Raw genomic sequence first — 69,022 nt, 5'->3', positions numbered from 1 at the left:
CTCAGGCTCCTGGGTAATGGAGTTACAGCTGGCTTCCCCTTTCTTTGACATAGGTTTTGTTTGTTTGTTTGTTTGTTTGTTTGTTTGTTTGTTTTAGCAAGGGGGCCACAGCCATATTCTTAGAGATCCACAAATTCTAAAGCAAGGAGTACAAAGTGTGTTTTGAGCTGGGCATGCAGGCACTCACCTGTAATCCCAGCACTCAGGAGGCTGAGGCGGGAGAACTGTTGACAGTTTGAGGCTACATTATTGGACTTTGTCTCAAAAAACTATTTCACTCCAGACACCCCTGTCCAGTCCAGTAAGATCACAGCTGACTTTGGAGGACAATCCAGATGGACCGGGAGCCTCCAGGTGCCTTCTTCAACACCTGGGCTCCAGTGCTACACACACACACACACACACACACACACACACACACGCACGCACGCACGCACGCACGCGCACGCGCACGCGCACACACACACAGACACACACACACACACTCTCGAGCGCTGGAAGAGGAGCTGAGGAGCTGGCTCAGTTGAAAGGTAAAATGTTTGCCACACAAGCTTGAAGACCTGAGTCTGGATCTCTGGCACCCATGGAAATAGCCCGGCTCAGGGCTATACCAACACCAGCACTGGGGAAGCAGAGACAAGGAGGATTCCGGGGGCTCTCTGGCCAGACAACTTTGCCAAATTGCTGAGCTCCAGGTTCAGTAGGAGAGCCTGTCCAAAAAAAAAAGTAGAGGGAGCCTCTAGAGCCTCACCCTCCCTGAAGACTTACATGCAAACGTGAAAGCTGCAGCAGGAATAAGAGGGGACCAGAGAGGGTAACGGGGAGTGAGTGCCTAAACCCATTATGTACCTGTGTGGCAGTTGGATTGGTTTTCTGTTGCTGTGATAAAACACTATGATCAAAAGCAGCTTGGGGAGGAAAGCGTTTATTTCCTCTCACACCCCGTCATGAGGGGAAGTCAGGGCAGGAACTCAAGGCAAGAACCGGGAGGAAGCAGCTAAAGCAGAAGCCATGGAGGAATGCTGCTTAACTGGCTTGCTCTCCATCGCTTGCTCAGCCTCCTTTGTTTTTGTTTTTATATAACCCAGGACCTCTTGTCCAGGGGTTGCACCATCCATAGTGGGGCTGGGCCCTCCTACATCAATCATTAATTAAGAAAATGCTACACACACTTGCCTACAGGCCAGTCTGACGGGGGCATTCTCTCTGTTGAGATTTCTTCTTCCCAGACGACCCTGGCTTGTGTCAAGTTGACAAAAACTAACCAGCATAGCAATGTCGTAATGAAACCCATTATGGATAATTTAGATATGTTAACATCTTCCTTTGGCCTCCATGTATGCACACACATGCACACTCATACAGGTACACAGACGCGTACACACACATACACATATGGGGAAGGAGAAGTCACAACTCTGTTGAAGTTCATGATTGTGGAGAGTTGGTAATGTTGCAGATTGAGTAGCAAAATTACCCTTGGGCTGTCTTTAGCCCCCTTATAATAGCCACTTTCTTTTATTCTGTGACTATAAAAGCAACATAACTGCTCCCATGTGGAATGTTCAGGGCAACCTGAATCCATGTTAGGGGTCACAATCATTCATATCTGGCCCAAAGTAAGTGACCTCTGTCCCTTTGGAATAGAGCTGTGTGTTGCATGGACAGCAGCATGTGCTGGCCCTGAGTGGCAACAGCCTCTCTGTGTGCTTAATCAGAGCATTCTGAGGCCTGAGCGCTGCATGGTGTCTGCCCTCGCAGGGAAGCAGGTGGGTAGCAACATGTGCCTGGTGAGTGACCTTGGCCAGACCCTCTGACCCTCCAGTCCCTGGAAGCATCAGCACTGTTCCTTGGTTTCCCTCATCTGTTCATTCATTCATTCATTCACTCATTCTATACTTAGCACTTTTCTATAACTCAGCAGCTGGGCTGGGAAGATGAGTAGGCAGAACCTCATAGGGTAGCAGGGAGATCAGATCAGGTGGCTCACTGTGACACAGAGGGACAAGAACTCTGTGGTAAATGGCAAACACACATGGGAAAGATCTGTCCAAGGACTGTCAACATACTAGGTGTCCCTGCCTGACCAGAGTAAGTGAGATTCTCCCTGCCAAGAAGGCAGCTGAGGACCAGCCCATAACCACTCACTCCAGGCCAGAATACAGGGTGTGGTGGGGACAGGGGTGGACTTGTGATAAGGGACTGGCAGGTGATCAGAACCCTGAGCCCCAGAGTCTGGAAGATAAGGGATTTGGATTTGTCTCTGGTGGGGGCGGAAGCCATGGAGGATAAGAATGCAGGGGGTGGGGGAGAAAAGGGAAAGAGGAGGGGAAGAGAAGGAGGGGGAGAAGCAGAGGAGAGGCAAGGGAAGCCGGCAGGAGAGGTAGCATCAGATAACCCAGCTCTCCAGGCCCTTGGGCACCTCTGAAGGCCTGGGCTCCTGGTCATGGACTGTATGCACCGGTTGCCAGCTGGCCCATCTCCATCCCTGGAGACAAACCACTCCAGGCCCCTGCATCCCAGCATCCATCAACCCAGAAGCCAGGGGCGCCTTCTACAGAGATGCACAGGTCTCTCAGCCCTGGCAGGAGCTGGAAATTAGGGGTCCACCTTTTCCCAGCAGGCAATGGAAATGTCTAGGAAGGCCAGGAGTGGCTGAGGACCAGCAGGTGGAAGGGTTGTGAAGAGCGGAGGGAAGGATCAGCTCTAGTCTGGCCGGCTCTTCCTCCTGGTAGCTGCTCCCCAAGCTGCCCAGCAGCAAACAGGAATTTCCTCCTGTTCTCGGAATGCTAATCAGTAAGTCAGGAAGAAGCCAATGGGGACAATGGGCAGGCATGGGTGGGGGGAACTGGGGGTGGGAGGGAACAAGGTGAGGTCCTCAGCAGAAAGAAGTGCAGAGGCCATCTCAGTCCCAGGAGTGGCCAGCAAGGGTCCTGAGACCCAGGGAGTCTCACTGTCTCTCCTGTCTCTTTCCCCAACCCCACCTCTCTGTCTCTCTGCCTGTCTCTGAGCCCAGATGATGTCCTGGACCCAGGTGGAGGAATAACAGAAGGGACCCTTAGTGCCTGGCCCAGGCCACCACACTAGGTGCAGTCCTTAGCCGCCGTGAGGGCCCACCCTCTGCTAAATGGCAGTATTTCTTACAAGTCAATCATAGTTCTAGTAGATCTATACATTGACTGGCTCAGGGTCCGAGGAAGCTGGGAAGTGCTAAGAGCCCATCTAGAAGTCACAGCCCCTGTACTCACACAGGGCACAGTCATGCCAGCAATAGGCCCAGGACTGATGTCCCCAAGTCAAAGATGAGTATTTCATTTCATGAGCACGCTCATTTCAGTCATGAATAGCTGACACTCCAGGAGTGGAAGCCAAGACATGGTTAGCCCCATTCAAAAGGTTCATTTTTGAGACAGGGTCTCATGTATCCCAGGCTGGTCTCAAACTTTCTGTGTAGCCAAGAGTGATCTTGAACTTCTAATCTTCCTGCCTCTACATCTTGAATGTGTGTGATCACATCTTGTTTACGCAGTTCTGGGATACATGCCCTAACCAATGGGACTGCAGAACAAAGTCTTACTACATAGCCCTGGCTAACCTGGAACTCAACTGCAGACTAGGCTGACCTTGAACCCACAGAGATCCAGCTGCCTCTGCCTTCCAAGTGATTGTATTAAAGGTGTGAACCACTACGCCCAGCCAAACAGCTTTTTTAACTTTTAATACAGTTTAGGGAAATACACAGGGCCATTAAGTCAAAAAGGAGGCAAGAAAGCCTTGGACAGCTTGGTGTAGTGGCACATGCCTTTAATCCCAGCAAAGGTAGATAGAGGCAGAGGCAGGCAGATCTCTGTGCATTTGAGGCCAGTCTGGTCTGTATAGTGAGTTCTGGGACAGCCAGAGCTACATAGTGAGGTCCTGTCTAAAAAAAAAAACTAAAACTAAATAAGCAAATAAATAGAAGGAAAGGAAAGGAATGAAGGAATGAAGAAAGAATCCCTGGAGAATAAGCCTATGGGACTCCCCTGTTAGTCCTATAAGGAATCTGACCATTGAGTGTAGCTAAGAGACTGACCTCTTGTGATTGGGGAAACCCACTTAGAGGAAAAGTGACCAGTCTCAGGTCTGTTGGCCTGCAATTCTGCAGACAGGAGACCAAGACTCACAGGCAGCAGGTAGCAACTGTCTGGAGCCATACACAGAGCACTGTGTCTAACAACATTATGAGACTGACTCTTGAGCCCCACCTTCCCTATTGAACAAGGACTGCTTGGCTACCAGGGATCCAGTGCCCTTGGGAGGTGAGGACCAGCAAGCCTGGGCTGGGCAAATTCCACCAAGGTGGCGGACACCATCCCTAGGCTGCAGGCTGGCACTGTGAGATGCCACCCCCAGCAGGACTTAAGAACAGGGGCAGGTGTAGGGGCCGCTCAACTTTCTCTCCCAGGTGCTTAGAGCTAGGGCAGAGGTTGGGAGATCTACTGAGGTTCCTGACAACCCCCATAGGGTTATAGAGAGGCCTGTCTGAGGTGTACAGAGAGTGGGGAGCTGTTCTTACCTATACAGTGAGAAAAATGGAGCCAGATCTTCAGACTGGGTGGGGATCCTGTTCAGAGTGCCTTGCCCACACAGGCACAGGGGTACTGCACAGCATCTCAGAGGCACACACAGTCACTGGCTGAGCCTGGCTGGGAATAACCTGGCTTGACTCCAGAGACCCTAGTGAATTTCAGCTGTATTCACACCCAGAATGGATGATGGAAATGTTTCATCTCTTAAAATCAAAGAAAAAAAAAAAGTCAAGAGTGATTGTCCATGAGATGGCACATAAACTCAGGACGTTGGAGCGGAAGGATCGAAGTTCAAGATCTGCTGGGTGTGGTGGTGCACACCTTTAATCCCAGTGCTAGTGAGGCAGAGGCAGGCGGATTTCTGTGAGTTCCAGGCCAGCCTGGTCTATATAGTGAGTTCTACCAGCCAGGGCAACATAGAGAGACCCTGTCTCGAAGAAAAAGAAACGGGGGGGGGGGGGGGGGGGAGCGGTAAGGAAACGAGGGAGGGAGGAAATGATCACTTTGAGTTTTGCCCACTTTGGCACCTGTGTGGTTAGGGGGGCACTCTTGCTGTTTTGTGGAGGGAGGATCGTGGAGGTGGAGACACAGGACACCTGAAGTCACACCACAGTTCTGGCCTCCTCAGATCTGGCTACTGAGCAGCCAAAAATCTGGGGGATGGGGAGCACCTGCCACGCTGGGTAAAGACAAGGAAGGAGGAAAGAGAGGGCGGAGGAGGGAAGGCAACTCCAGGAGCTGTAACTAGGACAGAGGTCATGCCCAGTGTCTCCAGAGCTCACTGAGGGAGGGCAGGGGTGCAGGGCACTGCCCTGGGCAGCAGCATTTTACGCTCCTCTGTGTGGACATAGGAATGGGCTTTCTGTCTACAGGCAGGGGGATTAAGCTGCTCATAAGCAGCTAAGAACCCCATGTGTAGGGTGAAGAGTCCAAGAGGAGAATGAAACCCATACAAGGGTTACAAGAGAGGCCTTCTGCAGCCCAGTGCACCTAAAACCATTGGAGCCACTCCTGTAGCTTAGACAGACAGACAGAGCTGCCAGACCTCTGTGAGTTCACAGACAGCCTGGTCTATATAGTTGCCTCTGGTCACCATCTCAGCTGCTCCAGCGTAGGAGCTGGAGAGAACCCAGACCCCACTCACTTCAAGACAGGGCTGAACCCTGGAGGCGCCTCTGTTTCTGGGCTTGAAGACAGTCCAGACCCACTGAGTTCTGGAGGACTGGGGGACTCTGTGCCTGCTGTCCTATACCTGTTCAATAGAGGGCAGTGTGTTGTGCCTTTAGCCCTGGCTCTGGATCCAACCAAGGAGTCACCAGGTAAGTACAGGCTGGATTTGAATTTCAGATAAACACAGTAATGCATGCTCATCTGAAACCAAAGGCATACCAGGTCTGGCTTTTCTTTGCTAACTCCAGCGAGCTTCTTAGACACAGGACAGGTAACCCTAAGGACTGAGAGTGGTTCTCGGGGACTAGAACCTCAGGGAGGGAGCAGCAGTAGGGAAAAAGCTGCAGCCCAGCCCTGACTCTGGCGCTTGCTCAGGAGAGGCGGGGCAAGGTGGTGTGAGGGTTGAGCTCCTGGACCTTGCCATCTTGACCACAGGAGAGGGAACTGGCTCATTGCCTTCCACTGAGGACTCTTAGGTTGAGGCCTTCATGCTGAGAAGGGTGTGGTACTGGTCAAAGACCAGAAAAGTGGGCCTACTGGCTCTGGGATGGCTGCGTTCATACTTCATGTTGTTGACAACCCCTAGTCTTGAACAGCACATGAACTGCATACAGCTTCCTTCTCCATCCAGATACCTGCCCTCATCTCTGCCTACCTGGGTTCCTAAAACCAACAGAGTGTGTGTGTGTGTGTGTGTGTGTGTGTGTGTGTGTGTGTGTCTGTCCGTCCGTCCGTCCTGTTCTCTGGTTGGAATCTCCCTGGGTCCTTTAAGTCATGAATCCACCTGGAATTTAACTGGGTTCCTGATGTGAGTCAGGAGTTATGAGTCACCATTACAGCCTTTGGGAGTTGCTACATGTCTAAGAACAACCTGCCCTCTCACACAGAGGGAAAAGATGAGTTTAGAGACCCTCGGTCCCTAGAAAGGGGTCTTTATAGAACGAAGAAGAAAAAAAGAAGGAAGTGGGGGGTCAGACAGGAATGACAGAGGTCCTCAAGTCCCGCACAGCCTCTGTGCCTCAGCCTCTTTCGAACATTCAAACCCCTCAGCCATCCCTCTCTGTGGACCCTGGCCTCAGCTCATCAATTCTGGACATGTCCACATCCCCAGGTTCACCCAGGCTCACAACCTCCTGGTTCTATGGTATATGGGAGGGAGGATCTTTCATTCAGTTCTTCCCCAAAGCTCAGGGTGTACATGGAGGGCTTCTTGCGGGGAGGCACAGAGCAGCTGTCAGAATCAGATGAAGAAAGAGAAATTATAGGGTAGACCAGGGCTGGGATGGAGTGGGCAAGAAGCCACCTGCCCCTAACAACAGGGCCTGGCAGGACCCTGGGGATGCTACCCCTGCCCTGCACACAGGCAACATGGGTCCCATAGCCCAGAGCCTGACTTAGCTTACGAGAGGAACTAAGACAGTGGGTCTCCTCTGCCTTCTCTGGACTCCGTGGAAGGCCTGTGTGGGCCACTTGGGGTTCACACTACAAGTGGGGCTCCAAGAAAAGACCACAATAACAGCTCACAAAGGATAGTCTCAACAGGTATCAACAAGGCCAGGGCAGTATTGTCCTCCCTCCCTCTTGACAGAGGAGGAACCGGTGGCCTGGGGGAAAGGGCCTACCTGGACTTCTAGTCAGAAGAGGCATGCAGGACCCAAGCTGGGCTTCAGACTGCAAATCTGAAAGCCTGATCGCAGCCTTCATCTTATCTTGCCAGGATGGTGGTTCCCATGGAGCTTGTGAGCCTTTGACAAGGCTCCTGGGCACAGCTGTTGGAGACACCAGTTGTAGCTAGGGGGTGGGAAACAGCCTGCTGTCTGTCCCTGAGGGGTGTTGGGAAGTTGGAGGGGATTGGAGGGGAGCAGCCACATGCTTACATGCTGACCAGACCAGAGCTCTCCAACCATGCTCTCATCCCCACCTCAGTCACTGAATGGGGCCTGGTCTCGGGTAGCTTCCACTGTGGCCTCTAGAATTCAGATAACGGGGAGGCGGGAGAGCAGAGCCCACCAGGCAGGGTGCTGGCTGCACAGAGGAGAGAGGATGGGGCTCCCATTAGGTGACAACAGCCCAAGCCAGGCACCCCAAGACTAGCCAGACAGAGGCAGCCCCTCCCTAATGGGCAGCCTGGGGTGAGGTGGCAGTGGCTGCTTGGGCTCCGTTCCTGTCCCTCTCCAACTGGCCTGAGGAGCAGCCAGTACAGCTGACTGCGTCAGGAACGCCAGCTGGGCCAGAGGTCAGGTGGTCTGAGGACTTCACCATGCGCCGCCAAGGGCTTGGCACATCTGTCATTGCCTCCCCCTCACATGCTGGAAACCTCATAAGTCACATTTTGTCCAGAGCAATGCCTCAAAGCATCTATACCCCTGTCCCCTTTACACAGACAGAACACTAAGACCAAGAGAGGAGGGACTGGCTGGAGGTGAAACGGAGGACAGACGGCAGGGCTGGGTGGCTTGGCTTCGGGCTTGGGGTCTTTACTATGCAACAAGTTCCCCTAACTTGTTGGGGTCCCTGAGGGATGTCTGCTCACTTTTCTAGCCTCCTTTACCTGTGCAAGTGTGGGGCTGTGTGAGTGAGCCACCAGGGCTTCTGGTTCAAGGAACAGCAAAGTCTATTTACTGACCCTGGCCAGGAGCCCCTCCCACCCCAGCTCCTGTTCCCACCCCAGCTCCTGCTCCCACCCCAGCTCCTGCTCCCACCCCAGCTCCTGTTCCCACCCCAGCTCCTGTTCCCACCCCAGCTCCTGTTCCCACCCCAGCGCCTGTTCAGCCACCTGAGTGCATCACTTAAATGCACGTTGGGGACAGTGGGGAGAATCTGGCTCTTCTGGGCAGGGGGTCACTTTTACCGAAAGGCCCTCTCACCCCCTCCTCCCAGGCCAGCTCTTGCTCCTCTTCCTGCCCAGTCCCTCAGCATCACGAGAGGTGTCAATCTGCACTACCCCCACGATTAGTGCTGATTGCCAACTTGACAGGGTGGACAATCACCTGGAGGAGAAGCCTCCGGGCTTCTGTGAGGGATTATCTAGATTAAGCTAACTGAGGTGGGAAGACCTACCCACCAGGCTGGACTCCAAACTGAATAAAAAGGAGAAAGGGAGCTGGGCATCAACACTCTCTTTGTTCTTCCTGCCTGCAGAAGCATTGTGACCAGCTGCCTGCAGAAGCAATGTGACCAGCTGCCTGCAGAAGCAATGGTGACCAGCTGCCTGAAGCCCCTGATGCCATGATGAACTGTATCTTCTCCAACTGTAAATGGAAATAATCCCTTCCCTCCTTAAATTATTTCTTTTCAGGTACCATGGCCACAGCGATGAGGAAAGTGACACACTCCCAGCCTGGAGACCCAGAGCTCGGGACAGTACATCCAGAGGTATGACCTCCCAGATGTGGACATATCCCTAGGCCTCAGGGGATCCAGCCCTGACTCTCTCTCTCTCTCTCTCTCTCTCTCTCTCTCTCTCTCTCTCTCTCTCTCTCTCTCTCTCTCTCTCTCTCTCCCTCTCTGTTCCCTAGGGAATGTGTGGATACCCCCTCCCCTGCTGAGGCAGGAACCCCCTATACCTCCTCACTTCATTTATTTTTAAGCACAAGCCCATAAAACATTCACAGGCTGCTTTATTTACAGGTGGCAGGGTTGGCATCAGTGTTGCTGTGACACATCCACCAAGAGGCCCCAGCTCTCCAAGAGGACCCAGAGGGGACAGGCCAGAGCCAGTTCCCCAGAGGCGCACTGGGCTCTGCCCTCTCTCCCCCTCTGTTCCCCCCTCCCTTTCTCTTTCCCTCCCTGCATCCTTCTCCCACACTCTTTTTCATCCTTCCCCTCCTCCTTCCCATCCTCCTCCTCCCCCTCATGTCCTTCCCCCTCCTTTTCCCCATCCTCCTTCTCCTCCCTTTCTTCAGTTTCCTTCTCCTTCTCCTCCTCTTCCTCCTTCTTTTCTTTATCTTTCAGCTTCCTCTACTCTGAGTTCCCCATAAGGAACCAAGCCCCCTGGAGTGTCCCACCAGAGAGAACAGGACTCACGGAGGGCATTCCTACTCTTCCTCCAGTCCCACCCGAGGCTTCCCACCAAGTCCCACCAAGCCCAAGTGATGATCACTCTTGGCTCTTCTCTCTCCTGGCAGGGTCATGAGGGCCCCTGTATGTCCCCCCACCCCAACCTGATGCTTCAGAAGCACAGGGCAGCTTGATTTCTTTCAACCCCCTAGTTGAGGCTAGCGTCTCCATTTTACATAGGAGGAAACCGTGTGCCTGTGTACCAAGTAGCCTGGAGCTGGCAGCCAGGTCAACAGGACTTCAAAGTGGGTACCCCACCCTGCCCTTCCTGCCTGGTATGCCAGAGTCAGGAGTCACCCAGCCTTTTGCCTCAGCTTCCAGGAAGTAAGGAGCTTGGCCTGCTTATGGCCCTTTCCTAACCCTGATCCCCAAGAGAAATGCAAAGACCTCAGTGCTTCATCGGGTCCTGGGGAGGACACTGTGGGGGAACAAGACAGGTAGGCTGGGCTCAGCCTCTGGTTGCCTGTCTACTCTGTGTGCAAGCATACCCCCCACCCAGTGCTCAGGCTTCCTCTTGCCAGCAGTGGCTCCCTTTCTGGGCCCCGAGCTCTAGGAAGGAAGGCAGCTCAGTTCTGACAATGCCACTTGGTGTCATGTGTTGGCTGGCTGCCTCCCAGCAAATACCCAGGAGGGCTCTCAGCTGTCATCAGGCTGGGACACGGAGTTGCCTGACACTGCTTGACACACCCCCAGCACCTCCAGGGTAATGGGGACCACCTTCCCTCCCCAACCCAACCAGGGGTTCCTTTCTACCCTTTTCTTGGGTAAGCAGAGTAGAACAGAACCTCCAGCAGCCCGAGCAGCTGAGAAGCACTTGCCTTAGGCTTCATTTCCAAAAGCAAAAAGTTTTGACAGCCTCGGAATGTGCCTCTATTGAAAGACTCCTTGCAACATTTCCCCTTGCAGAGGATGAAAGCTGGACACCGTCTTTCAACATTTAGTGGGCTAACAGGAGGAAGAGACTGGAGAGGAGAAGTCAAGAGACTGCCTCTCTAAGAGGCAAACTGCCTTGCCTCTGGGGATGCCAGAGACTCAGCCAAAGCCCCCACTTCAAGCTGCCACCATTTCCCCTGAGACCAGAAGGGCAGGGCAGCCCCCAAACCCTGGGTGGTTGTGGAGCCAGCCTACTCCCCCCATCACTCCCTGGCTGGTGACTTACTTTAGGGCCTCAGTTATACATCAGTAAAATGGGGGAGTACCTTAGCTCTTCTGAGGAGTCTTTTACTGAGAATTGTTGCACATGCTGGAGCACAATAGCGCAGAGGAGAGATGGAGGGATGCAGTACCAGGAGGGATGGAGGGATGCAGTACCAGGAGGAACGTGAGGGCCACATCAAGGTGTGGAGGACTGTATGGGGGACTAAGAGGCAAGAACCACTGTAATCCAGAAGCTTGAGAAGACCAGCTGGGAACATAACAAGACCTTGTCTCAAACAGTAACTACACAGTGGTCGGGGCTGAGGCTATAGTTCACTCGATAACATAGCATGCATGAATGTTTGAAGTCCTGGGTGTGACCCCCAGTACCATCAACTTGGCATGGTGGCAAGTTGTCCTTGAGAGACGGAAGCAGGAGGTTTAGGAGTTCAAGGTCATCCTCAGCTAGGAGCCTGGTCTACCTTGCTCCAAAAACAAACTGGGGCTGGAGAGATGGCTTCTGTGGTTAAGAGCACTTGCTGCTTTTGTAGTGGACCCAGGTTCAGTTCCCAGCACTTTGTCTTCTGACTTCCTCAGGCACCAGGCACACAGATGGTATGCATGCATACATGCACGCAAAACACTCATACTCATAAAATAAATCATTAAAAACTTAAAACCATAGATACGGTAGATCAATAAATAAAAATAGAAACAGTGGTGGGTTAGAATTAAAAGAGCCAGGAGGAAGCAGCATATACTTCCTGAGGGGACTGCAGAGCTGTGAGGATTGGATGCCCTTGGGGATCTCAGAACTCAGCCCTCCCTCCTGGCTGGAATCTGGAATCTTAACAGCAGCACGTCAGCTCCCCCAGCATTCTCTCTGAGCACCTCAGGGTCTTCTTCCCAAGAAGCTGAAAATACTGGAGCTTGCCCTCTCATCAGCCTCGTGAGCACAGGAGCCCCATCTCAGGCCTGGAGCTGGGGTAGTCTCCATGGAAAATGACAAGCTAGGTTGTTCCAGCTGATGGAATGCTAGCCAAGGGATGGACTGGAACACAGCAAAGAGAGACTACTCTGATAGGTTTAGCCACCAAACGTCCACAGGTGCGATGAAGAATCTGTTTTGAAAATGGAGAACACCACTAGTGGGCCACTTAAGGGTGGCTCCTTACCCACCTTCAAGCTGGCTCCGTTTAGAAAACTGAGCACAGTTCTGTGGGTGGATGTTACAGCTATCATCTCGCTATCTGAGAAAACCAGGGGCCAGCGATACCCTCAGAACGCCTGGACACAGGGCAGCCCGTGGGCACATCAATCTGCAGCCATCACTGACCCCCACTCCCAGACGCAGGCTGACCTCTCCAGAAAGGAAGCTAGATGCATTTTGTAATTGTCATCTGCTCTGAGAATGATTAGGAAGGGTGTATATGCCTGGCCTGCAACCCCAGGGCAGATCTCTTACGAGAGCGAGCAACAAGTGTCCCAGGGAGCACCAACCACAATGGGCTCTGCTAGGCTACTGGTTCTGCTGAGCCAAGTTGCGCACATGAGAACACAATCGCCTGATACTGCTGCCTGGGCACCAGAAGGTCCCCCATGACACACTGCCCCAGGAACACCCCTACTCCTGCTCCAAAACTCTCATTAATCCTTCTCCCTCCCCCAGTTTGTTGCATCATGGAGTGGGGCTTCACTTTTCCAGCTCAAGGTGACCTAAAGGGCCAAGGCCACCAGCCAGGTGGCCTAGCCAGGTCATCATTGGTCACTCAGCCGTTCAATGGTCCTTTGTGTGGTGACAAGATTGGCATAATGGGCACGTCTTAGAGCCGGCTGCACGCCCTTGGGGAGCTGCGGTACTGGGCTGGGGACTTGTGGCTGTGGGCCGCGGTGCAGGGGCGTGGGAGGCAGCGCCAGAGACCAGGCCACCCGGCTGCTCAGAGATGGGAGCCGCCGGACGAGTGAGGGAACCTCAATGACCTGCCGCAAGGGGCAGGGTGGCATGGTGGCGGGGCGGGGCGGAGAGGGCGAAACCCGGAGGGCAGCAGGAGGCGGGGTCCGCGCCTGGGACGCGGCGGGGCGGAGCGGGGCGCGGTGCCCCCCGGCAGGGCCAGGCCCGGAGGGGCGGGGCGGGGACGGGGCGGGGCGGCCGCACCTAGCTCCGGGCTGCGAGCCCGGCCCGCCCTCCACCCTCTGAGCTCCTCAAAAGGGACACGGGCGGCCAGCGGGTGGCGGACGGCGGCGCCGTCGGGGCTGGGTTGCGGCCGCCATGGAGCTGTGGCCGTGGCTGACGGCGGTGCTGCTACTGCTGCTGCTGCTTGTGCAGCTGAGCCGCACTGCCAGGTTCTACGCCAAGATCAGCCTCTACTGCGTGCTCTGCCTGTCCTTCTCCGCCGTGGCCTCGATCGTCTGCCTGCTGCGCCACGGCGGCCGCACCGTGGATAATATGAGGCAAGGGGGCCGGACGCCGGGATGGGTGCGCGCTTCCGCTTCCCTAACTTCTGCGCTCCTCGCGTTCTTTCCTTCCTGCCCCGCCCGCCCCGCTGTCCTCACTGTCCAGAGCCTCCGACGACGCGGCTTTCCGTCCCGGGTCCCCAAGAGCGCGCGTCACAATGCGCCCGTGCCTGGCACGGCAGTGGGGCTCAGCCCTCCGGCGCCCCCCTGCGCGCAACGTCGGGTGGCTGTTGGCGCGCGCCGCTAGCTTTGGGAAAGGGAGGGCGCTGGGCGAAGGTGGGACAGGCCCAGTCCCGCTTCACTAGCAGGGAAACCGAGACCTGGTGCCGGGCTTCCGGTCTATTCTCCCACCTCTCTGCAGGTGAGAAGACACCTGTACCCAGGTGCAGCCACAGGTTCCCCTTGTCCTAACTTCTGGCGGGGCGGGGCGGGGCGGGGGGAGGGGGGAAAGCTGTCTTTGGACCAGGCTTGCTAGCAAAGAAGGAAGAAGTTGGGCTGTGGCCAAAATCCTCCCCTGGCCATCTCCCCGGAGCAGGGTACCTTAGTGAATAAGCAGAGGGTACATACAAGGGAATCAGGCTGAGTTAACCTGCCAGTAGGGGCTGCCTGAGAGTAAAAGGCCTCCAGCCCTATCTCCCTGTCCACATTGCTAGGAGACTGTTGCTACATTTCTCTCTGCCCTGTTTGGACTGTTGAGCTGGTGGGTTTTGCAATGTCCTGGCCTTGGCCTTGGCTGGGTGTTTCGGAGGACCTTGTGGCCCCGATGCCCCACCTCCTCTGCGGTGGTTATAGGGACTGTTTTCTGACTCTGTGCTGTACCTGCCCTTGCTGGTCTTTGGGGTTAGGACGCTGTCCTGACCAGCCATATTTCATTGGTTCCAGTCCTCATTTTTTCAGGGGCTTGTAGTGATCTATCACCTCCATCCAGTGTCCCTGGGAGCAGACTCCAGGAGCAGGCTAGGAGACCCCTGCACATAGAGACAGGTTCTCTGGCTATGCACATTTCCTGTTGCTTGGCCTGAGATTAAGGGGGTGTGGGGAACTACACGACTGTCAGTGAGCAGAGGGGTCTCCCCAGGGCACTTGAGAGCAGCAGGGGCCTGGTGGGCTTGGGGAGCACCAGGCATGTGTTTATCTCGGAGGAGGTGCTGCCCTTGCTAAACCAGACCAGAGAAAGCCAGGTCTGGTCTTAAGGGCAGCAGTCCTGGGCCTGTAACATCAGCTGTGGAGCTGATCTGTGCATTTTTTTTCACCAGCCCCTGACTGGAGAGATCTGCAGTTGGTCTCTCCTCCTTGTGCTCTTGTGTGGCCTGCCCTGGTGGTCTACAGCTGTTGCTCAGGAGCCAAATCCAGGCAGCCTTTCTGAGGTGGTGACTGGATGTGGCAGACTGATAAAACCAGGATGGAGCCTCTTGTGCCACCCCAGCCCCTAACCCTCTGCCAGATTCCTCTGGGGTCCTGTGGGCCTTCCAGCATCCTCTCCCAGTTAGTGCCCTGTGGTCCGGGGACACTGGCTGGATAACAGCAGATGTTCTGCCCCTGCTGGCAGGAAGGGAGGGCTAGAGGACAGGGGGGGGGGGGTGGCCTGCTCCCCACCTCCCTACCCTGTCTCAGGGTCCCTGCCTTAAATCCTCCTCAAGGAGTTGAGGTAGAAACAGCAGGCCCCTTGGAACACTGTGAACATGACATCCTCCAGGTGTGACCACAGAGAGGGGTGAGTGCCAGAGAAAGGGACTGGATGTCCAGGAGGTGGAGGCTTGCTTAGTAGATAGATGGACCCATCCCCGTCTCAGGCCTCTGTGGCCTCGGCCAGCCAAGTTTGGGTTGCAGGTACTACTCTGCCTGGGCAACAGATGAGACTGAGGTTCGGAGAAGCAATTTGAGAATAGCTCAGGGGTGAGTGAGTTAGGAGGAAGGGAAGTGAGGGCCTAAGCTCCCCCAGCCAGGACAGGGAGCACCGGGAATCGCACCCCAGAAGGCAATTCTGTAATAAATTCTGTTGTCATCCCTCAGCGCCAGCCCAGCTGTGATGCTGCTGCCCATGGCTGCACACAGTCACACTAGGGCAGTGATTCTCAACCTTCCTAAAGCTGCGACCCTTTAATATACAGTTCCTCATGTGGTGGTGACCCCAAGTGTAAAATTATTTCGTTGCTACTTCATAATTATAATTTTGCTACTGTTATGAATTGAAATTAAATATCTGATATGCAGGATATCTGATATGCAACCCCTGTGAAAGGGTCCTTTGACACACACACACACCCCCACACACACACATGGGATCACAACCCACAGGTTGAAAACCACTGCATTAAGGGCTGTGGCCACAATCTGAAGGCATTATAGGGATGTAAGCCAGATCCTGAGTTCCTGGAGAGGCAGCCCCATGCTGCACCTGGCTTTTAGAGGAAACCTTTGTCATTTGGTCTGGAGTTCTGAGATGCAAGGAACAGCAGTAGGAACACAGAAGCCATGTCTGACTAGGGGCTGAGACCAATTAAGGGCACTTGGAGCCCTTCCCTGTGTGTAAACCAGAGTGGGGTGACAGGAGTCAGAGGTCTTGATTATACCATTTGATGAGAAGATAGTAGAGCCCTGAGAGGCTGTATAGAATATTGCTCAGCTGCAAAGTTGGGTCACCTTAACAAGAACAATTTAGCCATACACCTCTCTTCCCAGCCCTGGATGGCCACCCAGAGCTGTAGTGATGCAGCCTGTGACTGCATTGTGTCCTGTTTGGGGTGAGGGTGGGGATGGGGAAATGACGGATACGTAGGACCAGCTGAAACTGGTCTTGTTTTTCTTTCCTTTTTGTTTTATGGTTTGTTTTTTTTTTTGTTTTTTTTTTTTGGTTTGTTTGTTTTTTGTTTTTTTCGAGACAGGTTTTCTCTGTGTAGCTTTGGTGCCTGTCCTGGATCTCACTCTGTAGATTCACAGAGATCCACCTGGCTCTGCCTCCCAAGTGCTGGGATTAAAGGTGTGCGCTACCACAAAGGTGTGCGCTACCACCCCCTAGCTGGTCTTGTGTTTTTTTTTTTTATTTAAGATTTATTTATTATGTATACAACATGTATGACTGCAGGCCAGAAGAGGGCACCAGATCTCATTACAGATGGTTGTGAGCCACCATGTGGTTGCTGGGAATTGAACTCAGGACCTCTGGAAGAACAGTCAGTGCTCTTAACCTCTGAGCCATCTCTCCAGCCCCTGGTCTTGGTTTTTAGGCTGAACTCTTTTAGCTTTGAGCCCTGACTAAGTCCTTAGTGGCTGCAGCAAGGCTGGCCCCTTCTCTACTGCCTAGCACCGGCATAAGCCATAAGAGCCAGCATCGTCTTGGCAAGTCCTAGCCATTTGAAGGTCAGCAGAAGCATAGGATGCTATAGAACATTGCCAACAGGAGCGGCCCCTTCCTCCCCTGATGCAATGGTAGCATCCGTACCTTGTGAGGACAGTAAAGCCCAAGCCCTGGCTGCCTTTGGGTAATGGGTCAGTCCCCTCTCCTGCTTCCTCTGTCCTCTTTCCATTTGATGCCTAGCGCCTCTTGCCTTCATTCTCCTGGATGTTTGCCCAAGCTCCTGCCCCCATCCTGTGCTTCATTCCTGGGACGCTTGTCAGAAAACCTGCTCGGCCAAGTGTCCTTACTAGGCCCTCCCATCTCCCGAGCCAGACCCATGAGTAGTTCCCCACATGCCCTTTCCCAGCAATGTAGCCCCGGTTGGCCACGAAGCTCCCATCTCACCATCCAGCAACTCCCCACCCATCACAGTCAAGACCAGAAGTGAGGGCAGGGGTCAGCCAGTGGCCTTCCAGGAGAACAGCCAGGCCTGTGGTATAGACCCTGACCTTGAACTGTTTCCCACTACCTGGGGCAAGTGTGGGAGGGGCCCAAGCAGGTCAGAGGGCTCCTCGCTTGTTCTATTTCTGCCTGTGTCCCAGTCACCAGGCCACTGTTGATAAAGGTCCACAGTGTGTGGAGTATCTACATCAGTCAGCCCCACGGAAGGTGGCTCCTTGCATCCTTCCCCTTGCACAGGTGGTAACAGAAGTTCAGGGAGGTCAGGTCACAGATGGAATGCAGTGAGCCGGGCTCTGAATTATAGACTGATCCAGAGCAGGAGCTCAGGAGCCGTCCAAGGGGCCACTGCCTGACAGCTGCCTACCATGCTTCCAGAGCAACAGGCTGGGCACTCACTCAGTCCCCAGGCACTCAGACACCTGAGAGGCAGCAGGGGCCAACATGGCATCTCATCCTAGGTAACAGGGCTTTGGGACTGTAGCTCCTTTAGGGGAAAGGATAGGGGTGGTTCTGGACTAGACTGGGTTGGCAGCTCAGGTTGTCATACGGGGTATGACACAGCCCTTCAGGGGAGCCACTTTGTGGCTGGGTGGGGCCAAGCCGCCAAGCCAACAAAGCAGGCAGATAGGACAGAAGGAGCCTCAGGATGGACTGCTGGAACCCAACAAATCCAGTTGGCAGTGTAGGAGACATGGCCCTGCCCTGGGGTGCCCTCTGACCATACACCTCACCTGGCTGGGAGCAGTGTTAGGAGGTGGACTTGGGTCCACGTGGCTTCCTCATTCCTGGGGACAGGTCACTAACCTTGCTGACCTGAGTTTGTGCAGCCTTTGTAGAGTGGGTGTAAAGGTCTCCCCAACAGCTGTATCTGAGCAGAGCTGTATGATGGGCCTGAAGTCCTAGGCATGGTACCTGATGGTGTCTCTCCCACTAGATATGAGGATTCCAACCTAGACTTCTGGTGTTTACCAGCTACACCACCTCTGTAGAGCTTAGCTGGCCCCGTCATCAGGGAGAAACTCATTTATTGATCAATTGATGGATGGGCGGAACCCAGGGCCTCATGCAATCTGGTCCAGTTTTCTACCACTGAGCCATGCTCCCAGCCCATAATGATATGTCTATTTTGTCACCAAAAATGGGGAGGGGTACTGAGGGATGTAACTCAGTGGTAGAATGCTTACTTAGTATTGCATGAAACCCTGCCCCCCTCCCACCCAGTACTGGAGAGACAGAAAGAGGGCACATGTGCGTGCCACTACCAGAGGGCACAGTCTGGATGTGGCTGGAGACTCTTCCCTTTGCAGCAGCACATGGGAATATGAGTTTGTAGTGACAGCTACCGGTTAACGGCCTCTTCCTTATCTGAGCTACTCCACAGGGAACATAGCTCGGCTGGCCGAGCACTTGCCTAGAGTACACGAAGCCAACATTGCATAAAGCCAGGTGTGGTCTACATTCCTGTAAGCCCAGTATTAGAGGCAAGAGGGGCAAGAGTTCAAGGCCATTCTTGGCTACTTAGTAAGCCTAGGCTATGTGAAACCCTATCTTAAAAAAAAATTTTTTTTTCTTTAAAAGAGTAAAAGAAAGCTTGGAAATAAAGTTGTTTATATTTTGGATGATTTGAGATTTGGGAGGATTTATACGTTTCTCATGAGGTATCTTGGACTTGAACCTTGCGTGTGTGTGTGTGTGTGTGTGTGTGTGTGTGTGTGTGTGTGTGAAATGTGCATTGTACATACCCAGAGGTAACTTCCTAGAACATCTGTAGTGTGCCTGCCTTTGACTGTGGTCTGTCGCGTGTGAGTTCAGATGAGGGACTTTCCACATGTGACCCCTGTCTAGAAAGTTTGGAACTTTGGAGCATTTCAGAGGCAGCCTTAGGGATGCTCAGCTTTCATCTTGAGTTTGGGGTGTGGCTGCCTTGGGTTCCACCCCCATCATACATACCCTCTCCAGTAAATCTTGTGTTCTTTCCAGTAAGTCAGTCTTAACGCTGTTGCATTTCCTCTGCCTTGTGGTGCTGATGCCGGTGTTTCCCGATTCCCTGATTCGAATCTTAACTATTCCACACCTCTGGGTCACTGCCTTAGGGAGAATTCCTGGGAACCTGGCTAGCCACCAACCTGCCATCCAGATACATCTGGCTATGGCCCAGAGAGCGAGCAGGTGCCTGTGTTCCAGCCCTGTTAGTCTCCCTTAGTGTGCATGCCTTTGGTGGCTAGTGAGACTGGACAGTTCCTTCCCTGCGTTGATACATTCTCTTCTCTAAGTCCCCTCCCTGTCCCTTTGGAGCCTCCTGGGGATTCTAGCAGCCGTGACTTAGAGATGAGGAATGGGTGAAGACTCAAGCACTGACCACTCTCTCACGAGGATCTGAAACCAGCCTACCTGCCCCTGCAGTAGATGGGGCGCTCTGGCCTGAAGACAAGATGGCCTGAGCTGGCAGGGCTGAGGAGGGGTTCCAGATTTCCAGGCTGAGGGGAGCAATGGCTGGTGTCATCATCTGGACTAGCATTTTTGCCTCCCCAAGACTCAGTTTCCCCATCGGTGAGAGCTGCTCTCCCCACGGCAGGGTTCTTGATGAGGACAAGCCTTGCAGGAGGCTTGTATGGGGTCCGCGGAGACAGGAGCTCTGGGGATACAGAGCAGTGGGAGTTTCCAGGGCAGGGACAGGTGGAGTCAGGGGTTATGGGGACATCGTATCAGTTTAGAAAGACAAAGTTCTGTGGAGAGACGGTGGCAGGAGCAGTCCAGCACTGATGTCTTGATGTACTAAGCTGTGTGCATAAAGGTGGTTAAAATGGAAATTTTCAGGGCATGTGTGTTTTACCATACTTTTTTAAAAAGTAAGAGTGAAGAACCAGCTTTGAATCTGTTGCACTGCCTAGAAATAGGTCTATAGCCTGTGAGGGACCCCTTCCCTCAGGACTGTTGGGGACCCAGCAGGCACTCAGCAGACTGTAAGGGCCCTTTCCCTCAGGACTGCTGGAGACCCAGTGACGGCATACACTAATGTACATGTAGAATGGTGTGTGTTGGGGTCCGTGTGGTGGTACCTCCACTTCCCTCTGTCACAAGCAAATGTCCTGTTCCAGTAGGCGAAGCAGGAGATAGGGTCAGTGCTTGTGACAGCCTCTTTTGAATGAAGTGTACCCTTGGGGGTAGGTGGCAGGGCTAAGTGGCCCCAGGACTCTGTCTGCTCGGGTCTTCTGCCCTGTGCTGCCTGCTGTGCCCTCTCCCCAGCTTGCCCCTGTATGAACCCTCCCTTGGCTATGGGAGCTCATTTAGGTTCCTGGTATCTCTGCCCTCAGCATCATCAGCTGGTTCGTGCGGTCCTTCAAGTACGTGTATGGCCTTCGCTTTGAGGTCAGAGGCCAGAAGAAACTGGAGGTGGAGGGTCCCTGTGTCATCATTTCTAATCATCAGAGCATCCTGGACATGATGGGTAGGCTGCCACCAAAGCTTGGCCACAGAGAGGATTTTTCATCCTAGAGGCTGAAGCCTCTGACTGGGGCTGGTGCGGGACAAGACCTATGTGTCTCTCTAGCCACAGGCTTCCCTCAAGCTGGGCAATGAGAGCAGCAGGCTGTGCCAGACATGAGGCACAGGACTGCATCAGAGGCAGGGGCCTTGACAGGTGGGGCATCATCCCCTTCTCCCCGGAGTGCCAAGGTGGGCTCTGAAGCTGTCCTCCCTTCGTCCCCGTAACCCGCCCCCTTGGTCTGTCTTTGTCTTTTTCCATTCTCCCCTCCGTCTCTGTCTCTCCCCTTCTCTCTCTCTCTCTCTCTCCTGTGTCTCATTTCCCTGGGTCTTTCTGTCTCTCTTGTCTCTGCTTCCTCTGACTCGCCTGCCTGCTTCTGTCTCTCATTATGTTTCTCTATCTCTCCTGTTTCTTGTCCTCTCTCTGTTTGCACATCTCTGTCTCCATCTATGTCTCTCTTCTGCCTCTGTCTCTCACTGTTTCTCTCTCTTTTCCTCTCCCTCTCACGCTCCCATCCACGTAGGCCTCATGGAGATTCTCCCTAAGCGCTGTGTACAGATCGCCAAGCGTGAGCTGCTGTTCACGGGGCCTGTGGGCCTCATCATGTACCTCGGGGGTGTCTATTTCATCAACCGCCAGCGGGCCAGAACTGCCATGTCCCTGATGGCTGACCTGGGTGACCTCATGGTCAAGGATAATGTGAGTATAGGCACAGCACAACCAAAGGGGCTCCAGGGGAGGGCAGTACAGCTCCCTGGGGTGGCTAAGCAGGGTGGGGGCAGCCTAAGCAGCTTTCTCCTTTCTTCCGGCAGCTTAAAGTATGGATCTACCCAGAGGGTACACGCAACGACAATGGGGACCTGTTGCCCTTTAAAAAAGGTGCCTTCTACTTGGCCATCCAGGCCCAGGTAGGCCATGCTCTCCTGCGGTAGGGGGCTGGGATACGGGTCAGGGTGGTTCAAGGTTGAAGATGATATCCCAGCCAGACTGAGAACTGCTGGCCTTCAGGGACCTTCTCCACCCTGTTGGGAAAGGGCCTCCCCACCAGCTCAGCCCCTAGCACCTGAGCAGGTTGCTGACCATTGACAGCTCTGAGCTTGAACACCAGCCTCCCCAAACCCTAGCTGGCCGGCTGGGTAGTCCCCTTCATTTGGGGTTTCATGAAAAGCAGGGGTGGGAGGCCAGTGAGGTGGCAGTTTGTTAACATAATAAAGCAGATTGTGCCTAGAAATTCACCTGATGCCTCAGACCCCGGCTTGATCATGGTGAGGCTGAGGAGCAGGCACAGGCTAGTGGCAAAGCCAGTCCTGAGCAGCACAAGTGAGCTCTGTCCTGGGCCTTGGACTTCCCTTGTCCCTCAGCCTGTGGTGGGAGAAGACAGTGTGTGTATCAGGAGTGTCCCTGAGCCATGGATCAGGGGGTCCCTGGTATGGGGAAGCCACACTGGGGGACAGGGGAAGGGATTTTTATCCTGCTTTACTGTTGGCTGCCTGGCAAGCCTCAGCCTCCTCTGCCCTCCTTGCCTTGAGGTATTGGCAGATCCTGGGAAAAGAGAGAGACTAGGGCTGTGGTGGGGGCAGAAGAATCCAGATATATCGTTTCCTGCCCCTCCCCCAGGGCCTGTCTAGGGTGCAGCCTACCTACCTTCCTGCCCAGGCTCTGGTGCCCAGGGTTAATTATTACCCCCAGCGCCAACTGTCATCACTGGAGTTGACCCTGGGACCTTCCAGGAATGCCAACAGGCTCCAACCCCCTCCCCTGGTTTCCTGGGAATGAGAGGCAGGATGGGAGGGGAAGGGAGGATCAACATCTTCCACCTCCCCAGTGCTAAATGGAGTCCCACCCTCCCACTTCTAGGATGTTTTGTGACCCAGTGTGGGGGTGGGGGAGGACAGGACACATGACAAAAAATACTAGCCCAGAGAGCTTCCTGTAGGAGGTGATGTGGAGGGCAGCATGAGTCTGAAACACCAGGCCACCTGGATGGAGGGGTCGGTCAGCCATAAGGACACCTAGCAGGAGCAAAGGCATCCTTGTAGTGTTGGCCCTCAGCATGTGTCCCTGTCCACAGGTGCCCATCATCCCCGTGGTGTACTCATCTTTTTCTTCCTTCTACAATGTCAAGAAGAAACTCTTCACCTCAGGTGAGCCCATCGGAGCCAGGCAGGAGCTCACAAGCCTGACATGCTCTCTCTTATTTATTTTTGAGATAGGGGTTCATGTGCCCCAGGCTGGCCTGCAGCTCTTTAGGTAGCAGAGGATGACTAATTTATCAGAGTCCTGGGCCCTTAGTAGTGGAGTTCCCACATCTGGATGGTGAATGAATGAATGAGTGAATGAATATAGGCCCAGCATTGCATCATCTCATTGCTCTTTCTGAGTGGGTTTTACAATTTTTCAAATTGAAAAACAGGTTCTAGGGGCCTGGAGAGATGGCTCAGAGGTTAAGAGCACTGGCTGCTTTTCCAGAGGTCCCGAGTTCAATTCCCACCAATCACATGGTGGTTCTCAGCCATCTATAATGAGATCTGGTGCCCTCTTCTGGCGTGCAGGCATACATGGAGGCAGAATGTTGTATACATATATCATTTTTTAAAGGGGGGGGGACGGACAGGTTCTAAACATGGTCCAGTTCCTGAGATCACTGTTGGTCCAGGCTGTGTAACACAAATAGGAGCCTGTGGTGACCTCTGCTGGTGAGGAGTGGGAATTCTCGGCTATCTAGGCTCCCCTACATGGGGCAGCTCACAAGGGCAGCCTCTGCCTCCTCCATTATGTCACTAGCCTTCAGGCAGGTACCCTGACCCTTCCTTCATGTGACCTTGGGAGTCAGAGCAGGGCCAGACGTTTAAGGTGGTGGAACGAGCCAGGCTGTCTCCAGCATCTGAGCCCCTAATGCCCAGCACCATGGAGGACTGAAGGAGCAAGTGTGATAAGGGATGCTCAGGGGTCACTGAGTGCAATTTGTCCCAAGTCATGGGCAGTGGCTACAGGGAAGGGTAGAGTTGCTAACGCTTACTGGGTCGCACGTCTCCATGTTGCCTCATTTACAAACGTGTGCCCGGCCCAGGAGCTGGGGATGCTGGCCAGGCTCTGAAGAGAGGCTGGGCAGCAGGAGGCCAGATGAGGAGGAAGTGGGTGGCAGCATCAGTGGGGCCTCTAAGCCCCTGACATCCACTGCTTCCTCCCCAGGAACAATCAGGGTACAAGTGTTGGATGCTGTCCCTACCAGTGGCCTTACAGAAGCTGATGTCACCAAGCTTGTGGACACATGCTACCAGTCCATGAGGAGCACCTTTCTACAAATTTCCAGGATGTCCCAGGAGAACTTTGCCATTAAGGAGCCTGGGGTCGTGCCAGCCCAGTAGCCCAGGCCAGAGGCAGGGGAGCTGGAGGAAGGCAGGTGGGGAGCAGAGGCTGGAGGATGGACAGAAGGCCATACCCTCCCACCTACCAAACATCACCTTATCCTGTTTCCCTGCTGACCTGACTCTCACTGGGGCCTGGAAACAGGAAGCCCTTTCTGATGCAGGCCTTAGACCCAGGACCCCATGTAACTTCCCCACCTCATGCCTGTGCTTCCAGAATCCAGGTGTGGCCATCCAGCAGGTGGGCTGACCCATAAGACCACGAGGCACCTAGGACTGGGTAACAAGCCACTCAAGGCCCACCCCATGGTGCAGGATCAACATTCAGGAATCAGGCCATGGCCTGTATCAGGCCATCAGGAAGAGGAGGAACTTGGTCTCCCAGTCTCAAGGAAACCTGGGTCACAGCACCAGAGGGGAGAGCCTGACAACCCCACTGTCCGACGGTCTCAGTCACAAATCACTGCTGTACTTGGTTCTTTTTTTTTTTCCTTTTTTTTTTTTTTTAATATAAATGAACTCTGAGAAGTGCCTAGAGACCAGGGGTCTCTTTCAGAGGAGGGGCAAGAGCCCCTCCCCAGGCCTCCATCCAGGGATACAGGGTGGTACGGGTGTTATATAGCCACCCACATGTCCCTTCTCTGGGGCTGCAGTGTGTAGGTTCCCTGCTCCCCCCAAATTGCCTGCGAGGGGTGAGCTGTGATCAGTGCTTTTCTCAGTGAATGTGTGGGGTCCACGGAACTGAAGGGTGGGCACACCGTGGCCTGGAGGCGTGAGAGGAGAGGCTGAAGACCTGCCTTTTCGCCTCTGGCTGTGTGTGGAACCAGCGACTCACCAAGGGACAACTGGGGCCTCAGGACTGCCTGCTGCAGCCCCTTTTTGCAGAGAGGCGCTTCACTTTACCTGAAGCCTACAGGGCAGGAGCACCGTGCACGCCCAGTCCCAATTCACCCACTGACAGCAGCTGAAGTCCAGGCTTTATTATGACAAAGCTAGAGACAACCCCTACCTCACCTCTGGACAGGGTGCTCTCGTACCTTTTCTGGAAAGCCCCATTGGCAGAGTCACAAGACCCCACTCCCCAGGCCCAAGTCCTAGGAGCCTCCTAAGAAAGAGGGACAGACAAGCAGGGCCTTCTGCTCACAGGCGCCACCAGATAGCACCAGATAGCTGGAAGGGGATGTAAGGGTGGCATCTCAGTCCAACCTGGGTGGTGAGATACTATCACAGATCTTTTTTGCAAGAGCCTAGAGCAGGAGAGGAAAGAGGGTTCAGACTTGCAGATCTGGGCACCCCCAGTGATAGTTCCATCCACCCCACGGGTTCCCTGGGATCTCTGCGGGTGGGGAGGTGTGGCACTCACAGGACCCCAGCTGCTCCTCCAAGAAGGAGACCTGCTCACTCAATGAATCAATGCGGTCCAGCTGCTGGAAGGAGTGGGCCAGCAGACTGCCAGGGTCCTGGAGCCCATGCTCTGTAGCCCGAGAGGCCAGGCTGTGCAGTGGGGCCAGCACCAACTGCAGTTTCTGTAAAGGAGGTTGTAAAAAGCCAAGTGGCCCCTCTTTACCTCTATTCCATGGGAACGGAAGGAAGGACCAGTCGGGATTCGATAAGTTCCCTACTGAGCTGTAGCAGTGGGGGACCCTGCTTGCAAACAGGAGGAGCCCAAAGCCTAGTAGACACAGGTGTATGGCATACCCACAACCTAGCTAAAAGGTCTCAGGATCCCAGAGACAAGCTAGGAGAGTCATGGGGCCTGTGGTTTGATGAGTCTTACCAGACTCTTTGTATAACAGCCTAAGTGGGCTCTGAACTGTTCCTCCCAGCCTGGGGAATCCCACACAGTGCCGCCTGGCATAGTAAGAAAGCCAGAATCCCTATAGCCCTTCCCCATAAAACCCCCAACCATCCCATGGTTTGGAACCACAGCCCCAGAGACTGTGGGGTCTGTGGACACCAGCCAGACCCACTCCCAACCAAGCCTCACCTGTTCCAGCACATCAACCCGGGACCGCAGCCTGTGCATCTCCTCTCTGACCATGCTGTCCACGCCTGGGGGCAGATCCAGGTGCCAGTCAGGGGCGTTTCCTGCCCCCACCATGAGCTCTCAGCCTTAGGAAGACCTGTGTCCCACAGCTGTGGGAGCAGAGCCTGGAGACACACAGCTCCTGGAAGTTGCTGTAGGTCTCAGGCCCTATCAAAGCACACGCTCAGAGTGGCCCCTGACCGCCCCTGGGTGCCCAGGTCTTGGGTCTTGCATGCCGATGGTGGTCCTTACCCAGGTCCGATGCACTCCCGGCGCTGGGCTGCTGACAGCGCATTATTACTCACGGTACGAGTTTGAAGTGTCACAGCGCGTACCAAAAGTAATAATGTGCTGTCACCGGCAAAGACACGGTGTCTCCAGGCTGCCAGACCCAGGGTGAGGCTCTTTTTCACTCAACTGGCTGAGATGAGGCTCCAGGTATACCTTACCTCCCCACAACATCTTCCAGGAACCTCTTCAGAGGAAAGTGGCCCCTCCTTCCCAGACAAAGAACCTCCCTCCAGCCCAGGATGTCTGGGCTCAGCCCTCACAGCATAGTGCTGACCTCCACCCAGGGCTAGCTGCCCTCTGTGTCCCCTATGCTCAGCTCAACTACAGAACAATGCTCACAACCCAACAACCACCCAAGTCAGTCACAGCAGGGTGGACAGGTAAGATTACCTGTGGAGGGGTTTGGGGCCACCAGGGGGGGCCCCTCCTTGGGCAGACAGTGCCTCCCATCTGCAGATGGCCTCTGCCCCTCCCAGCACTGGCACCAGTAACTGCCCACAGTATTGACACAGTGCTGGGGACAACCGGCCTCTCCGGTACTGCATTCATCCACATCTGTAGGAGACGAAGGTGTCAAGCTAGTAGTGTCTACAGAAGGCAAGGTCCTGGCCACAGACCCCTGTGAAGACCCACCTACCATTGAAAACCAACTTCAACCAGCAGTACCCTAGGATATACAGGGCACCAAAAAGACCTCTCCTTCAAGAAGAGTGGGGCTTACCTATCTGGCAAGTATCTCCCTGCCATCCCACAGGGCAGCGGCAGTGGCCTGGGCGGATGCAACTCCCTCCATTCCCGCATGGAGGCTGGCATATTGCTGTGGGTAGGAGAGGCCTGTCTGTCACCAACTCAGGAGGGTCCCCAGAGCCCTGTGACAGCCAGGAAGGGTTGCCCTGCAGTGAGGATGCACTGCTTGGGGGATAGAAGGCAGCTGGGCCTCTGCTGGGCAGTTGGAAGTGGGGTCTCTCACATCAGACACAGTGCACACTGCCCTCACCTGCTCCACAAGCCCCGGGGAGCCCGCTGGTCCTCTTCCAACCAGGGCAGCAGGCATAGCGAGGCTGGGTGGGAGTCGGCCCAGGGCTGCGGCGATAGGCAGTCCGGTAGATGGTTCTGGGGTGAGTAAGGGTAGTTCAGAGGGGTCCGACATGGGGTGACCCAGGCCAGGCCCTCCTTAGGTAGGATGCACCCTGCCCACCTCATCTGTTTGTGGATACCTAGCCAGCATCATTTCCAGGGTCTCAGAGGTTCCCTTCCCACGGCCCAGCTCGCTTGGCACAGACAGGATCAGCACACAAGCTTGTGTGTGCCACTCAATCCACCCAGCTTCTTATGACACACACTGGCCCAGGGAGTAGCACGGAGCTAGCCCCTCCTGCAGTGGTCACTTCAGAGCTGGCTGAAGTCTGGCTTGCTTTCCTTCCCTGAGCTAAAGCTGCTCTCCAACTCCAGCACTCCCATAACTTTGGAGGTTCAGGAGTCTCTGAAATCCGGCATCTTGAGCACCTAGGCCTTTCTCAGGTGTTTCTAGGCAGGGAGGAGGCTGAGCTCCCCACATCAGAACAAGGAGCGGCCTTCTTGGCTGTGTCCTGTGCTGCTCAGACTGTTCTGTTAGCCTGATGGGACACTGGATGGTCCACATGGGCACTGTCCCTATGGATGAGGACTTTCTAGCTAGCAATGCTGGGAAGGAAGGAGTAAACTCTCTGAAAGAAGAGGGGTACCGATGTGATGAGAAGCCCCTATACATATGGGGGATGCCCTTTGAGGTGACATCCTCTCAGGGGACAATGCTGGGCATGATTACACAGCATCCCTGGATACCGGCCTCCAAAGCCGAGAGGCCACCTTGATCCCTGATGTCAAGAATGCCTCACTGCTTTGGCTTCAGCTCCTCCGCTCAGGGTGAGGCAGGCTCTTGGGCTCCAAGGATTGCTTCTGCTTGGCAATGGTGGGGTGGGCAGTGGGCACTCACCGGTAAGTGCTGCAGACTCGGTGTCCATCGCAAGTGGTGAGGAAAGGCTGGTACACACGCTGCACATAGGACTCCAAGACAGAGCCTCCGGAAACCCCCACGGTGCACACTCTGCGGCTATAGGGGATGGGGTCAGCAGGGGGTCCAGAGCCGGGACTCTCCCAGCCCAAGTATGTGGAAACATGGGGCATGGGGGCTTCCCAATGTTGCTGGGAGCAGGATCTTCAGCCGGAGCCCACAGGGAATTATCTCCAAGTATTAGGGCCCACCTTGGGCAGGGTTAAGGGGCTCTGAACATGACCCCAGCACCCCAAGACCCAAGCCCTTGCTCACCTGGGCCTGTAGACATGCTCAGTACCACCGGCCACCAACATTAGACACCATGCCACAAGCAGCTCTAGGGAGCCCCACATGGTCTGCGTCTCTAAGTGGGGTAGCCTTCTTCTTTTGGTGGCCTAAGGAAAAAGGTTGGGTCCTGTTGATCCCCTATGGAAACCCCAGCCCAGGCTTCCAGCAGAGTCTGTACCCACTTGTTGGGTGCCGAGGCCACCACTACCCCAGGAGATAGCATCCAAAAGTAGTGCCAGCTCTCTCCTGCCTCTGGCTCATCTCTGCCAGTGAAGCTGGCGCCTCAGCAAACACAGAGAGCTAGGCCTGTTGATCGGGACTCCTGAGGCAGGAGGAACCTGAATGCTGCTAGGGTCAGGGGCAAAACCCAGAGGGCAGCCGAGGCTCTGGGTGGTGCCTGGGCAACTAAGCCAGTCCTCCCCGACCCCAAGCTGGATTGAGGGTTTTCCTGTATCTTCCACCATCTGAAACAGAATGCTGTGGATGGAGCTGAGACCAACACAGCAGGGGACTCTGGACTTGGGCTGGTCAAATGCTCAGCAAGCCTGCAAGGCACTATGGATTTCATAATGTACAGATGTCGGCTACCTGCAGGTGTGCATGTTCTGACCAGCAGGGGGGTCCACAGCTTGCAGGGGATACCTCTCTTGGACTTGAGTATGCGTATAAACACCTCCCAGCGGCCAGGGCAGTGGTCCTATTGGATTCACGCCTGGGGCATAGTGGAACCTCCCCAACATGTCTTTGGAGCCCATCTCCAGCCTTCTTCTGGCTGTGTGTTAGGGAGCAGGAAGGATGGTGAGGAATGCAAGAAACCCCAACCCAGGTTTAATGGTCTGTGACAACGCCAAAGGGGCTGAGTCAGACCCATGCAAAGGGGAGGGGCAGCTGTCCCACTGTCCTGCACAGAGCCAAGAGTGTGGGAGGCTGGCAGGGCTCCACTCAAGGTTCTTCTTGGTGCTTCCTAAAGGGGCAGCTCCCTACTCCCCAGACTCTGCACAGCCCTATAGACCCCCTACCCGAAAGGAATGGGCCAGGAGACAGGTGTAAAGGAGCCTGGGGGTAATCCCATTCTACGAGACTCAATTTTCTCAGACACCACTAGAATATCTGAGGTCCCTCTGTCTCCATCAGTGCATCCAGTAGTAAACAGTGACGGCATTAAATGGTTACTGAGCTCTGGCTGCTGGTCCAGCCCCTACTCAAGGGGAGAGCAAGCCCCTGACTCCTCAGGGATACTCAGTCAACTCAGTCCTGCACCACAGTCATAGGCAGGAAGGTGATAGGGAGCCTCCTGCCTGTACCCCTATCCGTTGGAGGGCAGAGAGCTTCGAGATGAGTCATTGAGACTTAATGTGAGGGCAAGAAGACCACAGGGAAATATCCAGGCAGGAGTGTGTCCTGTGGTCTATCTGAGCTGACTCAGGAAAATTAACCCAGAAGGGAGGGCACCCTCAGGGGAAGGCATTACCACGCCAAGCAAAAATCAGATGGCCCTGAGGAATGGCGCCTAGAAAGAGATATAAGCCAGCATCCAGCAGGCAAGAGGGTGTCAGAAGTTTGCAATCCCTGTGTGCCTAGCCCCTGGGGCCTGGAGGGTTCCTCTCCTGAGGTCATTGTCCCCACAGATCTTAGTCCACAGCACTTTCTTCGGAATAGGCTGTCTAGAAAGGGAACTGTGTTTTCAAACAGGAGAAGCAATTTTTGAAAAGTCATGTTTTGCCTGAGGCCAGCACAACACTGGGCCGGCAGCTCATTTCCTTTGGTGTTCAGCCACTAGGTGCCCCCAGCCATGCATCAGGCACAGGCTGTGGTGTGGCCTTCAAGTTGACAAGTAATCATGAACCCTCAAGTATCACCATGGGCCCTGGCCGCCATCTCCCCTCTCCACCTACGGCTCACCAGCCCCCAATGGGGGAGACTGGTTCGGCAGAGGAGGAGCCTGGACACTGTAGGGAGAGGGCCCTGGGTCCCTTTGCTGCGGGACAAGTGTCTGGACATCAGCACCCACGGATTGGTGTGGAGAGACCAGACAGGCATGGTGACCAGACGGACTGGTCTGGTCTGGTGGGGGATTCCTCTCCACGGCCTGGCTCCTGCCCCTTTCCAGGCTCCATGACGGTAGGGGCAGAGTGTGAAACCCCCCCTCCCCAGGACTATCTGGCTGAGAGGTGGTGGGGAGGGGGAGGGTGGGCTGCTGCGACCATGGTGGAGGTCCTATGGCCAGGATGAGTAAGGGGAGAGGTGCCTCGCCAGCCAGCAGGGGTCGCCATTGCTCAAGGCCGCTGGCTCATTTTTTTCCCGGCGGCTTCAGGACCCAGGCTGGGGCTTGGGGTCCGTACGGGGCCCAGCCACAGCCCCCCGCGCGCTCACCTCTAGGGTCCCTGCGATCGCTCGGTGTCGCCTGGGTGGCCAACTCTAAGCTTGACACTCGACAGTCCCGCTCACCCCAGACCCTCCCGGACTGCCTCCATACCCCTGCCCCCAGCGCCCCGGCCCCCGGCCCCCGGCTCCCTCCGCACTCACCGCGCGGTCCGGGGCGCGCACGCGCCACCACCGCCGCCGCGCCGTGGGGGGCCCCCGAGTCCCGCCCCGCCCCGCCCTCGGCCCCGCCCCACCTGAAGCCTGAGCTGGAGCCCTACCCCCTCCCCATGGGCTCCCCGCTCTGTCCGATCCCATTTTGCAGATAGAGAAACTGAGTCTCAGCAGCGGAGGCTCCCAAGAGCTTTGTAGCGAGTAAACCAGACACTGGTGGTCTAGATGCGATCCAGCCTCCGAGTGCTGCCGCCCGAACCCCCTTCTTGCATCCTGACTGTCCCCAGCTCTGCAGGATCGTGTGGCTGCTGGGGACACAGGACTAAACAAGTTCTAGGAGTCAGGAGGTTGTGAATGGCTCCCACAAGGATCCGGCTAACTCTCGAGCCTCCTGATTGATGCGTGCTCCTGGGTGGTATTAGAAGACAACAGCTGACCAGGCAACTAGATGCCAGGCCAGAGGTGAAGTCAGACTGGCCCTGCAGCCGTGTAAAGGTGGGCATCATGACACACCCAGCCCCAACACTAGACAGAGATCACTGGGCAAAGCCCAGATGAGAACTAGGTGTGACCACCAGCCTCCTTGGCAGCCACCGGCCTTTACATAGGGAGACCTGCCAGAGACCTCTCCTGACAGCCCTTGGCCACTTTGGTTGGTTGTCACTGCCTTATTTGAGACAGTCAGGGCCACCCCTGGTGCTCCTCCTATGAGCTGACAGCCCCCCACCCCTAGACTTCTGGGTTAGTAGTCATCTTTCCTCTCTCCCAGGCTCCATTTCTGAATTTGTTCTGTGATTGTCCTGGCTCTTAAGGTGCATGAGCCTTGTCAGTTTCTCCAACCCCAGCCATGTCTTGGTTAACACATGTTCCTGTGCATGCTCCTGCAAGGCAGGACTCCTGACTGCTGTCCAGAAGGCTTGCTGGGGACTCACCTGTGGTCCGGCCTTCAGTCATGCCCTGGGTACTGGTGGCAGACGTCCTTATGAGCAGATGGAACAGCCTGCGTCTTGCTGCTGCTGGAGGCTGTGGGTCAGAGATGGAGCGTGAATTGGGGCTTTGCTTACTCTCATGTCCAGGGCCTGGGAAGAAGCTTGGAGTCCAGGCTTCCATATAGCTATGGTATTTCAACCTGTTCTCGACCTACGGACCCCCTCTGTTTACCCATCATGTCCCAGGTTGATCTGGCCTAGATCTGCTGGCAGAAGCAGCCATTGACCACAGAAACCACAGCATGCCCTAGCTAGGGATAGGCTTGACCTGCCCGGCTCCCCACCATCTGTCAAATGTGACTTCTGCCACCATCCCTGAGCTCCCCAAAGACAGGTGGAAACTCTGCTGAGTAGAACTGATGTCTCCCTCACCTCATGAAGCCGAGTGGCGTGTGCAGAGCCTGTACACTAACAAGAAAGGCCTAGCAGCTCAGAGCTCCGGCCTGGCCCACCTTGGTTGGTGCACAGGAGCTGAAGGGAGGGTTCCTGAAGAAGTCCTCTCCTCTGCTCAGCGGCTACCACCCTGAACTAGAAATCCTCCTGGCAAATGAATCTGTATCTATTGTCGTAAATGGGGTTCCTGGGTCTCCTGGCCCCCTCAGCTCATGCAAGGCACTTATCATTCAGTCTCAGCAGTAAAGAGCTGCACCTGGTGCTCTGAGGGGGAGAGCATCCTGCACAGCCTCTACCCTCACCCCCTTTTGGTTCCCGGAGCTGTGATCTTTTGAACCTTTGGCTGGCGGTTCTCTTTCCAGTCTTTTGGGCAGAGAGCGACTTCGGTAGCTTTTACTGTTCACTCTGCCTTCACCTAGGCCGAGACCTAACCATCTTCTAGTCTGAAAAAAGGTGTGCTTCCCAGAGATGCCACTGCACGAGGGTCCAAGAGGCCCCACTGTGGTCTGGGGGCCTGGGAACAGGGTTCAGGGACTAGAAAGAGGGAGCTTAAGAGGCTTCACCAGGAGCCAAGATGGACCGATAAGATGACTCAGGTGACCCCAACTGCACCTCATGAAGCTGTCCCTAAGCCTGAAGCCCCAAAGAGATGGGCTCAGCCTTAGCCCCACGTTCTGTGCCCCTCGCTAGGTGTGCATGGCTCATCCAGGTTACAAACATGGCTTTAGGGTTCCCACTCTTGGGGCTGATTTCTGGCCAGCACCCCCATTCTCCAGGAACGCTCATTTACTACTAATGACAAGCTTAGGAGCCCCAGCCCTGTCTCAGAAGAATAGAGGACATAAGCCTTGACCAGAAGGTCCTGCCGGGCTGAGCTCTGACGCCTACCCAGGGGATCCTCCAAAGAGAAAGAGTGGGGCCGGGAGGTAGGTGGGTTGGGTACCATGCTGCTCTCAGCTTCTCCTTTCAGGGGTTGGTTCCGTGCTGCTAGACATCTAGGGGTGAGGTGTGGTGTCATGGCTGAGCAACCCCCCGCAACAAGTGCTAGGCCAGTAGACCCTAAGGTCTCCTCCACTAGATAGGAATGGCTCACAGTGAGGACAGCATACCTCACAGTTGAGCAGACCCAGATCCAGCTGACGGGTACTGCACTCGGGGCCCACTCCACCCACTCTCTACCCTGCAGGGCCATCCTGCATACCTGATGCCGCCCAGGCCTGGCCGTGGCCATCTCTGCTGCCTCCATGAGCCACCCTGCCCTTCAAGGGAGCTTCTGCTGCCCAAGACCCCTCTTCAGGTCTGCCCGCCTGTCCTGTCAGCTTCAGCCTTCCTCGGGGCCCTGCACAGCAGCCTGCTGGTGCACAGAGGCTCCTCCCGGGTAAGGAAGGGTGGCTTTTTATGCACCATCCCGTGTAAATCGGGATTGGGATGGGCCCTTCCCTCCGGACTTCCTGTGTGTGTTCTCTGCTGATAACAGGGATCCGTCAGTGAACAAACAGGAGGCCAAGGGGCTAAGGGGGGCATTAAGGGAGGGGGGCTGACCAAACTGTGGGGGCGGGGGTTGTTGTTCCCCTGGGACTCCAGGGTCTAGCCCTGAAGCAGCCAGAGACCCAGCCTGTGTTCAGGGACAACCTGGCTGGTGACAGAATGAAACAGAAGGTGTAACCAGGTCCTTCCCATTCCACAGAGGTAATGGGACCACAAGACTACATCCATGAGAATGACAGAGGGGTCTTCTGCTTCTTTGGGACACAGGACCTAGGATCCTCCCTAAATGTGTGTGACACTGTGTAGGTACCTGAAAAGGGAAGCCTGCCCCACTGTGACCAGGAACTAGTGCTGGTGGTATGCAGCTGGATGGGAACCAGGGGTGGGCAGGGCAGGACAGATGGTCTGAGAATAGCTTGTTCTGTGGGTCTCAAGGCCCAGGACTAGGGCAAATGCCAGCTCAAAGTCAGCTCAGACTCTTCTAGATGCCAGGCTGTTCCTTCCAGGAGAGCTGCCCAGGCTGACAGTGAGCCCCCCCCCCCCAGAGGTGTGCAGATAGAGCTGAAAGCCTCCAGGCCCAGTTGACACAGGTGCTCTGGGATGACTATCCCTATGGCCTGAGGGAGCCAAGGATGCTCTTAGCCTTTCCTCCCTTCCCTTAGGCCCAGCAGGCTGTGAGTGGGAGAGGTCTTTTTGTTTGTTTTTTTGTTTGTTTGGTTTTTTTTGTTTGGTTGGTTGGTTTTTTCGAGAGGGTTTCTCTGTGTAGTTTTGGTGACTGTCCTGAATCTCACTCTGTAGACCAGGATGGCCTCAAACTCCCAGAGATCCGCCTGGCTCTGCCTCCCGAGTGCTGGCATTAAAGGCATGTGCCACCACTGCCCGGCTCAGGGAGAGGTCTTTCAGTGGCAAAAGTGGGGCTTTGTCATTCCCTAGGGTCCCAGTTCCCAGTGTGACACTCAACAGTGGGAGACTCCTGTGGAAGAGGATGGGAGGGCAGCGATACCAAGGACTGGGCAGCTACCAAGAACATGCACAGACCTCAGTATCTGAGGGCACCCAGAGCAAAACTCCTCCACCCATGGCGGTCCTTATGGCACCGGCCTTACTCGCCTCAACCTTGCCCTGTGATGCCTGGGGCATCTCCTTTCTGTGCCCTACCTCTCTCCCACCCCACCGAGCTGGACAACTTGGGCTAGGATGGAGGGGGCCAGCCTGAGAGCTTCCTGATGGAGTGCTGAGTGAGGTGCTGTCCCCACCCTGTTGTTGCTAGCTTCATCCTCAACACCCTCCCTCTAGCATGGCGGGGGGTGGGGGGTGGGGGGGGGACACAGGGACGGGGGGGGGGGGGGAGGAGGGGGACGGGGACGGGACTGCTGCAGGCCTCAGCCTGGGGGCAGGGAACAGGGCTCCAGCCAATTAGGATAGTACACTTCTTTTCCCAGAGCTCAGTTTCCCCATTTGTCCCAAGGGCATGGGAGAGGTGTTGGTCAACAGAGTCACCATGGTTGAAGGGGCTCATGGCATCTGAATGTTGATGGCCTGAGGGTCTAGAGATAGCTTTTAGAGGTATTCTTGTCCTAAACGCAGACCTGATAGGTGGAGGCCCCATCCCTAACTTCAGGCACACACACTGGCCACACCCTCAGCCCTTTGTTGCTTTGTTCCACTGGGTCTTTGTTTCCACCCAAGGGCTCGTACTGTCCACAAGGGCCAGAGTGTCCCACCAGCAGTGGGAGCCAGATCCTAGAGAGACCACTCTCGTGTCACCTGGGCCTGCCTCCCTGTGTCCCAGCTCGACTACTGAGCCATCTGCCTTCCCTCATTCACAGAAGGATCAGCAAACCCTGGACGGGCTAGATTCAGATCCTTTCATGGACTGAAAGGGAAACTGGACTTGGCTGGGTGAGCAGCGAGGTGGAGCAGAGCTGAAACAGGTTAGCTCAGGAGCAGCACCCTTCTTCTCTCAGGGAGCTCAAGTCAGTCTGGGAAAACAGTCCTCAGACTTGGCTGTGCCGGCGATGGCTGGCTGAGGGTTGCAGAGCTGGGATCCACCCTCCCACTGGTGCTCAGTGCCTAGGAAAACAGCCAAACTTACAGGGCCGGAACGGGGACTCCAAACCAGAGCCCCACGGGCCTGCCTATGGAGACCTGTGAAAGACTGCACACCAGTGTGGGTAGTCATGCCAATCTGCTGCCGTGCGTGTGTCTGCATTCCTCTCCCGATGACTCTGTCTCCCCTACCCCAACCTGGCCAAGACTGAGACACACCCAAGAAAAGAGATCCTTGGTTCAGAGCCTCAGCATGCCAGCTTGCCCCACACTGTCACCTGAATCTTGTCATGGGACCTGACTCACAGACATTCCCCAACCCCAGAGACAGATACAAAGGCAGACTGGAGTCTCACCTTGACACTGGGTGTGTCAGGGACAGAAGAAGGAGGGACTATCAGGGGAGGAGGAGGAGGTGGCTGATGGGTCCCTGGAGGTGCTCAGGGACTCCCCTCCCCACCCCTGAAGTACCTACCGTTTCAGGCCCTCTTCCCACTGGTGGAACTTATTTATAGTCATTGCACATTGGAAGGACCCAGGGGCACCTCCTACTCAGGTCTGCCATCACCCATTGTCACTAGGGCACCCCACATACAACGCCCCCCCCTATCTCCCACAACTCCTGCAGACTGGAGACCAGATGGGCATGGCCCGTATCTAGGCCTGAAGCTCTGGGCCAGGAGCCGCGCCCTGATTAAAGTGTCACTGAAGGCAGGAACTGCTGCAGTCAGGAAACTACTCCCCACACCATGCCTCAGTTTCCCCATGTATCACAACTACCTTCTAGCCTATCTGCCGATGTTCTGAGGTTGATGGTTAAAGGAACATGGTTGCCTTACCTTCCCAACGGGCCAGGTAGGGTGCAGGGACAGAGGCTGAAGAGAGCCCCCCTGGTCTCCCAGGACTCTCCTTGGACCCCTCACCGCTGAACGTCTGGCCTCTGCAGCCCCAGGAGAGGGAGGACCTAGGTCCCGGCAGAGGCCTGCGTGGGCATCTTGGACAGTACAAGGCCGAGGGGCAGCAAGGCCCAGATGTCTGAGCCAGCTGCACTTCAGGAAGGAAAGACCAGCACACTGCAGAGCAGAAAGATGGGGCTTCCTGTTTATCTCCCAGCTTCGGTGGCTGGCCTAGGGACAGGATGGCTCTGTCAGCTAAGCCTGGGCCCAACTTCCCATCAAAGGATGCGCCTGCCTGAATGACCAGTCCTCACTGAGGGCTGAAAGGACATGACTGGGTAGGACGCTGCATGGACCGGTAGGCAGTTCAGCACTGTGTTAAATGAGGGAAGAAAGCTTACACAAACAGAAGTGAGTCCTGTGGCATGGCCTGAGCTTCCATGTCCTTCCCTGCCTGCCCTATCCCTCCACCAGGCACCGTGGGTTACAGATGTCTAGTGCATCCAGCTCCCCAGGAGACACTCTTTCTAGGGAATTCCCCCAGTCAGCTGAGGCTGCAGAAGCTCACAATTTACCCAGGAGATGAGAATGAGGACCCTGCACCAGAGCCCAAGCATAAGCAGTGGAGGTTGCTGGGGGACACTTGGCCCTGCCTCCTCACTGCTCTCTTCCTGGAGACCACCAGGTGACCTTTGCTATGCTCTCCACTCCATGTGTAGGCCAAAGGCTGAGAGCTGTCCATGGCCTGCCTATTGGGCCCTCAAAGTGTCCCGTGGCTGGGAGGTGTCCACGACCTCTCCTCATTCAGCCTCTGGTATTTCCCCATAAGCTTTGCCTCTAAAATGTACCAGGAATTGTCACCCTCCCCCTGCCACTATCCCCACTCTGCAAGCCACCACGGCCTTCCTGGGCCTCAGTAGGTTCATCCCAGCCCCCATCATGCTCATGTCTCATGCAGCTTCACAGAGATGAAATCAGAGCATGTCTACCTCTAAAGCTTCTCTCCACATTCAGGACAAAGTCCCATGGATTCTTTGCACTGGCCCTTCCGCACCCTCCAAGGAGCAGGACAGGGACAGGGGATCTTGGGGGAGCAGAAGCAGTGCAGGGCGGGCACAGAAAGAGTAACAGCCCCAGCTGGCTGGTGGCCACTTGGCATTATAAGGTAGTGGTGATACAGTGAGGGCAGGCATGGGCGCTTATACAAACACAGCCCCCTTGCCAGTGACCCAGGCTGGAGACAGCGCCCTACTGCCACGGCCGAGGCTGCCCACTGTCCTGACCACTACAGCCCCATGGTATGTCACGAGACACACAGGTGCCATGGTCACTCGTGGCTGCTGCATCTCCCCATCTCAGGTCATGCTGCAGCCCGTGGGGGCATAGCCCAACATTTACCCACATGCACTGCTACATTCCACGGGGCCTCTTTCAGAGCCCAGGCTTCTCCTAGACCTGAGCACCTGTGCGTTCTCTGCACCTACGCTGTCCTCGAGGGGTTACTGATTCCAGGAAAGGCAGGAAGCCAGTGACTGTGGGACAGGTCTCCATATACGGTTAGGAGCGCCGGGTTCCCTCCACACCATCAGCAGGCAGGCAGCATCTACTGCTGTCATTTTAGCTGTTCTGATGAGTCTACAGGGGCAGTGCATGTTACTGCTTTGTCAGTGTCAGGACTTGAGCCCCAGAATTCCACCTTAAGGAAAAATCCATTTCCCAAGGAGATTCTCTGGCCAGTGCTGGAGACTCAGGAGGAGCAGGCCAGAGTCCGGAACCCTGTGGCAGAAGCATTGTAAGGGCACCAGGGAAGGAGAGAGATGTCATGGACTGGGCTGTGAAGAGGTAGGGGCTGTCTCTGGGTATGTTAGCTTCTTCTGGCATCTAGGCTCCTCCTACCCCAATTTGCTGAGCTTCATGGATGGGCAACCCAGCCCTTAACAACAGGGAAAAAATACCCTATCTCCAGGGTGGAAAGGGAAGTCCCCAAGAACTCGGGTCCTAGGTCACGTCAATGGAAGTGGGTGTTGGGTCAGCATCCCAGCCCCCCTTTAGAGCCATCCTGTCCTCTTCGGCTCCCCCGGGTAGAGAGAGCCAGCACGGGCACCCAGAAGCTGGGGGAAAGAGATGCTAGAGGAACAGTCAGGCTTACCAGGCAGGCCCTGTGCTGCTGGCCATGTCTGGAGGGGAGGAGCTGTCTCACTGTCCCACACCAAAGACCCAAGGGACTGTCTGTTCCAGGTCACAAAGCCTGTCACTATAGGGTCTAGACTGCCAGGGCTGAAGCTTCCCCAGACTCGGCCAGGGTGGAATAGGGGGGAAACCTCTCTCCCTGGTGACAGCCAGTTGGCCACAGTGGTCAGAGGAGGAAGAGATCTCTGGGAAGGGATGAGTCAGTGTCCATCTTGTGGGGCTATTGGGGGCTTCCATGAAGGCTTCCCCACATGCCAGGTCAGAGCTTGGAGAGTATTGTCGAGGATGAGGATCTTCAGGCCCACTACTATGGTATAGACCCATGGTCCCAAATTCAGAGGCTGGGTGGCAGCCCTAAGATTCCTCTTGCTTCAAGCACTCATGCTGCTCAGCTTCAAGCTGTCTGCTCTTGTTATTTTTAATATCCTTTAAAAGCTTGGGGGGGTGGGGAGGCATCTGTGGCCCGCCAGAAATCTCTGTTTCCTTCGGGCCAGGAAACAGGAAGTGTGTGTGTTGGGTGATGGGGAATCAGGCCCCTGAGAACAATGGGGGCACTGCTGAGGGGAAGGGGAACTACGTCAGGGCCTGGGTCTGCAGGAAGCCTGACCTCTCCTTCTGTGAGCCTGAGGGGGCCCGGGCATAAATTTAGCTTGAGTTCTTTTCCTGAGGAAAAGCTCAAAGGCTCCACAATGGGGGCAGGGGTACAGAGACTGATCTCAGTCCTTGGGGGGTCAGGGGTAAACTGAGGCTAGGGTGGGAGAAGAAGCTGAGGTTTCTGGGTTCTGAGACATTAACTACCCCCTCACTCCACCTCTGTGCTAGCACTTTGCCTGCAGAAATCGAACAGGGTTTCCTGGAGATGCTGCTCCCAGCCCAGCTCTGGTTCTGTCACTGTAGCAGAGTGGCCACAAGCACCACGTGTCACCTCCCAATCCCACTTTCCTAATTCCTCAAGGATGTTGACTCTGGCTGCCATGGTGTGGCAGGGCTGTTGAGGGTGGGCACCACTAACTCTGGACTCCTTGTAACACTGGTTCATACATAGCCCTGGCCAGCCCGGGAAGAGAGCCCATGAGGGGCCAGGCTGGGGCTCAGCAGATGGTTTCCTCTTTGTAGCATAACAGCTTTATCAAGAGTGTGTTCACAAACATAGTCCACCCTTTAACGCGTAAGATTCAGTGGGCTGGGGAGAATCGTAGCTTGTGTGACCGTGATCACAGTCAATTCACAGTATCACAGTACTGTCACGACCTCAGGAGAGCTCCAGTTGTCCTGCCAGGCCATCCCCAGCCCCCAGGTGACCCTCTGATGTATTGTCTGTCTCTAGAGACTGGCCCCATTGGGACAGCACTGATTGTGTTTGCCTTCTTTCCCGTTTAGTTTTGCATTTCCTCCGTGTTGTAGCGTGAATCACAGCTTCTTTCTGGTGGAACCATATTCCATTATGTGGCCAGAGCACATGGTGAGTGTCCATTTATCTATGGGCCATGCCCTCCTTTAGCTGTTTTGAACCTGGTGCTTTGGCTTTTCAGACCACAAATAACCCTTTGTGCCAGTGCATCTGGGCTGCCGGGGTGGGGGTGGGGGGTGGGGGGTGGGGGGGTGCATGGTCCGTTGTCAGTCAGTATCTGACTCTCTTGAAGGGCTAGCCCCAGCTGTTTTCCGTAGCACTACCCCATCTACTATCCACAGCCTCTGGCCAACTCCAGGGGATCTGGAGGAGCTGGTGAGGATGAGGCACCTGGTAGGGACAGTGCACCATTCCATCACTATGCCTGCCTGTACTGGGACGTATGGGAGCTGCTGCTGCTGCTGCTGCTGCGGCCTCCTCTGGACCAGGCACAGATCTCAATCATGCCCCCCCTCAACAACCCCTGTAATGCTCTTGAGGCATAATGCAGCATGTGTCAGCTCCCTCACCTTGCTGCAGCTGGGGCACTGAGGCACAGAGAGGAGAAGCTGGCCTGAGACCCTGGCCCGGGGCAGGCAAGGTGAACTGGGCAGTGATGGCGAGCTCCAGCATCAAGTCCACCTATAGGAGAGGTGGCCAACGGATCAAGGAATCCCAGCGCCCAAAGTCCTGGTAGGAGTGACAGTTCTGACACGATGGGATATCAGGGCTGGGCAAGTAAGCATAATGGCCCAGGAGCCGAGGCCAGAGCCCTGGCCAAGTAGACTAGGAACAGGCTCTGCTGGGCCCTAGAACCAGCCTCCGTCATACCTCCAAGGGTCAAATACATGGGATGTCCTTCTGCAGACCCCAAGGGAACAGATCCTAGCAGGGGCCTGCTGTGGGTAAGTTGGCCAGGCTAGGACCTACCCCAAGGATGATTCCCGGAATTTTTGCCTTTAGGAATGTCTTGTTGTTCTGTCTCTGTACTATGGAGCAGCTGCGCCCCGGCTGATCATGTTCTCCTTATCTAGGATGGGAGGGCTAGACCTTGTGTGCAGACAACACCAGCTCTAATCAGGCCTGTGCTCGGTGCTCCCCAGGTTCTTGTATAGTCTCAGTCACAACTCCACCTTTTCTAGTCCTGCTTCTTAGTCTTAGGGAACGCCAAGCCCCATTCACCCAGTCTTTATATCACGTGGACCTTGGTACTCTCCCAGCCCGCATCATGCCAGGAGGGAGCCATGGCTGAAGAAAGGCCAACGCTTTGCGTCTACAGCCAGACAGCAGTGTACACAAAACCAGATTAGAACACAAGTCCTTGAGCCGTGTGTGGCTAACGCTGTGCTCTGCCCACTCCAAGCTCCTGCCCCCTATTCTAGGATTCAAGTGCGAGATTCTCAAGCCAGAAGCCTGGAGACCTGGTCCCTTCGCTGCCTCCAGCATGATTTCCTGGGCTCCCCCAGTGTCTTATGTCTTGCTCTTTCCCTAATCACCTGCCTGAGAGTGACCACATGAAGATGTCCCTGGCTCTGCCAGGCAAAAGGGGAGTGCCCAGCCTTCTTAAGCCCCTGTGGCAGTCACTATGCTAAAGGAGGACCCCCTCCCCTCAAGCCCTATACCATCCCCCATGGCCCCTTCTGGACTCAGGCAGGATGTCCCCAAGCCCCTCCTCCACTATCACCCTTTTCTGAGGATCACAGTTTCCTGAGCCAGCTCTGGTCTGGACAATGGCCGGAAATGCCTGGCTCAGGCTGCAGGGCCAGGCACGTGTGGTTCGGGAGCTGTAGGGACTGGTGAGTGGGGGCTGGTGAGTGGTAGAGATGCTGGTAAGTGGGTAGAGGCTGGAGAGGTGGGGGTTGGAGAGTAGGTGGGGGCTAGTGAGAGTATGTTGGTGAATGATAGGGCCTGGTGGGTGGTGGAGGCTGGTGGAAAGCTGATTGGGGCACTGATTAGCTGTGGGGAGGAACTGGTGATCAGTGGATTGAGTGCGCTATCCTGGCTCTCCCAGCTGCTTTTAAAGAGCCTTCTTCCTGTGTGCCCAGGCCATGTGTGGAAACCACCCTATGTAGGTCTGGGAGAACAAAGTATCAGAAGCAGGCTACTGGGCTCAGAGAGGACTCCTGACTTTGTCCTGACTTCCTCTAGGGTCTCTGTTATGGAGTAGAAGGGACACAGCCCCTAACCATATGGCCAGGGGTTAATTTTAAAGAAACAACTTCTAGAAAGAGGGAAGAGTCCTCACTTCCAGAGCTCTGCCCACGTTACCATGTCTTAAGAAAAATGGCCACCGCTCCAGCCTCACAAGCCCCAGAAAAGCTGAGCTCCGATGCAGATCCCAGGTCCCAGCCAAGCAAGGCCTTTGGAGCCACAAGCTATTCCTGCCCTGTTTCTGGAGAGAGTGTGGTGGGAGACACAGCTGCTTCCTTCTGGGAGAAGCGCCCAGCCTGTGCCCAGAAGGTGGCTGAAGAAAGTTACTCCAGGATAGGGACCGCTTGTGTATTTCTTCTTTTTAAATGAAAATTAGAATCAATTTTTGTTTGTTGATTGGGCTGTGAAGTAGTTTGGACTCTTGAGAAGACACAGCTGGATTAATGTTCACAAGCATTTAAAAAAAAAAAAGATGCCCCCAAATCTGGCATTTGTGGGGCTGTTGTGCCAGTCACACACACCTTGGTGACAGACAGGAGGTCCTGAGGACTGAAAGGCCAGCAAGCTCCGTCCCAGGCCACCACCCCCAACCCCCGCCCAGTCTCCAATGGGGTGATAGGAGCCCAGACTGCAGATCAGCTTCACTGAGATTTTTTTTAAGAGGCTTTATGCTTCTGGTCTGTTTTAGGTTCACAGCAGAACTGAGCGAGTGGAGAGAGCCCTGTGTGTCTGCCCCTCCCCCCAGGAACTCAGCCATCACAATGGAGAACCTGCCTTGTGCTTGAGGATTGCCTAGGTGCTGAGCATTCTTGGGGTTTGGACAGGTGTGATGATATATGTCCACTCCAGGGCACCAGGCAGAGAGGTTCCCTGCCCCAAGAACACAAGCAGCAGGTTCCAGCATTGGGCAGTTGGGTTTGGGGAACCCATCACCATGGACCTAATGTAGAACATTTTTCTGTTCCACAGAAGCACCCTCATGCCCCACCCAATCCTTAGGAAACCCCTGAAACATCTCCACTACTCCCTGGACCTTTATGGCCCCAGAGTTGTCTAACAAAGGCTCCTTTGAAATGGTACATACCACAAGTGTGTCCATGGTTTGCTCCCTTTTACTTCTGAATGGGAATTCATGGCTCAAGGGGGCCACTGTTTTCCAAAAACACAAATGAAAAAGAAGAGCCTTGTGGTTAGGGGTGTGACTCAGTTGGTAGAGTGCTTGCCTAGTGAGCATGAAGCCCTGGCTTCCAGCTCTAGTACTGCAGAACAACATACTGTAATTCCAGCACTTGGGAGGGGGCAAGAGGATGAGGAAATTAAAAGGACTCAGCAACTCCGATCCCAGTTAGCCTCCAAAAAGATTGGAAGTGGATTCCCACGTCTACATGGTCTGGACTAGCATTTCCAAGAGCCAGGAGGGGGACGCCACAGACAGAAGATAAGCAGCATGTAACAGATTCAGAACAAAGTACTGTTATTCCGGGCGGGTGGCTCAGTGCAGGGCTTGTAGAACACGCACGAGTCCCTGGCTTCCATCCCCAGAACGCAAGCAAATAAAAATAAAGGAACAGCCCCGGCGTAGCAGCGCACGCCTTTAATTCCAGCATTTGGAAGGCAGAGGCAGACGGATCTCTGTGAAATTGAGTCCAACCTGTTCTACATAGCCAGTTCTGGGCCAGCCAGAGCTACATAGTGAGGACTTGGTATCAAAAAACCAAAAACAAGTAAATAAAATAAAGGAGCAGAGTTCTGGTATATGCTCTAGTGTGGAGGAATTGGCCAGGGGTGGATGCCGGTGGTGTAGGACACACACTGGATGGTTCCATGTACCTGAAGTGTCCAGTGTGAGAAACATACGAAGCTTCTCAGCAGTGCCAGGAGTTGGGCATTGGGGATTGGCTGCTAACGGGGAATGCTTCAGCTTGAGGCAGGAAAAGGTTTGGGAATGAGTGGTTATGATGACCACCTTGTGAGTGCATTTATCCTACTGAAAGACACTTAAAGACGGGGGGGGGGGGGGGGGGGGAAATCTGGAAGGAGTGTGGGGCTCTTCCAGACATCAAAGCTGGAGCACTGTAAGGTCAGCAGCCCCCTTACAGGCTGTGGGAAAGAACATGAGGTCAGTGTTGGAAGGGACATCCACCCTCCCGTGCTCACTGTAGAACTGTGACAGCAGCCAGGGCAGCTGTCAGCCCGACGGTCCATCCATGACGATGGTGAGGACATGCACTTGCGTTGGAGCACCGCCCAGAAGAGAGAGATCCTGTCATTCACACCACCAGAATGAACCAGGCAGAGGAGGCAGTTCCATGACCTTGCTCACGCACAGCCCGAAAGAAGTAGAACTCCCACAGTGACTGCAGTTGCCACAGTGGTCACTCAGCAACCACTCAGTCACGTAGTGACCACATGATGACCATGCAGCAATTATACAGTGACCACAGAGTGACCACCAGGACTGTGTAGTGATCACATGGTGATCTCAATGTCTCTGCAGTGACCGCTCAGTGACCATGGTGACCACATACTGACAGTAACCATGTTGTCACCACAGTGACCGTGCAGTGAATGACCACACAGTCCAATGAGCGTGTAGTGAAAACATAAGGACCAGGTAGTGATCATGTAGTGACCTACACTGGTGATCCCAAAGACCAGGTGAGACCACAATTGACCACCAAGCGACCATATTGACTATGCAATGGCTGCACAGTAACTGCCAAGTGACCACAATAACCACCAAGTCAACACAGGAGCTGTACAATGACTATCCAGAAGCCAGGCAATGACTACACGGTGACTACATAACGATGACCACCACGCAATGACCACACAATGACCACCACACAAATGATCATGTTCCAGCGACACAATGACTGCCAAGTGACTATAGTTAACACTAACAGCCATAGTGACCATGCAGTGACCACACAATGACCACAGTGACCATGTAATGACACCTAGTGACCTCCCATTGAACACAGTGACCACTGCATGCATGATCACTGTAGTTCACTGGTCACTGCATGGAGACTGTGGGCTCACTATGTGTTCCTTGTGGTCACTGTATCACGTGTCTACAATACGGCCACTGTAGTCAATGTGGTCATGTGCAGGCACTCTGAGGTCACTCCGTCCGCTGAGTATCCATTGAGCGGTCACTACTGGCAACGAGATTGTCATCGGATGGTCACCATGATAGCTAGACAGTCACTAAATGATCACGATGCAATCACTGGTGTCACTGTGTGGTCTCTGGGATGTCACTGCTTGGTCACTGGGTACTGTGTGGCCACTGTGGACCATGGGGGCAAGGATGTCAGTCTCTCAGTCTATCATTGGGCTGGGGTGGAGCGTCACAGAAGACAGACAGAAAGAGCAGTCTGGGGGACTCTTAACTCTCCAGGCACATGTGTCTCTGGGTCCCCAGGCTAGAAAGCCACTGAGGGAGCCTGGGGTGGGGTCAGACTGCAGGAGTGCCAGGATTCCTATTGCTGCCAGAGCAAGCAAGAGTAGAGGGCTGCCCGTCTCCCGCCCTCACCCCACTGCAAGAGGAGGACACAGAACCCTGGAGAGGGCCTTATGCTCTTTGTGGGCCTGGGCATCATCTGCAGCGTGGACACTGTCCTTGTCCCTCACCCAGGCCTGAAGCCCCTGTGCCTGTGGTATGTGCTGGCCACAGGCATTACTGTGCCTGGGGCCTCAAATTCTCCTGGGCTAGCGCCTCAGGGACAAAAGAAACAGGGGCTGAGAGAGGCAGAGGGGAGGGAGACACAGGCAGGCCCCAGTCCTCCGTCCCTGGCAGGCACGAGCAGGAAAGGCTGGCGGGGCTGGGACAAAAGGCGGACGTGCAGAGAGCCATGTGTGTCTTATCAGGGCCTGCACTCGCGCCCCCTGGCCCAAGAGGAAATACTGCTCTACTCTGCCCGCCTTCCTGTCTGTCCCCCTGTGCTACAAGGGACAGGAGAAAGGGGAGGCCTGTGAGGGGACCAACACCTACTCCCAGCAGGGAAAGGAGAAGGTCAGTTGGCAGCCAGTCTGGAAAGATCCCAGCTACGCACGGACGTCGCTTCAGCCTGTGGCGGCCCTGTGGCGGCCAACACTCTCCACATTTGTCAGATGAGAAAGCTGAGGCCCAGAGAAACTGTGACCGCTGAAGAACGTACTAAACTAGGAAGGGCGTTCAACCCACATTTGCTTACTCGCACCCCTACCCCTACTGCCAAAGCCGGGCAGTGGTGGCGCACGCCTTTAATCTCAGCACTCGGGAGGCAGAGCCAGGTGGGTCTCTGTGAGTTCGAGGCCAGCCTGATCTACAGAGTGAGTTCTAGGACAGGCACCAAAACTACACAGAGAAACCCTGTCTAGAAAAAAAAAAAAGGGGGGGTGGGGTGGGGTGGAGGTGGGGCTGGAGAGATGGCTCAGTGGTTAAAAGCACTCCTCCCAGAGGACCTGAGTTCAATTCCCAGCACCCACATGGCAGCTCACACTTATAACTCCAGTTCCAGGGGACCTGACACCCTCACACAGACATACATGCAAGGAAAAACAGTAACGCACATAAAAGAAAAAAAAAAGAAAACTGACTAACAAGTGCCCACTCCTTGTACAATTGAAGGTGATGTCAGGGAGTCCAGGCCCCAGCTGCCCTCTAGTGGACATGGAGCAGCACTGGGCAAGCTAGGCTGCCGCAAGGGGGCATGGCGTTCCCTCCCTCCAGTGGGTTGAGAACCTTGCTGTTTACTCAGGTCCTTCTGGGATGGTCTCTCTGGTGGCGGTGGCGGTGGCGGTGGCGGTGGCGGTGGCGGTGGCGGTGGTGGTGGTGGTGGTGGTGGTGGCGGTGGCGGTGGTGGTGGTGGTGGCGGTGGTGGTGGCGGTGGTGGTGGTGGTGGTGGTGGTGGCAGTGGTGGTGGTGGTGGTGGTGGCGGTGGCGGTGGTGGTGGTGGTGGCAGTGGTGGTGGTGGTGGCAGTGGTGGTGGTGGTGGTGGTGGCAGTGGTGGTGGTGGTGGTGGTGGCAGTGGTGGTGGTGGTGGCGGTGGTGGTGGTGGCGGCGGTGGCGGTGGTGGCGGTGGCGGTGGTGGTGGTGGTGGCGGTGGCGTGTATAAAATGGGATCAGCACCCTGAGCTCCTTTCTTCCACCCCAGGCATAAATCACAACTCCGTCTCTACTGTCTTCCTCTAGGCTTGTCTGGTGGGGAGTGGTGATGAACCCGGCACACTGAACCAGGCTTAGGAGGTGTTTGCTATCCCCTAGTCCCCTGTATAGGCCTATACCTTTTCTTTTTTTCATTTTGATTAATGAATAGTTGGTTTATTGCACGTGTCTGCACACAGGCATGTGTGTGAGTCCGTGTACCAGAAGACCACTTGTTTGCTTCCACTGTGGGGATGGAGCTCAGGTCTTCGGGCTGGGTGGCAAGGACCTTTATCTGCTGAGCCATCTCACTGTTTCTATTTCCTTTTCTTTCTTTTAAGATACAGTCTCACAGGGTAGCTAAGGCTGGCCTAGAACTTGCAATCCTTTGGCCTCCACCTCCTACGTGTGGTGACTACAGCGTACTCTAGCAGGCATGGCTGCAGGGCTCACTCATTCATACCCTGGGGAGACATTGGAGTCAAGGCAATGCTGTGGGATGTGACCTCCTCCTCTTTACCTTTGTAACACACGGAGCAAGGCCAGACTCCGCCTACCACGCAGGGTGGCTGACCAGGTCTATCAAAACCGTCAGACCCCACTGTGCCTCAGTTTCCCATCCAGCGGACGGGTGGTTGCTGCTGAGTAGTGCTTGCTCTTACCCTGTGGTACACGGCCTGTGGACTGGAGGAGTGGGATGTGGCCCAAGGAGAGGCCTGTCCTCACGTCTGGAACACGTCCGAATGCTGGCCGTGGTCTGGCCTGGCCTGGCGAAGGCCCTGCTTTCATGAATCCCAGAACCAGAGGAAGTCCCAGTGGCCTCTAACTTCCCCTGCTGACTTCACCCTCTGGGTCCCCCAGGAAGCATGGGCTGTGCTGCAGAGGCCTGACCTTTTGGCTGCTGACCATTGTGGCCCAGGCCCAACACTACACTCTACAAGGCCTCCCTGCTGGAGGCTCCAGGCTCCCATGATACTTGGATCTCATCCCTTTGCTAGGTTCACTGGGACTGGGCCTCAGACCCCAAATATTTCTGAGTCCCCACCCAAGACACAAAGCCTAAGCCCAGGGGACCATCACCCACAAGTCACCAACACCTGTCCTCTCCAGGGAATGAGTTGTACAGAGAGAGTCCTGGTCTCATGACCACTGGGGACTCTTCTAAGACCCAGGCCTGGAAAGGCAGCTAGACAGACCCCTGATGTAGTTCACCAACTCACCACAGGGTGGCGGTGCTTCCACATACAGGCCAAGATCCTGAATGAGGAATAACCCAGAACTTCCTGGCACCCCCACCCCCTACCCTTGGGTGGACTCCAGAGCAGACCACACTGTCAGCTGATAGCTGGAAGCAGCTTTGCATGGTTCATCCAAAAGTCCCTCGAGAAGCAAAGAAGGAAGGCCTGACTCAGTTATGACATCACAACATCCTGATTGGTTGACAGCTTCTGTATGGAAAGGTGGGCACCTCCCCAGGGAGCTAACCTGGAGATGCCCCTTCCCTGTATACCTGCCAGGCCCTACCCACAGCAGGTCTCTACCAAGGTTCTACTAAGGTCTCTACTAAGAGACAAGAGGTCTCTCCTAAGGTTCTGCTTCCTCCATGGGACCAGCAGGCCTGGTCTGGATTCCAGCATTTGAGGGGATGAGTGAGCACAGCAAAGTGGGAGTGCACTGGCCAGTTTTATGTCAACTTGACACAAGCTAGAGTCATCTGAGAGGAGGGAACCTCAATTGAGAAAATGTCTCCATAAGACCAGGCTGTAGCTGGGCGGTGGTGGCGCACACCTTTAATCCCAGCATTCCGGAGGCAGAGCCAGCGGATCTCTGTGAGTTCGAGGCCAGCCTGGTCTACAGGGTGAGATCCAGGACAGGCACCAAAACTACACAGAGAAAGCCTGTCTCGGAAAAAACAACAAAAAAGAAAGTAGACTGAGCAAGCCATCTGGAGCAGCACGGGCTGGGAGTGACCGGTCCAGAGGAGACGGTGGCCGCTGGTCCTAAGCAGGGATTCAGGATGAAAACCAGCTGGAACCAGGCTGGAAAAGGGGAGTCTGGGTGGCCAGTGTGTGATACTGACTCAACTCATCACACCAGTTTGGAAATTCCGGGTCAACTTCCAACCAGAAGCGGAGAATGAGGTCTTAAAGCTCACACCTCTCTCCAGCTCCCCCTGCACACACTTCTGTTCTGCCCTCCAGCAGTTTGACACCCCAAGTTCTGTTTGGGGGCAATAATCACTGCAGGTGGTGTCCCAGCTGTCACAGCTGGTCCCTCTGCATTTACCGCACCACACCCCCAGTGCTAAGGATGCAACCTGGCCTCCTACACAGTAAGCAAGCCCTCTTGTACTGAACCACACCTCCAAGCTCTTCCTTCTCTGCTCTGCTCTGGCCTTCAGCTGACTAGACAAGCCCCACTGATACCAAGGTAGGTGATCAACTTTACTTGGTGTCATTTCAACGTCATCCCACTGACATGTCCCCAATGATAAGTGTCATACATCTGAGTACACGGGAGCTCGGGGGCATTAATAGACACATGAATACTCATGAAAAATGCAATTGCAAATGTTCGTCCTTCTGCAACCGGCAGTTCTGCTGAACACAGTACGATTTGTGTGTGAACTCCCTTTCAAGGCTTCACAGAGGAGACAGCAAGAGGAACGGTAACAGCTCACTGCTTACTTTCTGAGATGGAGCAAGGAATGACCCTTTGTGTTGCTTCTTGGGAAAGTTTTTAAATGATATGCATAAATCCTTTTAATTAAAAAACAAAATTCAGATTCTATGGGTAAAGTGATTGCTGTACAAGTGTAAGGCCCTGACTCAGATTTGCACCATCCACAAAACTCACACATGGTACTGTGCACTTGCAATCCAGTACTGGAGAGGCAGAGACAGGAGGATACCTGGGGCTCACTGGCGAGTCTGGCCAAATCCGTTAAAAGCCAATGTCTCATTGGCAGACCCTCTCTCAGAAAACAAAATGGGTGGTTCCTGAGAAACACTGCCTCCACCCCTGTGCTTACCCAGGGTTCCCTGTTTTTACTTGACACCCCATCTCAGAACACCTCATGTTTCATGCCCCCCGGACTCCTCTTGGCTGTGACAGCATCTTAGACACTTAGTCCCTTGGTGGCCTTGATAGCTCAGAGGCCAGCTGGGCAGGTATGGTGGCTCCCTTTGGTTAGCCTACACCTGCTGTGACTATGGTGTTGGCCTGCAGAGGCCACCCTCATCCCATGCCAGTGCAGAATGTCACCACTGTTCTCAGCCTTGATCACTGGGCAGAGGCTGTGTTAGGCTCCTCTGTGGTGAGCTACCACCCCACCCCTGCCCCTGGGAAAGGAAGTTGCTGTGCTCCTCCATGTGAAGGTGTGGGTGTGGCCTGTGCAGGTGCCACAGGTTTAAGTGTTTAGGTGTTGCCATTGACATCTGCCTGAAGCTGAACCTGAGTCTGACCCCATGACTCAGGTGCATTAGCGCTCGGACCCTGCCCCCTCGCTGGCCGGTCTCTAACTTCTGTGGTAGTGGGGACAGCCTGGACCCTGTTATCTGACAGTCATCCCCTTACTGTCGTCTCACCCACCTGAGTGCTGGGTCCAGAGTCATCCACTCCCCCGCAGGAACAAGCATACAAATAGGGGGCTCCTGGCACCCACTGTCTCCTTTCCTCTGCAGCTAAGTATGGCAGTGACACCCAAGATACCAATCTGCAGCCAGCTGACAGGCATCCAACCATTTCTGGGTTTTAGCTCAGATGTCATTGAAAGGACTGGTCTTGGCCCCAGACACCCCAAGACCAGGTTCTCAGCACAAAGGAGGTTTATTTACCCCAGAGGGACAGAGGGCAGGGAATAAGAGACAAAGACAGGAGACAGAGGATGAGGGAGAAGAGGAAGGGAACAAGGGGGCAGGGGTATTTGGGGGACAAAGGACTGTGTCTGTATAGAGGGGAGACAGATGTGGCCCATAGGCAAACGGCAGTTTATAAAGGGAAAAGGGAATTTTGATTGGGCATGTTAATTAGAGTAGCCAAAGAGGAGTTTTGATTGCTGGACGTCAATACTTTTCTAGCTGGACCTTGGTGGTCAACCTCAGGAGGAAGAAGTGGCCAAATAAGGGAATGAACCATGGTGGCTAGCTTTGGGAATATAATCAGACAGTTTAGCAAGGCAGAGGGAATGGGAAGAAGGGTAAAAGGCCAAACCTGTCAGCTGCATGTCTGCTATGCTAGGGCCTGTGTTTGCTATGCTCAGGCCTTCAGTTATTATAAATATTCCATTAACATTTTTTGTTTTGTTTGTGTATATAGTAGCAGTGGGGGTGCGTGCACGTTAGTGTGCAGATGTGTGCACACATGCATTCACGTGTAGAGGCCAGAGCTGGACATCAAATGTCTTTCTCACTGTTGCTTTGAGACAAGAGTCTTTCACTAGCCAGTCACTCATTTCTGCTAGGTTGCCTGCTCAGTAAGTTTGTCGAATCCACCTATCTCGGGTCCCCAAGGTTGGGGTTGCAGGCATCTGTAGCCATGTCCACTTTTCTTTCTTTCTTTCTTTCTTTCTTTCTTTCTTTCTTTCTTTCTTTCTTTCTTTCTTTTTTGGTTTTTCGAGACAGGGTTTCTCTGTGTAGTTTTGGAGCCTGTCCTGGATCTCGCTCTGTAGACCAGGCTGGCCTCGAACTCACAAAGATCTGCCTGGCTCTGCCTCCTGAGTGCTGGGATTAAAGGCGTGCGCCACCACCGCCCAGCTGTTCATGTCCACTTTTCATGAACTCAGGTCCTCATCATGCCTGCAGAAGAAATACCTGAGCCATTTCCCTAGCCTCTGTAAGTGTTTTAAATCTCTAATGCTTTATTGATTAAATATAGAAATTTCAGTTTTCTGAACAGATCGTTTGCTCTTGGCCTTGCAGGGTAATTTCTTCATTCTAGCAACTATTTGTAATTTCAAAAAGATTTTCAATCAAGTGCAGTAAGTATAGGCCTTTTTTTCCCAGGAAGCTGAGGCCAAAGAATCTTGAGTTCTAGAACATACTGATTCACACAGTGAGACTCTGTATCTTACTTTTCTACTGCTGTGATAGACACCAGGACCAAGACAACTCATAAAAGAAAGTATTTAATTTGGGGCTTACAGTTTCAGAGTCCATGATGGTGGAGCAGGCCATGGGGGCAGGAACAGCTGAGAGCTTACATCTTGATTCAAAAGTTGGAGGCAGAGACAAAGAGGTCTTTTTAAATCTCAAGCCCACTCAACCCCCAGTGACACACCTCCTCCAACAAGGCTACACTTCCTAATCCTTCCCAAATAGTTCCACCGACTGGGGATCAAGCATTCAAACATATGGGCCTATGGAGGCCATTCTCATTAAAACCACCATAGTGTTTCAATTTGTTGTCTGTTGCTGTGATAAACACCATGATCAAAACGACTTGGGGAGGAAAGGGTTTATTCTAGCTTACAGTTCCCAGGTTACAGTCCATCATGAAAAGGAGCCAGAGCAGGAAGCCGGAGGCAGGAACTGAAGCAGAGACTGTGAAGGAATGCTGCTGTTTTCTGGCTTGTTCCACATGACTTGCTCAGCCTGATTTTTTATATAATCCAGGACCACCTGCCCAGGGGCAGCACTTCCCACAGTGGTCTGGACTCTGCTACATTGAACACGAATCAAGAAAAATCCCCCACTGACTTGCCCACAGGCCAATCTGATGGAAGCATTTTTTTCAGCTGTGAGGTTTCCTCTTCCCAGATGACCACAGCTTGTGTCAAATTGACCAAAACTAACCAGCACAGGACTGTCTTTACAAAACTGAAAAGAGCCAGACCTGGTGACCCTCACCTGTAATCCCAGCATCTGGGAGGCAGAGGTAGACAGGTATCTTTCAGCTCCAGCTTGGTCTACACAGCAAGTTCTAGGACAGCCAGGGCTACATAGAGAGACTCTGTCAAGCATATTGAGATGTCTTAGTGTCTATAAATCACCCAGCAGGGCAGCATGCTCCAAGACCTGGGTTTCCAAAGACAAGAGCACTTGGGTCCTGGGCCCCATGGCTTTCTGAAGACACAGAGGCACTAAGTGGCAGACTGTGTGTCTCTGGCTGCTGTGTTGGTCTGACCATTCTCACCCAAGGAAATGAGACAGCCAGGCAGGACTGGTTTGGGCACAAACGTCCCGAGGTGGCTTTAAAGGTGGGCACTAAACCAGAGAAGGTAGGGCCAGGCCTACCCTCTAGGCCTCTATCTCTACCTCTCCTCTATGAGAAAGCCAGTTTAGGGGAGGAAACAAGTTTGTGCTTACTGGTTACACACACACACACACACACACACACACACACACACACACGGTTGCTCACACTTGTAAACCTAGCACTCAGGAAGCAGAGGCAGAAGGATTCAGTCTGAGTTCTCCCCCAGAAGCCTCCACAAGCCTATTCAGGAGTTTGGGAGCTAATTGGCTCTCAAGCTTAGAAGCAAGTCCTGGGACACAGGCCCTCAGCATGGGGTCTAGCAAGCTGATGGTGGTCCTGCTTTGTGCTCCAGGCTCCCCATCATGAAATGGATCTGCTTTTGATACCGAGGGGTAAGTGAGATAACTGTACTCTGTGTACTTGCTGCCCTGATACATCTGTGGTCAGTATTTTCAGTGGACAGCTGAGATGGGGGACCTACAGTGTTCCCCTTCTCTGACACATCTGTGGTCAGTATTTTCAATGGACAGCTGAGATGGGGGACCTACAGTGTTCCCCTTCTCTGACACATCTGTGGTCAGTATTTTCAATGGACAGCTGAGATGGGGGACCTACAGTGTTCCCCTTCTCTGACACATCTGTGGTCAGTATTTTCAGTGGACAGCTGAGATGGGGGACCTACAGTGTTCCCCTGCTCTGCATCTGTGTTCAGACTATGTCCAGGAACGGGCCAGGCTGGCCAGCGTGAGGACCAGGACGAGTACAGAGCCAGTTTTCCAGAGCCATTGCTCAGTCAGGGTATGTGGGAAGGGCCTTGGGAAGTCTGTCACAGTGACACTGTGTCCATCCCTTCCTTCTAGGCTATTGAGGTCAGTCTGGGGCCTGCCATAATGGCTGCCTCAGGACCATGAGCCCCCTTCTCACCTGGCTAGGTGACACCCCACTCTCCAGTTGAGGACATTTACCCACTCGTCCTTTACCCACTTCCTTAATCTAAGAAAGAGAGAGAGAGAGAGAGAGAGAGAGAGAGAGAGAGAGAGAGAGAGAGTTTTGTGCTTAGAAGCTATGCCTTCCTCTGACCCATGTGTCTGCATCCTTCTGTGGTCTAGAGGCGTCAGACAGGCCCTGCTCTGAGCAGAGCTGCAGTGTTGAGAGCAAGCCTCCTTACCTTGTCAGTCTTGGAGGGTTCAGTTTTTGCCCCATATAGCTTAGGCATAGGCATGCTTGCTGTGGGATGGTCTGTATGTCAAATGTGTTGCTGATTGGTCAATAAATAAATCACTGATTGGCCAGTGGCCAGGCAGGAAGTATAGGCGGGACTAACAGAGAGGAGAATTGAGAGAACAGGAAGCTGAGTCAGAGAGACACTGCCAGCCGCCACCATGACAAACAGCATATGAAGATGCCGGTAAGCCACGAGCCATGTGGCAAGGTATAGATTTATAGAAATGGATTAATTTAAGCTATAAGGACAGTTAGCAAGAAGCCTGCCACGGCCATACAGTTTATAAGCAACATAAGTCTGTGTTTACTTGGTCGGGTCTGAGAGGCTGTGGGACTGGCAGGTGAGAGAGATTTGTCCTGACTGTGGGCCAGGCAGGAAAACTCTAGCTACACATGCTCACATCTCTCCAGTTACTAAGTCCCTCTTGCTGAGTCTGCCTAACAGGTGAGTGCTGAGTGCTGCTGAGTGCTGGGTGCTGCTGAGTGCTGGGTGCTGCCGAGTGCTGGGTGCTGCCGAGTGCTGGGTGCTGCTGAGTGCTGGGTGCTGCTGAGTGCTGGGTGCTGCTGAGTGCTGGGCTAGCTGGAGGAATTTCCTGCTTCAAGCTGTTGTTATGGAAGGTTACACTGCTTATTTCAGTGTGTAAACCAAATAAACATTCATCCAAGGACCAAGGAAGGCCCCACCATTTAAAGGGACCACCTCCCACTAGGCTTCATTTCTCAGCAGTTCCAGGAAGCATGCCTGCAATGCATAGACCACCCAGGACAGTCAGCACATGGATTCGTTACCTCTGGGTCTGATCTCAGGGTCATTCTGTCCTTGTGAACTTTGACTTTCTGAGAGTTTATAGAATCAACATTTTTTCAGCCTCCAAATGTTCAATGCATCTACCAGTGGCTACGTTTGAGACAAGAATTTCTTTGTGGTGGTGATTTCTATTTTATTTATTTATTTTGTTTTGTTTTGTTTCTCAAGATAGGGTTTCTCTGTGTACCAGCTCTGGCTCGTACTCACGGTCATATGGAGATCAAAGGACAACTTCTGGGAGTCAGTTCTCGCTGTCCATCCTGTGGGTCTCAGGGATGCACCAGGATCCTCTCAACTGTCTCAGACTCAGGTTGTAGACCTTGGTGGCAGGTGTTGTCTCAGACTCAGGTTGTAGACCTTGGTGGCAGGTGTCGCCAACCCCGGAGCCACCTCACCTGTCCTCTGTCGTTTGGTTTTGTTTCTGGTTTTGTCTTATGTGGCACTGGGAGGCAAACCCAGAGCTTTGTGCACGCTAGGCAGGCCCTCTACCAACTGCGCCCCATCCCCAACTTTGTGCAAGGCCTTTTGACTATAAATTGAACTTGAGTAAGCACAGGATTTTTCTGATTCCTTTTCCTCTTGGGTCAGTGTTAGCAATTTTTGTCCTTTGGGGAATTTTTCCACTTCATCTGAGTCGTCAAATTTTTGATCATCAGGTTTGTTTTTTTTTTCTTTTATAACTCGGAGACATTATCTTTCCTCCCTCCCTTTTGTCTCCCCGTCCCATGAGTGCACCCTAAGGAGCCAGCAGCTCTCCTGCTGCCCTTTCCTTCTGTGTGCTGACCACACAGGGGCTCCTGACGAAAATGCTGCTTTCCCAGTGTCTGCTGAGTGGGAGGCAATGATTCATCTTCAGATCCTGACTTTTTTCTACAAGTCTTTCCAGATTTAATTGTGGGTTACACTGACTTTCTGGTTGGTCCATTTTATTTATTTATTTTATTTTATTTATTTATTTATTTATTTTTTAAGATTTAGGGCTGGAGAGATGGCTCAATGGTTAAGAGCACTGACTGCTCTTCCAGAGGTCCTGAGTTCAATTCCCAACAACCACATGGTGGCTCGCAACCACCTGTAATGAGATCTGGTGCCCTCTTCTGGTGTGCAGGGACACATGCAGGCAGAACACTGTATACATAATAAATAAATCTTTAAAAAAAAAAAAAAGATATATGCCTGCATGAGGGTGCCAGATCCCCTGGAACTGGAGTTACAGACAGTTGTGAGCTGCCATGTGGGTGCTGGGAATTGAACCCGAGTCCTCTGGAAAAGCAACCAGTACTCTTTTTTTTTTTTTTTGGTTTTTCGAGACAAGGTTTCTCCGTGTAGTTTTGGTGCCTGTCCCGGATCTCACTCTGTAGCCCACGCTGGCCTTGAACTCACAGAGATCCGCCTGGCTCTGCCTTCCAGTGCTGGGATTAATGGCATGCGCCACCACGGCCTGGTACAGTCAGTGCTCTTAACCACTGAGCTCTCTCTCTAGCTCCCTGTTGGTCCTTTTGTTTGTTTCTGTTTTTCCGAGGCAATATTTTTCTGTGAAGATCTGATTGTTCTGGAACTCTCTCTCTCTCTCTGTAGCCCAGGCTGGTCTCGAACTTGGAGATCCACCTGCCTCTGCCTCCCAGGTGCTGGGTTTAAAGGCGTGTGCCACCACCGCCCGACTCCTGTTGGTCCATTTTAATTACAATTCTATCTACTCATTTTTCTTCTGCTTTGTTGGTATTTAATCTCTCCACAGTCCTTGGAGGGGGCAGCCCTGCCACACCTTCCCTGCAGGCCTGGATCTTGGGAGGAGCAGGGCCCTACCACCACCTCTGCTGGCCCTGACCTGCTTCTCTGGAGGGGTCCTGAGTCCTCTTCTCCCAATGCTGGGGTGGATGAGGGAAGTGTGAGCTTCCGGACCAGAAACTCAGGCTCTGAGTACAAACCACAGTGTTCAGAGCAAAGGGCTCCCCAACTTCCTCCCCTCTGTCCCTCAGTTCCTGTAAGCCCCAGGTGGCCAGAGCCCTTGCTGGCTCTTGGTGCCAGGGTACCCCACCTCACTTCTGGACTAGGAGTGAACCTAGATGATGCAGAACCACAGGTGACCACGAAGGGGCAATGTGGCTTTAGAAACGGCCACAGCCACGGACTGTGTACACAGGCATGTGTGACCCAATTCTCTTCCAGGTACCCACGGTTTGTCCCGAACCTGTACCTGGTCCCTCATCTTCTCTCCCACCCTAGATCCAGGGATCATCACTGGCCAGGCCTCTGAAAACCTTCCAGCATCCTCATTGCCTCACTACCAAGGAGTGCCAGCTGCTGGAGGACCAGCTGCCGGAAGATTTGTGGGGGAGGGGAGGAAGGAGAGAAGAGATGATGGGGGCGGGGAGCACTGCTGAAAGAGGCAGAGGAGGAGGGTTCACCCTGAGTTCAGGCCCCCTCCAGGCCTCCCCTCAGATGGAAGCTCCCCACTCCCAGAGACACAGACTGAATTTCAAGAGCTGAGAGTCCTGACTGGAAGTCAGTGCAGGGCCACAGGTGGGCGCTTGACACACCAGTGCTGGTATGGGATGGAGAGGCCTTTGGCAAGGCAGACAAGGGATGGGGGCAGGGGATGTGCACTGGAGCTCCTGAGGCCAGCAGGGAACCACCCTTCCTTTCCTGCCTCTGGGGCTGGCAGGGTACTGGATGACGTTGCTCTCAGGTTGCATTTACTGACATCTCCTCCTGAGACCCTCTCAGGGAGGGTCCCTTGTGCTCTGCCAGCAAAGCCTGGGGGCTGAGCTGTAACTCCCTTGGCTTGGGGCAGTTGGGATGCTTGTAGCCCAGTTGAGGGGGGCTCTTAGAAGTAATGGGGCACAAGGACACCACACAGCCTGTGAGGTGTCCCACTGTGCCAAGGTGGGTCAGGTGGAGTATGTCATCTGCTTCCAGTCCTCGCCCCAACAAATCAGGGCGGCAGCATATGGTCAGCAGGCCTTTGTGTGCCCAGAAGAGTGGGCTGGGATGCTGCCAAGGTCCCATCACAGGCCCATCCCTGCCCCGCCTTAGTGCCTCTGTTGAATTCCATTCCCAGCCCGGGCAACAGCCAAGTCTGGCTCCCAGCTGGCCCAGGGCGACAGGTACCTGTGTTGTCAGACAAACCAGGGTGCAGAACAGGCAGTGGATGGGTGCAGTGGCCAGTGAGGACCTTGGTCTCCAGGGTCCCTAACGAGAGGCAGGCCACATCTGAACCTGAATGTAGCCAGCTGATGTCCAGCGGAGGCCCACATCACTGGGAAGGCAGTTTAGGGCTCTGTACCTCACACTCAGGTCCAGAGACTGGGGAGTGCAGTCTACAGGCTTTGTCTAGAGATCTGTGGGTGTCTAGGTTTCCTCTTCTGAGAAGTGGGGTGCAGTTCCTACTTCAGTAGGCTTCAGGCTTAGGGAGCTCACCTGGCATTCACAGGACTGAAGGCAGGTCCACACAGCTCTGGGACTGCAGCCTGGGTGGCATGCCTCAGTGTCCCCGAGGGCCTTCAGAACCCAGTGGAGTATGGCAAGCCCCAATCAGGTGCCGAGGCAGAGACTGTGGAGGGCAAGGACTGTGGGAACAGGGAGAGAGCAGATGTCACTGGTGGCCACAGTCTCCCCAGGGATGGGAGAGGCTGTCATCCACAAGTGGAGCGGAGGGACGATGGGGCTGACCCTGTGTGGTTCCTGGGCAGGCCATCCCAGGTGACTTGGAGAGGAGGGATGGCATGTGTACAGGGCTCTGCGGTGGAGGTTCAGCTCTACCTGGACCTCATCTTGAAATGCTGGTAAAGACTCCCCAGTGGAACAGCGCCCTCTTACCCTCGGACCATTTCCTTGGATTTTGAGGAAGCTCTCCACGGCTGTCTTTGTGGCACAGACTGAAGCCTGTTAGGCAGATCGATCTCTTGATCTGCCCAGTGGCCTTTTCTGTTCAGTGAGCCCATAGGACACCGCAGCAGCCCCTTCCGGAGACTCCAGGTGTGGCCTTCGTTCCTCTCTACCTCACACCTCTTCCTCGATTATGTTGTCCCCCAGGCCTCCTAGTCCAGTCACCTGACCTGCTCTGAGGTTCAGATTGGACACTGCCCATATCTTCTTAGACTGCTGAATGCCCAGGGCCACAGAGGCCACTGGGACCCTCTGGCCTCTGCGACTCAGTTTACCCTCAGTTTTCCACCCAACCCTTATATCTTGACAGACCTCTCTGTTCTCTGACACTCAACATGCCTAGCCAGACCCAGGTCCCATGACCTAACAAACATGAATTATCTTAATTTCTTTAAAAATGAGGCGAAAAAGTAACCTTTGGAGGTAAGAAAATGCTTTACTTATACTATCAATAGAGTTCCTGTATGCCAATGTGACCATCAAACAATTTTTCTTCTTTTTTGTTTTTTTTGGGGGGGGGATTTTTTTGTTTGTTTTGTTTTGTTTTGTTTTGTTTCGTTTTGTTTTGAGACAGGGTTTCTCTGTGTAACTTCAGCTGTCCTGAAATTCACCCTGTAGATCAGGCTGGCATCGAACTCATAGAGATCTGCTGCCTCTGCCTCCTGAGTGCTGGGATCAAAGGTGTGCGCCGCCACCACCTTGCTAGTTTGACGTTCTATGGTGGAGATGAATGGGAAAATGAATTGTGTCCCCCATCCACCAGCCCCAGGGCTCTTTCATCCCAGGGTGACTACACTGATGTCATTCCCTGGGATGGGCACCCTGCTGGACTGGCAGACCTGGGGGTAAGGGCAGGTGGACGCAGCCATGGCACCCACAGCTCTGACTGCCCTACTGAGGCCCTCAAGGATAGCAAACCCACCTGTCTCCCCACCTTGCTGTCTTGGCTTGTGGCTCCAGGGCTCTACAGAACTTGGGGATCATGTAGCCCAGCCCCAGGGGTGCAAGGAGGGCTCACAAAGCTTCTGGGACCAGGAGGGCTTTGAAGTGACCTAGAGGCCCTGTAAACTGGCTAATGAGGTTGATGAAACCAATAAACGCAAAACGCCAATGAGTTTCTTCAGAGGCTTTGGGGAGTACTGGATGCCAAACTTCAGGCTTCTGAAGCCTTGCTTGCTTAGAGCCTGGGCCAACACCACCTGCCAGGGCTCTCCTTCGCCTGCTCACCTCTGAGGTGGCAGTGGTTCTGCCTTGAGAATCACCCCCTGCTCTGCTTGGCTGCCCTCAGATCCTCCCTTGGATCATGGGAAAGTTCTAAGGCACATCGTTGAGGGGTGCTGACAGCTTGACAGTGCATTTATCTTCCACCAGTGTGTGTGTGTGTGTGTGTGTGTGTGAAGCATATGTACGCGTAGATGTACAGTGGTGCTCACCCATGTGTGTACATGTGAAGATCAGGTCTACATTAGGTGTCTTTATGCTCTTCACCACATGTTTTGAGATAGGGTCTCTCACCAAACCTGGAACTTACCATTTTGGCTAGGCTAACTGGCCAGCAAGCTCCTGGGATCTGCCTCTCTTTGTCTGGCCCAGTACTGGGGTTACAGATATGCTCCACCATCCCCAGCTCTTTACCTGGTGCTGGCAATCCACACTTGGGTTCTCATGCTTGCTCAGCAAATCCATTATCCACTGAACCACTTCGCTAGCTTTTTTGTTTGTTGGGTTTTTTTATGGGAGGGAGGGTGCTTGTTTCTTTTTTCAAGACAGGTCTCACTATGTAACTCTGGCTGTCCTGGAACTCACTATGTGGACCAGACTGGCCTTGAATTTACAGAAATCCACCTGCCTCTGCCTCTGGATTAAACGTGTGCATCACTTCGCTGGCTTCCATTTCCCCGGCTTTAAGCATCTCATTTTATAGCTGGAAAACCGAGGCTTATTAGTTACAGAGATGCTCTAGGCAGTGGCGACTTCTGGATGGCAGGTTTCACTCCCTCTTCCAGGTGGAGGCTGGAACTCCATGGAAGGGCTCTGACGCAGAGCAGGGCTCTGCCTCTCGAGTGGCACTCCCGAGTCTAACCAGTTGTAGAGCAAAGGCTAGAGCCCATACCTGAGGCCATGCCCAGCCCTGGACCCTCTGAGGCGCTCAGCATGGACTACAGAGCCCTGGGGCTTTCCCACGGTGCAGGTGTGGTCCAGGATGGCCTGGGGGAGTAGCCTAGGGGAGCAGGGGGCTTTCCTATGAGAAAGGGCTCTTCCAGCCGTGCCTTGTTCAGGGCCTCTATTGGAAGCCAAACACAGAGCTGGGGAATGTCAACACCTCAGGCTTGCCACCTGGCATCTGGTGCCCAAGGGCTAGGCGGTGCCGGTGGGGGACACTGCAACCACCCGCAGCCAAGAAGCTCCAAGCTATTTATAACATGGCTGAGAGAAGCTGGGCAAACATCAGCTGTCCCCTCCCCACTCCCCTTGACCTCCAGGCCGTGTGTTTTCACTCTCACTGGGCAAATAGGAGGCAGATAAGTGCCGAGATTAGAGAGACAGTTCAGCTCCGACAAGCAGCTTCCTCCCTAAGAACAGGATTGCCAGCACGGGATTGTGCAGGGGTGGGGAGATGGGACTCCACTGGCCGAGTCTCTCTGATGTCCCTCTTGCTTCTTCTGGCCACCCCCAGTTGAGGAGCACCCCATCCAGGCACCCTGCCTCACATGCCTGCACCTGTCAAGTTAAGGTCTGTCTCTAGCATGTGACTGACCCAGTCGGAGCGCAGCACACCATCCACAGCTGTACATACTTGAGCACAGGGTGAACTAGCCTAGGCAAAGCCCAGTGGATCCTGTTCACTCTTTTGGGGCCAGCTCAGAAGGGCCAGTATACAGCAAGTGCTCTGAAGACCAGATAGCCCAGTGTCCTATTCTGTCCCCCTAACTAGCTCCTTAGCCTTCCTGCAGGCCACAGCCCAGGCTCTGTCCTGAGCCCATGCTAGCTGCCCTGATTTACTTTGAAAATGGACACAACACCCAGGGAAGGTTCAGAGCCCAGTAGAGACAAGGCTTTCATCTTCTGTGTTCCACTGTTCATCTCTGCTAAGGCAACTAAGCCACCGTGGCTTCAGCCTAGGAAATGAGGCGACGCAGGGCTGAGACAGATAGCTAGAGCTGGAGGCCTGCAAAGAGAGAGATGAAGCTCAGTTCGGAGTCAGGATCAGTCTGTTTGAAGTCAGGAGCCATGCTCAGGTTGAGGTTCTGGTCAATCTCTCATTCTGTGCTTGTGTTAGAACTTAGTGTACAGCTGGGATCAAGGTTTAGCTGGTGCTATGTCAGGGCTCAGTGTGTGGCTGGGATCAGGGCTCAGTCAGTGCCATGTCAAGACTCAGTCTATGGCTAGGACCATGGCTCGGTCTATAGCTAGGATCAGAGACTAGTCTATGGCTTTGATCAGGGCTCAGTTTGGGCTGCTGTTGAGGGGCTCCGGCTGTGACTAAGACCAGAGACAAACTTGTACCTGACATAAGAGATCTGTCTATGGCTGGGGTCCAAAATTGTTATGCAGATAGGATCAAGGCTCAATGTGTGAATCGCCTTAGTCAATATGTATCTGGGATCAGGGATCAGGAGGGTATTCATGGCTGGGGTAGTCTGTGTCTATATAAAGCCTCCATCTGTGGCTAGGATCAGGGCTCAGACTGTGATTGGGATTCAGGCTCTGACTGTAGCAGGAACTGGGAATCATCTCAGGGCTTGGTTTGGAGCTCAGTCTGAGCCTGGACAGTGTGCATCTACCCAAGTCTTCCTCACTTCCCAGTGGTCTTGGGTCAGGTTGGGCAACCGAACCGTGCTTCCTCTTCAGATCAGAGTGTTCTTGGCCAGCACCCAGGTGCTGATTCCCGGGGGAGAGGCCTGTTCCTGCCAGCCACATTCCCACGCTTGCTTGGGAGGGTGCCAGCGGGTGGGAAGTGTCGAGGGGCTGCCTTCTAGGGGGCCTCTGTCTTGTCCTTCCAGCTGCTGGCATTGTCACCAGCAGTAGGCTCCTGCAGAAGGACCCCTGTCTCACAGGTCCATCATCCTCCTGTCCAATAAAGGACCAGAAGATGGAGGTTTTGGGAGGTCTGCACCCCAAAGCTAAAAGACCAAGTTACTTCCCCAAGGGAACTGCCAGCAGTAGTTCCAGAAGTTGAATGTGGGCCTGTGCTTTCTTGGGCCTCAGTTTCCCAAAATGACAACAGAGTGGAGAAAGTTAATAGCCGGGGGCAGAATCTGTCTAAGATCCCTCTACTGAAACGCTCTGACAAATCAGGGATGTGCCGGGGTTTCATTTGCTCCTGGAGGGACTTCCATTAGCCAGGGGCTTCCAGAGAGGAGTATGTCCTTAAAACTACAGGCCCATCCCAGGGCCTGGTAGGCTAGAAAGATTCAGGGGTCCAAGGGGCTGGCCTGGACTCTAGGGATTTTCACTGACCTCAGGTCTGTTACCCAAGGAGTGTAGCTAGCTTTCAGAGGGCAGGTGCGCATGGGAGGTGCAGGCCCATGGCCAGGCTGCAATCAGGTCTTGGCTCTGTGGGGCCAAGGAGATATACCAGTGTGGCTAGACATATCCAGGGACTCAGTCCAACACTAGACCAGATCAGAGAGGCAGAAACCACAGACCACCATTCCCCAGGCTGATAATGTTAGGGCCTTAAGATTCCTGATTTTGTGTCCTGAAGCAACAGCCACCTGCTGCGGAAACAAAGATCTGTGCCCCGAGGTGGCCATTTCTGTCATTATGTTTCTCTCCAAAGAGTCTCTCCGAGGCCTGTGATGATGGTGCTGTGTCTGTGGTAGGGATAGAGTATGCAGCTGAGCCAAGCTCCATAGACATGTCTCAATCAACTTTATCACCTTAGCTTCCAGGGGCGGGAATAGGACCAGGGAGGGCCAGGACCCTGGGCCAGCCCTCCAGACTAGCTTCAGGGAGAACCAAAGCTTATGTTCTCACTGGCCTGGGGGCTGGGATGTGGGAGTAGCCTGGCCTGTGTAACAACCTTCTCTATTCCTGCCATGTCCAGACTTGCCGCAGCTCCTGCCCCCAGGCCCAGAGAAGAGCCTCGCCTTCCTTCCCAAGACCAGGACAACAAGTCTCAGCGTGGCCTGGTCTCTGTGCCAGCTCTGAGCGTGAGAACATGCTGAGCAGAGGAGGGAAGAGTGGCAGGTGGCCAGGTGTGAGCACCAGCAAGTGCCCTTCAGGAAGCCACAAGGATGCTGCCCAGCCCCCAGCTGCTCCTTGACTGGTCGTCCAGGTCTCCACTGGGGCTGGTGGGGGACCCTCCTCCTATGCTCCTGAGTTGACCAGCCTGCAGCCCTACCCATGCCATCAGCTCTGCACACATCAGCACTACACACACAGTACACAGCTGGTGCTCAGCAATTGCTTCTGCCAGGAAGTAGACACAACTGGGTAGTTTGACCACATGGTCAGTGAGGGCCACAGGAGCCTGGCCAGGATTATGGAAATCACAGTTATGGAGTCTAGGTAACCTTGAGGCTACTGTCCCCTAGTATGAGGATGGAGAGCTGAGTCTACAGCCTTCTGGGACCACTGTGTCTGCCTCAGGGATGGAGGTCAACAGGTGCCGCACTGGAGATACTCAGGGCTTAGCACACTGATACCTAGTCTTCAGGGTCATTTGGGTGATCTCTGGTTCCTCATGAACCACTAGATAGCAGAGAGACAGTGAGAGGACTCCCTGGGGTGGGAGCCAGCTCTAGGGGCCAGGAGATTCATCTCTAGCATCTAGTTGCAGCGAGCATTGCCCGGGCATGTGCTCTGCTTGATCCGGCAGCTGCCCTAAGAGGCATCATCAGTAAGTGTACTTACCACTAGAAGAGCTAGGTAGTGGTCTTCAAGCACTGACCATGACATTGACAAAGAAACAGTTTGCCCAGGACACCCAACCTCTGTACCCTGAAGTAGTTTCAGAGCCTTTCCAGGTCCCAGGACATAGGGGAGTTAAGTCGGGGGCAGAGAATCCTGGGGAGGCTCCTGGAGGAGGTGGCCATGCCCTGGCCACAAAGTCAAGCTCTGCTTGGAGTGGCAGAAGGGATGGAGCCTGGGGAGCAGAAGAGGAGTTGGAAGGAGCATGAAGAAGGGATCTTCAGCCATGAAGGTCCAGGCTGTGTGTCCCTACAAGGCAGGGACAGACAGGTGGGTGTGGGCTGTCATTTGCTGCCCCAGACTGTGCCTGGCTCTGACCAGGGCTCACCCTGGGCCTGCTTCCCGCTACTCTTTGTTCATCACTGTTCTGAACCCCCCACCATGGCCACCTAGCTTCCATAGGTCCGTGTCCTGGACACTGAGGGCAGAAACCCCCAAGAGGCCTTACTCAGCCCCTTCTAGCCATAGCAAAGCTCCCAAAGCAGTGGATGCAATACAGAGGTCATACAGGGACAGTGCCATGACCGGACACTGATGGGGGCAGGAAAGAGACCAAGGAATGAGGCAGGGCCAGGCAGCTGCAGAAGACCTGTAGGTGGGTAGTAGGACACTACACTGGCTTAAGGGTAGTGTCTTTGAAAGAGGCCTTGGGGTAGGTCTGGCTGTGGTAGTGCCAAGTCCTGTGAGCAGTGTGCCACCTGTATAATGGCCTAGGAAAGCTTTGCTAGGCACGTCCAGAGTGGCCAAAGATGAATTGCCTTGGCACAGGGAGGAGCTGCCAACTCCAGGAGCCTGTTTGCAGGTCAGTCCCTTTCATCAAGCCCAGCTCCGGGACCCTCTTCACCTCTAGCAGTGCCACTGCAGAGAGATGACCTTCCTTGTTTATTCCCCAACTCCCTACCTCTACTTCATCTGCCCAGAGGAAGGAAAACCCTGTCACTGGCCCCACCTGCAGCAGCCTGTGCTGTGAACAGGAAGCCCAGGACATGAGGCCACCACCCACCTGCCTGCAGCCAGGAGAAGCATGCAAGGAGGGGGGTGCTGGGTCTTGGCTGCACATAGACCCCAGGCCCCCCACCTGTGAGTCCACCCAGAACTGCCTTTCCCTCTAGCTTGGTCCATACTCCAAAGAGACTTCTCGATTTCCAGGCATGCCTAGGCAAAACACATAGCTTAGGCACCCAGGGTCTCTGAGGAATATAGGACTCTACCACCCAAGGGCCAAGGGTGCAACTGGGGACCTGGAGGAGGAGTCTATCTCAATGTGCCCCTCTGCTCATGCACTTTTCCCAGATGTGGGCCAGGCTGAGAAGTGCCATCCCTAGGCATTTGGTGAGGGCTTTGGGCAGATAACCTTTCAGAGACCAAGGTTATTGCAACAACCAGGACCCAGTGGTTACTGCAAGGGCCCTGGTTATTTGGGGTCTGGACATAGAGCACTTTGCCCAGGCAGGTGAGGCATGCAGTGCCCACCACCGCTCTCTCAGGGACCTGCAGCCCAGGGACATGTCTCCACAGGGTCTCTGGGCTGGTACCCCCTCCCCCGTGGGAGAGGAGCCTGGGAGCCCGAGGCGGGCAGCAGGTTGGGACCTGAAGGAGACGAGGGTTTCTGCCACAGCCTTCGTGTGATGTTGCAAGAGGAACAAGAAGTCTGGCTTCAGGCACTGGGTGGGTCCTGGTGGGGGGCGGGGGGGGGGGAGTGACTGAAAGGCTTTGGTGTGGGAAGAGGGGCTCTATGAGATCCCAGAGAGCCCCAGGTCTTCTGAGACCTCCCCCCACGTGGGGAGGCAACTCCATGTCTGCTCCTAGGAAGCCTTGGTCAGTGTCCCTCTGGTAAGATTGTGGGGAGCAGCTGTCTCCTTCCTGATCTTCAGTCATTGAGCCGGGGTTCTGGTGGAAGAGTATGGCCTGGGACATTGCAGGCAAGCTCTTGGGAACTGTCTGGTTGTCCCTCCATCCCATTCTCCCTTTCTGGAGAGCACCCAGTAGGGCCTGCAGGGGTGTGGCCACATGATGTTGAAGAGACAAGAGCCAGTGTAGTCCACCCAAATGTGTCTGCAACCCCAGGGCAGGTTACTTCCCTTTTCCAGGCCTTGATTTCCCTCAAAAAACCATTATGGCCAAATCAGCCCCTACAGACCTCTGGGATTCCCTGGCCAGGGGCCACAGCCCCTGACCATGTCTGCGAAATCTCCCTTCTTGGCCCTGTGACAAGTTCCCAGCATCTGCTCCAGCTATAAACAATTATCTCTGGAAGGGCAAGGCAGCCCCAGATAATGAAGCCCGGAGGACAGGGGGAACCCACGCCCCTCCCCGTGCCAGGCTGGCTTGCTGAGGTCATGCACACAGGCCCTGATAGTGGTAGCCGGGGTGGAGCCCTGGCTTTGCATCTGTACCTAATCAGGACACCACAATAATCAGCTGACCCTCCCCTTCCCTCCCCTGCATTCTCAGGGTTATCCCTCAGGACACCGTTACTCTTGGGGGCTACTGGGCACTTGGGTACCTACCTACCATCTGGAACCTCTCTGTGGAGGATAGGCAGGGGTCCCACCAAACATCTTATGTTTATTGCCCCATGCTCTACACAATCCAGACCTTCCTGTAGGCATGAGGTGGGGTGTAGCTCATCCCCAGCTTACCTTGCTAGTCAGAAAAGATGCTAAACCCAGTGACTACTGTGTAGCCCTTGCTCCAGGCTTCCTAGGCTACTACATCTCTTCCTCCACAGCCTAGCTCAGTGCCTTGCCTGACCTCTTTCCTGCCTACCCTGCCCAGGGTGCTCCAGAGCTCACCCAACAAGGGAGGATGGACCTGCTTCAACTCCCACAGCTCTGAGAGCAGGATTTGGACAGGCCATCATTCAGACCAGAGCCTGGCTTTAACCCACGAGCCAAGCCTCCAGCTTTGTCCTGAGAAACACCAAGGGCTTGGCTGGGTTTGGCAGGGAAGACAGTGTCAGCATGTATGGTGGGGAGTGTGGTCTTGATCCCCAGGCTCTAGAGTAGGTGGTATAAGAGCCACACTAAGGGTGGGTGCAGAGTTGAGGAGTGTCAGGCCTGTGGGATAGGATCCCCCTGCCCAGTTCAAGCTGCAG

The 69,022-nt window shown here is 54.4% G+C and overlaps 2 protein-coding genes across 8 annotated transcripts; one reads left to right on the top strand and one right to left on the bottom strand.

The window, feature by feature from the left end:
• Positions 1-12,778: 12,778 nt before the first annotated feature.
• Positions 12,779-24,516, top strand: Agpat2 (1-acylglycerol-3-phosphate O-acyltransferase 2). 3 transcript variants are annotated; one of them, XM_059260361.1, is made up of 7 exons: positions 12,779-12,895; positions 13,261-13,385; positions 20,502-20,635; positions 21,195-21,370; positions 21,484-21,579; positions 22,743-22,815; positions 23,864-24,516. In XM_059260361.1, exons 1-7 carry the CDS (start codon positions 12,878-12,880, stop codon positions 24,037-24,039), a joined length of 798 nt encoding a protein of 265 aa, XP_059116344.1. In that variant the 5' UTR covers positions 12,779-12,877; the 3' UTR covers positions 24,040-24,516. The 3 variants fall into 3 exon arrangements, with proteins under 3 accessions (XP_059116344.1, XP_059116343.1, XP_059116342.1); XM_059260360.1 differs by lacking the exon at positions 12,779-12,895 and having other exon boundaries at positions 13,070-13,385; positions 23,864-24,074; positions 24,257-24,516; XM_059260359.1 differs by lacking the exon at positions 12,779-12,895 and having other exon boundaries at positions 13,070-13,385.
• Positions 24,517-25,208: 692 nt separating this feature from the next.
• Positions 25,209-37,217, bottom strand: Egfl7 (EGF like domain multiple 7). 5 transcript variants are annotated; one of them, XM_059260357.1, is made up of 10 exons: positions 33,798-33,967; positions 32,147-32,237; positions 28,665-28,786; positions 28,332-28,448; positions 27,354-27,469; positions 27,078-27,173; positions 26,747-26,911; positions 26,027-26,091; positions 25,403-25,565; positions 25,209-25,286 (listed from the first exon to the last, which is right to left on the bottom strand). In XM_059260357.1, the coding sequence occupies exons 3-10, from the start codon at positions 28,742-28,744 to the stop codon at positions 25,264-25,266; spliced, it is 825 nt and encodes a 274-aa protein (XP_059116340.1). In that variant the 5' UTR covers positions 28,745-28,786; positions 32,147-32,237; positions 33,798-33,967; the 3' UTR covers positions 25,209-25,263. The 5 variants fall into 5 exon arrangements, with proteins under 5 accessions (XP_059116340.1, XP_059116341.1, XP_059116338.1 ...); XM_059260358.1 differs by lacking the exons at positions 32,147-32,237; positions 33,798-33,967 and adding an exon at positions 31,206-31,256; XM_059260355.1 differs by lacking the exon at positions 33,798-33,967 and adding an exon at positions 36,973-37,217 and having other exon boundaries at positions 25,215-25,565.
• Positions 37,218-69,022: the final 31,805 nt, after the last annotated feature.

This window comes from Peromyscus eremicus, chromosome 4, assembly GCF_949786415.1.
Source record: "Peromyscus eremicus chromosome 4, PerEre_H2_v1, whole genome shotgun sequence".
NCBI classification, from domain to species: domain Eukaryota; kingdom Metazoa; phylum Chordata; class Mammalia; order Rodentia; family Cricetidae; genus Peromyscus; species Peromyscus eremicus.
The sequence above is the reverse complement of the archived record's forward strand: the minus strand, read 5'-3'. Positions and strand labels throughout refer to the sequence as shown.

Coding starts and splice junctions, on each gene's coding strand:
- Agpat2 (XM_059260360.1), top strand. CDS start 13,204: ATGGAGCTGTGGCCGTGGCTGACGGCGGTGCTGCTACTGCTGCTGCTG. Junction 20,636..21,194: donor GAGCATCCTGGACATGATGG/GTAGGCTGCCAC, acceptor CCATCCACGTAG/GCCTCATGGAGATTCTCCCT. Junction 21,371..21,483: donor ACCTCATGGTCAAGGATAAT/GTGAGTATAGGC, acceptor TTCTTCCGGCAG/CTTAAAGTATGGATCTACCC.
- Egfl7 (XM_059260355.1), bottom strand. CDS start 28,744: ATGTGGGGCTCCCTAGAGCTGCTTGTGGCATGGTGTCTAATGTTGGTG. Junction 26,092..26,746: donor GGCCCCAAACCCCTCCACAG/GTAATCTTACCT, acceptor ATCTGCCCCCAG/GCGTGGACAGCATGGTCAGA. Junction 25,566..26,026: donor GGGTTGATGTGCTGGAACAG/GTGAGGCTTGGT, acceptor CCTCCTTTACAG/AAACTGCAGTTGGTGCTGGC.